Raw genomic sequence first — 72089 nt, forward strand, 5'->3', positions numbered from 1 at the left:
TTTCCCCCTCCTGACTCATTTGAAACATACCATACAGTAGCATTAATGAAGCACTTTTTAGTCCCCCAGTGTTCTGTCTGTAAGCTTGGAAGAGTCATTGCTAAGAGAGAGGCACTTGGGAAACTGTTTAAGGTCCCACTCACCCTTTCCTCCCTTCTGCTCCCTTCTCCTTATGTTGTTCAGGGCCTACCCCCCACTATTCCTGACAGGCACTTTCCTCTCATTATGAAGGATGAGTAGGTGTGAGTGTATGCAGCCTGGTTATTTTTTGAGTCCTCGTGACTACAGTGTTCTTATTCTGAGTAGCAGTACTATTTTTTGGAGTACTTAACTGAGTGACAAGAAGTGGCCTTGGATTTAAACAAGCTCTGAACGTCTGTGGGGCATTCACTCTTCAAATCAAGGTTACAATGTGCGAGAGTGGATGCCCCTGATGATGGCCTTGAGACATACAGTACTATGGACTGTTAAATATAGTATAATTTCAGTATAAGCCTATTCTAGAACAATATGTCTTGAATTAAGGTCACATCATGAGTGAGGATATAAATATGATGCTGACCTAGATGGTATAGACACACAGTTGTAGATAACCATACTATCAGAATAGGATTCGTCTAGATTAGTCTTTTCTGGTTTTGACATACAGTGAGCTGCAAAAGTATTGGCACAGTGACACATTTTTTGTTGTTTTGGCTCTGTACTTTTGGGACAAATTCACTAATAAGTATTAAAGCATAGCGTTAAAAGGGCAATTAAGCTAAAAATAGTCCCAGGGTGGTGTGGTGAGACCATGTCCTGGTATCCCTTGAGGAAGTGATACGGCCCTAGGTCAACCAGGCTCCTTCGTCTTTGCCAACTTCTGGGCTGCATCTCATATGGCACCATATTGCCACTACAGTGCACTACATTTGTTCCAAGCCCTCTAAAAGTAGTAGTACACAATATAGGGAAAAGGGGGCCATTTGAGACACAAACCAGGTTCATTAGGAGGACCAGAAGACATCCTATTCTATCCCTCCATCTTCCCACTGAACATTTTACAGGTGTCATAATGTAACTAAGGACTCCCCCAGTATCATTACTGTGACTAAACATCTCAATCAGAGGCATTGTCATGGTTTGGTCGAGCTGCCATGACAATGGTTGTGGTGGTGGTGGTTATGGTGACGTACAAGCTATACTTGTTATACTACATCAAAGTAGTCCTAGAAAACCTGCAGTGTGCCATAGGTACCTTTGCAGAGAGACAACAGACTTTAGTAATAGTGCTGTTTGCGTTGTTCAGCTCTCAACACATTCTGTGCGTGGTGAGTACACACATTGTAACAGACCCGTTGTAATAGGACCTGAGAACACACTGGCTTGATGGATTAATTGAATTCAGGTAAAGAGGCCAACTGGCATTAGGCATCTCTATTTCAAATGGAACCTTTGCCTCTCTCCTCCCAACCCCACCCCACCCCTTACCTTTTGAGCATAGTTCTTCCATCATACTCACTACCGAACAAGCATAGTGTCAACGTTTTAGACAACTGCCGCCGAGCTTCTGTTCAACACCATGCCACTCTCAATTTCTCTCCCTAAAAATATGTAAACCCTCTTTGAGCTCACTGCAATTATCTCAAATGGAATCATACATATCCTTTCATTTCTCTTGCCTAAGGAATAATACATAAAAAGAGTGAAGATAAAAACACAAAAGTACCCCCTTATCAGATGGCAAAGGGGTCAACAAGAATACCACCCCCTTCTCAATCCCTTCTCTTGACCTCTGAACCCAACACTATCAGAAATGCCAAAGTGCTATGTGATTGGCTGGTTCAGTGGCGGTGGTGATGAAGATTAAGCCATGATTGGTGGTTAGTGCTTACCTTCCATGTTTTCTGTGCTGGGGGTGAGGTGGGGGTTAACCTCGTCTGCTACTGTTAGAGGCATAAACAAGTTTGATTTGTTAGTTTGTGCTCACGTTTCACATTCTGCATTCCGCATTCCAAATCAGAACACCATGTCTAGTACCCCTTTCCACATTGTCGTGGCAACTCAAACCATACTGTACTGGCTCTGAAATGGTTTCAACAACTAGTTTGAAAAAGGGTTTAAATTAGTCTTTATGTTACTGTGGCCATTCTTAAAGGCTGGCCTAGTCAGCCAACATGTATTTTATCACTGTAAAGAGAAAGACAGCCAATTGAAGAGCTATTGGAATAACAATCAGACAGAGATTCAATCACCATGCGGTGTTGTCAATCATTGGGTTGAGTCACAGGCGGAGTGGGTATAAAGTATTAGCATATTACTCTCAGCCACAGATAAATTTGTTGTATAAACACCCTTCTTTTCTCCCCCTGTCATGTTTTGTCTTTGATCATCATGTCTTGTCCCTGTGCTTCCCTCTGCTGGTCTTATTAGGTTCTTTTCCTCTTTCTCTCTCTCTCTCTCCTCCCTCTCTCCCTCTCCCGCTCTCTCTCTCTTTCGTTCCGTTCCTGCTCCCAGCTGTTTCTCATTCTCCTAACGACCTCATTTACTCTTCCACACCTGTCCCCTATTTTGCCCTCTGATTAGAGTCCCTATTTCTCCCTCTGTTTTCCGCTTCTGTCCTTGTCGGATTCTTGTTTGATGTTTTCTGTTCCTGTGTCCTTGTTCCGCCCTGTCGTGTTTTTGCCTTCTTCAGATGCTGCGTGTGAGCAGGTGTCTATGTCAGCTACGGCCTGTGCCTTCCTGAAGCGACCTGCAGTCTGTGGTCGCGTCTCCTGTCGTTCCTCTCTACTGACGAGAGGATTTCAGTTTCCTGTTTTGGATTTACCTTTGATATATCCAGGAGAATCATTGTTTGTTTGATACTGGAATAAAGACTCTGTTTCTATTACGTCGCTTTTGGGTCCTCATTCACCTGCATAACAGAAGAATCCGACCAAGAATGGACCCAGCGACTACGGATTCTCGCAACACTGCCGTCGAGATCCAGGGAGCAATGCTCGGCAGACACGAGCAGGAATTGTCTGCTGCTCGTCATGCCGTTGAGACCCTGTCCGCTCAGGTCTCCGATCTCTCAGGACAGTTTCAGAGTCTTCGTCTCGTGCCACCAGCTACTTCCTGGTCTTCCGAGTCTCCGGAACCTAGGGTTAATAACCCACCATGTTACTCTGGGCAGCCCACTGAGTGTCGCTCCTTTCTCACCCAGTGTGATATTGTGTTCTCTCTCCAGCCCAACACATACTCAAGAGAGAGAGCTCGGATCGCTTACGTCATATCACTCCTTACTGGTCGGGCTCGGGAGTGGGGCACAGCTATCTGGGAGGCAAGGGCTGAGTGTTCTAACGTTTATCAGAACTTTAAAGAGGAGATGATACGGGTTTTTGATCGTTCAGTTTTTGGGAAGGAGGCTTCCAGGGCCCTGGCTTCCCTATGTCAAGGTGATCGATCCATAACGGATTACTCTATAGAGTTTCGCACTCTTGCTGCATCCAGTGACTGGAACGAGCCGGCGTTGCTCGCTCGTTTTCTGGAGGGACTCCACGCTGAGGTTAAGGATGAGATTCTCTCCCGGGAGGTTCCTTCCAGCGTGGACTCTTTGATTGCACTCGCCATCCGCATAGAACGACGGGTAGATCTTCGTCACCGAGCTCGTGGAAGAGAGCTCGCGTTTACGGTGTTTCCCCTCTCCGCATCTCAACCATCTCCTCTCACCGGCTCAGAGACTGAGCCCATGCAGCTGGGAGGTATTCGCATCTCGACTAAGGAGAGGGAACGGAGAATCACCAACCGCCTTTGCCTCTATTGCGGTTCTGCTGGACATTTTGTCATGTCATGTCCAGTAAAAGCCAGAGCTCATCAGTAAGCGGAGGGCTACTGGTGAGCGCTACTACTCAGGTCTCTCCATCAAGATCCTGTACTACCTTGTCGGTCCATCTACGCTGGACCGGTTCGGCTGCTTCCTGCAGTGCCTTGATAGACTCTGGGGCTGAGGGTTGTTTTATGGACGAAGCATGGGCTCGGAAACATGACATTCCTCTCAGACGGTTAGGGAAGCCCACGCCCATGTTCGCCTTAGATGGTAGTCTTCTCCCCAGTATCAGATGTGAGACACTACCTTTAACCCTCACAGTATCTGGTAACCACAGTGAGACTATTTCCTTTTTGATTTTTCGTTCACCTTTTACACCTGTTGTTTTGGGTCATCCCTGGCTAGTATGTCATAATCCTTCTATTAATTGGTCTAGTAATTCTATCCTATCCTGGAACGTTTCTTGTCATGTGAAGTGTTTAATGTCTGCTATCCCTCCTGTGTCTTCTGTCCCCTCTACTCAGGAGGAACCTGGTGATTTGACAGGAGTGCCGGAGGAATATCATGATCTGCGCACGGTCTTCAGTCGGTCCAGAGCCAGCTCCCTTCCTCCTCACCGGTCGTATGATTGTTGTATTGATCTCCTTCCGGGGACCACTCCCCCTCGGGGTAGACTATACTCTCTGTCGGCTCCCGAACGTAAGGCTCTCGAGGATTATCTGTCTGTTTCTCTCGACGCCGGTACCGTGGTGCCTTCTTCCTCTCCCGCCGGAGCGGGGTTTTTCTTTGTTAAGAAGAAGGACGGTACTCTACGCCCCTGCGTGGATTATCGAGGGCTGAATGACATAACGGTTAAGAATCGTTATCCGCTTCCCCTTATGTCGTCAGCCTTCGAGATTTTGCAGGGAGCCAGGTTCTTTACTAAGTTGGACCTTCGTAACGCTTACCATCTCGTACGCATCAGAGAGGGGGACGAGTGGAAAACGGCGTTTAACACTCCGTTAGGGCATTTTGAATACCGGGTTCTGCCGTTCGGTCTCGCTAATGCTCCAGCTGTCTTTCAGGCATTAGTTAATGATGTACTGAGAGACATGCTGAACATTTTTGTTTTCGTTTACCTTGACGATATCCTGATTTTTTCACCGTCACTCGAGATTCATGTTCAGCACGTTCGACGTGTACTCCAGCGCCTTTTAGAGAATTGTCTCTACGTGAAGGCTGAGAAGTGCGCCTTTCATGTCTCCTCTGTCACATTTCTCGGTTCTGTTATTTCCGCTGAAGGCATTCAGATGGATCCCGCTAAGGTCCAGGCTGTCAGCGATTGGCCCGTTCCTAAGTCACGTGTCGAGTTGCAGCGCTTTCTCGGTTTCGCTAATTTCTATCGGCGTTTCATTCGTAATTTCGGTCAAGTGGCTGCCCCTCTCACAGCTCTGACTTCTGTCAAGACTTGCTTTAAGTGGTCCGGTTCCGCCCAGGGAGCTTTTGATCTCCTCAAGAAGCGTTTTACATCCGCCCCTATCCTTGTTACTCCTGACGTCACTAAACAATTCATTGTCGAGGTTGACGCTTCAGAGGTGGGCGTGGGAGCCATTCTGTCTCAGCGCTTCCAGTCTGACGATAAGGTCCATCCTTGCGCTTACTTTTCTCATCGCCTGTCGCCATCGGAACGCAACTATGATGTGGGTAACCGCGAACTGCTCGCCATCCGCTTAGCCATAGGCGAATGGCGACAGTGGTTGGAGGGGGCGACCGTCCCTTTTGTCGTTTGGACTGACCATAAGAACCTTGAGTACATCCGTTCTGCCAAACGACTTAATGCACGTCAAGCTCGTTGGGCGTTGTTTTTCGCTCGTTTCGAGTTCGTGATTTCCTATCGTCCGGGAAATAAGAACACCAAGCCTGATGCCTTATCCCGTCTCTTTAGTTCTTCTGTGGCTTCTACCGACCCCGAGGGGATTCTCCCTGAAGGGCGTGTTGTCGGGTTGACTGTCTGGGGAATTGAGAGACAGGTAAAGCAAGCACTCACTCACACTGCGTCGCCGCGCGCTTGTCCTAGTAACCTTCTGTTCGTTCCTGTCTCTACTCGTCTGGCTGTTCTTCAGTGGGCTCACTCTGCCAAGTTAGCTGGCCACCCCGGCGTTCGGGGTACGCTTGCTTCTATTCGCCAGCGGTTTTGGTGGCCTACTCAGGAGCGGGACACGCGCCGTTTCGTGGCTGCTTGTTCGGACTGCGCGCAGACTAAGTCAGGTAACTCTCCTCCTGCCGGTCGTCTCAGACCGCTTCCCATTCCTTCTCGACCATGGTCTCACATCGCCTTAGACTTTATTACCGGTCTGCCTTCGTCTGCGGGGAAGACTGTGATTCTTACGGTTATCGATAGGTTCTCTAAGGCGGCACATTTCATTCCCCTCGCTAAGCTTCCTTCCGCTAAGGAGACGGCACAAATCATCATTGAGAATGTGTTCAGAATTCATGGCCTCCCGTTAGACGCCGTTTCAGACAGAGGTCCGCAATTCACGTCACAGTTTTGGAGGGAGTTCTGTCGTTTGATTGGTGCTTCCGTCAGTCTCTCTTCCGGGTTTCATCCCCAGTCTAACGGTCAAGCAGAAAGGGCCAATCAGTCGATTGGTCGCATATTACGCAGCCTTTCGTTTCGAAACCCTGCGTCTTGGGCAGAACAGCTCCCCTGGGCTGAGTACGCTCACAACTCGCTTCCTTCGTCTGCTACCGGGCTATCTCCGTTTCAGAGTAGTCTTGGGTACCAGCCTCCTCTGTTCTCGTCCCAGCTCGCCGAGTCCAGCGTTCCCTCCGCTCAGGCTTTTGTCCAACGTTGTGAGCGCACCTGGAGGAGGGTCAGGTCTGCACTTTGCCGTTACAGGGCGCAGACTGTGAGAGCCGCCAATAAACGTAGGATTAAGAGTCCTAGGTATTGTCGCGGTCAGAGAGTGTGGCTTTCCACTCGTAACCTTCCCCTTACGACAGCTTCTCGCAAGTTGACTCCGCGGTTCATTGGTCCGTTCCGTGTCTCTCAGGTCGTCAATCCTGTCGCTGTGCGACTGCTTCTTCCGCGACATCTTCGTCGCGTCCACCCTGTCTTCCATGTCTCTTGTGTCAAGCCTTTTCTTCGCGCCCCCGTTCGTCTTCCCTCCCCCCCCCCCGTCCTTGTCGAGGGCGCTCCTATTTACAAGGTACGGAAGATCATGGACATGCGTTCTCGGGGACGTGGTCACCAGTACTTAGTGGATTGGGAGGGTTACGGTCCTGAGGAGAGGAGTTGGGTTCCATCTCGGGACGTGCTGGACCGTTCGTTGATTGATGATTTCCTTCGTTGCCGCCAGGGTTCCTCCTCGAGTGCGCCAGGAGGCGCTCGGTGAGTGGGGGGGTACTGTCATGTTTTGTCTTTGATCATCATGTCTTGTCCCTGTGCTTCCCTCTGCTGGTCTTATTAGGTTCTTTTCCTCTTTCTCTCTCTCTCTCTCCTCCTCCCTCTCTCCCTCTCCCGCTCTCTCTCTCTTTCGTTCCGTTCCTGCTCCCAGCTGTTTCTCATTCTCCTAACGACCTCATTTACTCTTCCACACCTGTCCCCTATTTTGCCCTCTGATTAGAGTCCCTATTTCTCCCTCTGTTTTCCGCTTCTGTCCTTGTCGGATTCTTGTTTGATGTTTTCTGTTCCTGTGTCCTTGTTCCGCCCTGTCGTGTTTTTGCCTTCTTCAGATGCTGCGTGTGAGCAGGTGTCTATGTCAGCTACGGCCTGTGCCTTCCTGAAGCGACCTGCAGTCTGTGGTCGCGTCTCCTGTCGTTCCTCTCTACTGACGAGAGGATTTCAGTTTCCTGTTTTGGATTTACCTTTGATATATCCAGGAGAATCATTGTTTGTTTGATACTGGAATAAAGACTCTGTTTCTATTACGTCGCTTTTGGGTCCTCATTCACCTGCATAACACCCCCTCTCAGTCTGGTTCTACATCTAAATGGAATCAAACCTTATTAATGTGTCTAGGCAGTTCAGAGTTTAGCATATTTTTATGGAGGTGGGATTCAAATTCATGAAACGTTAGCGGTTAACGCCAATCTGATTCAGAACGGAGTGCCTGAAACAACATTAAAGGGGGGAGAAAAACACCCTATTTAGAAATACTGTATGTAAAAAGAAAAATAGTTTCAGTGGAGAAATAGCTTTGTTCAGAGCTACGTGAGGGTGATTTGTCGGTTTTGAGATGTGCTTGAGATCGCAACGGCGAGGGAATATTCTGCTAATTTCTGACACGCGGTAACGACTCGTTGATGTGCCTAATTGTCACACCCTGATCTGTTTCACCTGTCCTTGTGCTTGTCTCCACCCCCTCCAGGTGTCACCCATCTTCCCCATTATCCCCTGGGTATTCATACCTGTGTTTTATGTCTGTCTGTGCCAGTTCGTCTTGTTTTGTCAAGTCAACCAGCGTGTTACTCTGTGCTCCTGCTTTTTCCTTTTCTCTGTTTTTGCTATTCCTCACGGTTTTGACCCTTGCCTGCCTTGACTCTGAACCCGCCTGCCTGACCATACTGCCTGCCCTGACCTCGAGCCTGCCTGCCACTCTGTATCTCCTAGACTCTGACCATGTTATGATCTTTTGCCTGTCCACGACCATTCTCTTGCCTGCCCCTTGGATACTAATAAATATCAGAGACTCGAACCATCTGCCTCCCGTGTCTGCATCTGGGTCTCGCCCTGTGCCCTTATACTAATGGGTTCCTGAGTTCTGAATAACTGACAAGTCCTTAATAATACTCCTAGTGATGCTTTGAGGCACTTGCATCTTTCGGTTCATCTTTCGCTCACAGAATAATACTGGGACATCTTAGTGGGATTCTGTCTGAGTTTGCAGTGAACTTTGAACCTTTCAGAGTTTGAGGGCGTTAGGTCGAGGCTCTAGATACCCAAATACATAAACATATCTGTCATGATTACTCAGTGATGCGAGGTACAGAGCTTGGTGGTCATTTGGGAGTGTCTCTTAGTGTTCTCTTCTCCATGTTCCTCGTCAAATGAACACCCTAAAACTGCACTTTGCCACTACTGGTCATGTTCCAGGACAAGTTGTTTATTTTTATTTATCTTTTATTTCACCTTCAAGCATAGCAGTGTGACAAAAACAACAACACAGAGTTACACAAACAAACGTACAAACGTCAATAACACAAAAGAAAAGAAAAATAGAAAGATCTATGTACAGTGTGTGCAAATGTAGAAGAGTAGGGAGGTAGGCAAGAAATAGGCCATAGAGGCCTGTGATAGACTACATCCAGTTTGTTGAGTAGAGTGTTGGGGGCAATTTTGTAAATGACATCGCCAAAGTCAATGATCGGTAGGATAGTCAGTTTTACGGGGGTTTGTTTGGCGGCATGAGTGAAGGAGGCTTGAGAAATAGGAAGCCGATTCTAGATTTAATTTTGGATTGGAGATGCTTAATGTGAGTCTGGAAGGAGAGTTTACAGTCTAACCAGACACCTAGGTATTTGTAGTTGTCAATATATTCTAGGTCAGAACTATCCAGAGTAGTGATGCTAGTGTGGCGGGAGGGTGCGGGCAGCAATTGATTGAAGAGCATGCACTTAGTTTTACTAGCATTTAAAAGCAGTTGGAGGCCACGGAAGGAGTGTTGTATGGCTTTGAAGCTAATTTGTAGGTCTGTTAGCACAGTGTCCAATGAAGGGCCATATGTATACAGAATGGTGTCGTCTGCGTAGAGTTGGATCAGAGAATCACCAGCAGCAAGAGCGACATCATTGATATATACAGAGTAAAGAGTCGGCCCAAGAATTGAACCCTGTGGCACCCCCATAGAGACTGCCAGAGGTCCGGACAACAGGCCCTCCGATTTGACACACTGAACTCTATCAGAGAAGTAGTTGGTGAACCAGGCGAGGCTGTCATTTGAGAAGTCAAGGCTATTGAGTCTGCCGATAAGAATGCGTTGATTGACAGAGTCGAAAGCCTTGGCCAGGTCGATGAAGACGGCTGCACGGGACTGTCTTTTATCCATGGCGGTTATGATATTGTTTAGGACCCTGAGCGTGGCTAAGGTGCACCCATGACCAGCTCGGAAACCAGATTGCATAGTGGAGAAGGTATGGTGGGATTCGAAATGGTCTGTGATCTGTTAACTAACTTGGCTTTCGAAGATTTTAGAAATGCAGAGCAGGATGGATATAGGTCTATAACAGTTTGGGTCTAAGGTGTCTCCCCCTTTGAAGAGGGGGATGACCGCGGCAGCTTTCCAATCTTTGGGGATCTCAGACGATACTAAAGAGAGATTGAATAGGCTAGTAATAGGGGTTGCAACAATTTCAGTGGATAATTTTAGAAAGAGAGGGTCCAAATTGTCTAGCACAGCTGATTTATAGGGATCCAGATTTTGCAGCTCTTTCAGAACATCCGCTGTTTGGTTTTGGGTGAACGAGAAGCGAAGGGGGGGTTGGGCAAGTTGCTGCAGGGGGTGCTGAGGTGTTGCCGGGGTAGGGGTAGCCAGGTGGAAAGCATGGATAGCCGTGGATAAATGCTTATTGAAATTATTAATTATCGTGGATTTATCGGTGGTGACAGTGTTTCCTATCCTCTGTGCAGTGGGCAGCTGGGAGGAGGTGCTCTTATTCTCCATGGACTTTACAGTGTCCCAAAACTTTTTGGAATTAGTGCTACAGGAAGCAAATTTCTGTTTGAAAAAGCTAGCCTTAGCTTTCCTAACTGACTGTGTAACGGGTGTCGTCTTCCTCTTCCTCGGACGAGGAGAGGAGAGAAGGATCGGTAGACCAATGCGCAGCGAGGTGTGATGACATAATGATTTATTGAAAAAAGACAGACGAACACTGACACGAACTATACTTTAGAAATACAAAATAACAAACGGACAACGTAGACGAAACCTGAACATGGAACTTACATAAAAGACACGAAGAACTCACGAGCAGGAAACAGACTACAGAAACGAAATAACACGCCGAAACAATCCCGTGTGGTGCGCAGACACAAACACAGGAGACAATCACCCACAAACAAACAGTGTGAAACAGCCAACCTATATATGGTTCTCAATCAGAGGAAAAAGTCAAACACCTGTCTCTGATTGAGAACCATATAAGGCTAATTACAAGTGACCTAAACATAGAAACACAAAACATAGAATGCCCACCCCAACTCACGCCCTGACCAACTAAACACATACAAAAATAACATAAAACAGGTCAGGAACGTGACAGAACCCCCCCCCTCAAGGTGCGAACTCCGGACGCACCACCAAAAGTCTAGGGGAGGGTCTGGGTGGGCATCTGTCCACGGTGGTGGCTCAGGCTCTGGGCGTGGTTCCCATCCCACCATAATACATCCCCACTTTTTTATCCCCCTCACAATGCCCACCCTCCAAATAACCCCACCTAAATTAAGGGGCATCATCAGGATAAGGAGCAGCACCGGAATAAGGGGCAACACCGGAATGAGGGGCAACACCAGAATGAGGGGCAACACCAGAATGAGGGGCAACACCAGAATGAGGGGCAACACCAGAATGACTGGCGGATCCTGGCTGGCTGGCTCTGGACGCTCTTGGCTGACGGAAGGCTCTGGACGGTCATGGCTCGCTGACGGCTCTGGACGGTCATGGCTCGCTGACGGCTCTGGACGGTCATGGCTCGCTGACGGCTCTGGACGGTCATGGCTCGCTGACGGCTCTGGACGGTCATGGCTCGCTGACGGCTCTGGACGGTCATGGCTCGCTGACGGCTCTGGACGGTCATGGCTCGCTGACGGCTCTGGACGGTCATGGCTCGCTGACGGCTCTGGACGGTCATGGCTCGCTGACGGCTCTGGACGGTCATGGCTGGCTGAAGGCTCTGGCTGATCCGGTCTGGCGGAAGGCTCTGGCTGATCCGGTCTGGCGGAAGGCTCTGGCTGATCCGGTCTGGCGGAAGGCTCTGGCTGATCCGGTCTGGCGGAAGGCTCTGGCTGATCCGGTCTGGCGGAAGGCTCTGGCTGATCCGGTCTGGCGGAAGGCTCTGGCTGATCCGGTCTGGCGGAAGGCTCTAGCGGCTCCTGTCTGGCGGACGGCTCTAGCGGCTCCTGTCTGGCGGACGGCTCTGTAGGCTCATGGCAGACGGGCGGCTTTGCAGGCTCATGGCAGACGGGCGGCTTTGCAGGCTCATGGCAGACGGACAGTTCAGACGGCGTATGGCAGACGGGCAGTTCAGGCGCCGCTGGGCAGACGGGCAGTTCAGGCGCCGCTGGGCAGACGGGCAGTTCAGGCGCCGCTGGGCAGACGGGCAGTTCAGGCGCCGCTGGGCAGACGGGCAGTTCAGGCGCCGCTGGGCAGACGGCAGACTCTGGCCGGCTGAGACGCACTATAGGCCTGGTGCGTGGTACCGGGACTGGAGGTACCGGGCTAAGGACACGCACCTTCAGGCTAGTACGGGGAACAACAACAGGGCACACTGGACTCTCGTGGCGCACTCTAGGCCTGGTGCGTGGTACCGGCACTGGTGGCACCGGGCTGAGGGCATGCACATCAGGGTTAGTACGGGGAGAAGAAACAGTGTGTACAGGGCTCTGGAGACGCACAGGTGGCTTAGTGCGTGGTGCCGGAACTGGAGGCACTGGGCTGGAGACACGCACCATAGGCAGAGTGCGTGGAGGAGGAACAGGGCTCTGAAAACGCACTGGAAGCCTGGTGCGTGGTGTAGGCACTGTTGGTACTAGGCTGGGGCGGGGAGGTGGCACCGGAAATACCGGACCGTGCAGGCGTACTGGCTCTCTTGAGCATTGAGCCTGCCCAACCTTACCTGGTTGAATGCTCCCGGTCGCCCGACCAGTGCGGGGAGGTGGAATAACCCGCACCGGGCTATGTAGGCGAACCGGGGAAACCATGCGTAAGGCAGGTGCCATGTATGCCGGCCCGAGGAGACGCACTGGAGACCAGACGCGTTGAGCCGGCCTCATGACACCTGGCTCAATGCCCAATCTAGCCCTACCAGTGCGGGGAGGTGGAATAACCCGCACCGGGCTATGCACACGTACAGGAGACACCGTGCGCTCTACTGCGTAACACGGTGTCTGCCCGTACTTCCGCTCTCCACGGTTAGCCTGGGAAGTGGGCGCAGGTCTCCTACCTGCCCTTGGCCCACTACCTCTTAGCCCCCCCCCAATAAATTTTTGGGTAGTACTCACGGGCTTTTCAGGCTTCCAGCCACGTCTCCTTGCTGCCTCCTCATACCACCGCTGTTGGGCTCTCGCTGCCTCCATCTCCTCACGAGCGCGGCGATATTCCCCAATGTGCGCCCAGTGTCCTTTTCCCTCCAATACTTCGTCCCAAGTCCACGAGTCCTGGTTGCTCTGTTGAGCTCTCCCCCGCCGCTTGGTCCTAGGTTGGTGGGTGATTCTGTAACGGGTGTCGTCTTCCTCTTCCTCGGACGAGGAGAGGAGAGAAGGATCGGTAGACCAATGCGCAGCGAGGTGTGATGACATAATGATTTATTGAAAAAAGACAGACGAACACTGACACGAACTATACTTTAGAAATACAAAATAACAAACGGACAACGTAGACGAAACCTGAACATGGAACTTACATAAAAGACACGAAGAACTCACGAGCAGGAAACAGACTACAGAAACGAAATAACACGCCGAAACAATCCCGTGTGGTGCGCAGACACAAACACAGGAGACAATCACCCACAAACAAACAGTGTGAAACAGCCAACCTATATATGGTTCTCAATCAGAGGAAAAAGTCAAACACCTGTCTCTGATTGAGAACCATATAAGGCTAATTACAAGTGACCTAAACATAGAAACACAAAACATAGAATGCCCACCCCAACTCACGCCCTGACCAACTAAACACATACAAAAATAACATAAAACAGGTCAGGAACGTGACAGACTGAGTATATTGGTTCCTGACATCCCTGAAGAGTTGCATATCATGGGCGCTATTCGATGCTAATGCAGAACGCCACAGGTAGTTTTTGTGCTTTGTTACTATCCGGCTCGGGAAGAATGAAAAAAGGGTTGCTTAAAGTCACTGTAGAGGAGGATGTAACCGTGTTTCTCTCTGGGCCACTGGGCACAGGGTTACAGGGTATATATTTATTTTGGCAGGTAAGTTGACTGAGAACACATTCTCATTTACAGCAATGACCCGGGGAATAGTTAGAGGGATGAATTAGCCAATTGGAAGTTGGTTGTATGATTGTACGAATGGGAATTTAGCCAGGACACAAGGGTTAACAGTCCTACTCTTGCGATAAGTGCCACGGAATCTTTAGTGAACATAGAGAGTCAGGACACCCGTTTAACGTCCCAATCAAAAGACTACGCCGTACACAGAAAAATGTCCACAATCACTGCCCCTGAGATATTTATTTTAGAACAGGAAAAAGCACCTGCTACTGGCCCACCAACACCACTTCCAGCAGCATCTAGTCTTCCATCCAGGACCAATTCTGCTTAGCTTCAGGCGCAAGCCAGCAGTGGGATGCAAGGTGGTATGCTGCTGGACGAGGGACATGTGGGGGAGGAATAGATGACATGGCAGGGGGTTGGAGTGTTGACCATAAAGACACATTATATTCCTAGATTGGCCAATGTCATAAACCTTCATAACTCAGTTTTAAAACGTGTTGACCAAGTGCATAGCCTACATTAGTTATTACCTAGGTCCATGCTCTTGGACTTCCGGGTCTTGATGATCTCCAGCTGATTGGCATTGTCACAACTGTTTGGTACATTTCTCCGACATGCTCTGGTGTCCGAACCCCTCCCTCTGAAAGGAGTCTTCTGGGTCTTCTGTGTGAGGACTGAGGGAACTGGGGGAGAGATGGAGGAAGAGAGGAGAGGACAGGAGTGAGAGACTGAAGATGGAGTGTGTGTTTGGTAGGCACAGCAACAAAATAAGCACCATTCAAAAACACATTCAGTACATCAATGACAATCCATATCTCTGCTCTAAAAAAGTTTACAAATAATATATGTTTTTAAATGATGCTGTTAAGCTTGCTTATCAACATTTTATAATGGATACATATTACACCGATATAAACCTATTTGGTTTAACTGCTATATAAAAGAGACTTGGATCTAGAACAATGTGGAGGGAGATATGATCTGAACAGCAGATAAAGAGTTTTAATGGTGCTAGTGTCCACCATCCAACACACACACACACACACACACACACACACACACACACACACACACACACACACACACAGAGAGAGCTGCCTGCTCTGCTCTGTAGTAACTACTCCCATCAAGGGCACTTTCACCTCTACAGAGTTCACAGGGGGGAGATATGTGGGTGTGATGACCAGCGAGGTGGTGCTCTGCTGGGGTCACAACCACTCAATATCCCCCTGTCTGGGGCAGTGGTGGGCCCAGCCCTCTATGACGTACTCCCTTTGAGAGGCCATATATCTCTGTCTGGATCTTAATTGGAAAGAGGAGAAGAGCAGGAGAGGGCAGCAGGCTATATGCGAATGAGAGACCGGTATTTGCATGCCAAGGAGAAAGCCGCAATTATGTAGAGAAAAATGACTAATTTTAGCAGAGATAGAAAGGACACTGATAATTGTACCTTTATTTAACTAGACAAGTTAGTTAGGAACAAATTCTTATTTTCATTGACAGCCTAGGAACAGTGCCTTGTTCAGGGGCAGAACCACAGATTTAACATTTAACATTAACGTTTAAGTCATTTAGCAGACGCTCTTATCCAGAGCGACTTACAAATTGGTGCATTCACCTTATGATATCCAGTGGAACAACCACTTTACAATAGTGCATCTAACTCTTTTAAGGGGGGGGGGGGGTTAGAAGGATTACTTTATCCTATCCTAGGTATTCCTTAAAGAGGTGGGGTTTCAGGTGTCTCCGGAAGGTGGTGATTGACTCCGCTGACCTGGCGTCGTGAGGGAGTTTGTTCCACCATTGGGGTGCCAGAGCAGTGAACAGTTTTGACTGGGCTGAGCGGGAACTGTACTTCCTCAGAGGTAGGGAGGCGAGCAGGCCAGAGGTGGATGAACGCAGTGCCCTTGTTTGGGTGTAGGGCCTGATGAGGAGCCTGAAGGTACGGAGGTGCCGTTCCCCTCACAGCTCCGTAGGCAAGCACCATGGTCTTGTAGCGGATGCGAGCTTCAACTGGAAGCCAGTGGAGAGAGCGGAGGAGCGGGGTGACGTGAGAGAACTTGGGAAAGTTGAACACCAGACGGGCTGCGGCGTTCTGGATGAGTTGTAGGGGTTTAATGGCACAGGCAGGGAGCCCAGCCAACAGCGAGTTGCAGTAATCCAGACGGGAGATGACAAGTGCCTGGATTAGGACCTGCGCCGCTTCCTGCGTGAGGCAGGGTCGTACTCTGCGAATGTTGTAGAGCATGAACCTACAGGAACGGGTCACCGCCTTGATGTTAGTTGAGAACGACAGGGTGTTGTCCAGGATCACGCCAAGGTTCTTAGCACTCTGGGAGGAGGACACAATGGAGTTGTCAACCGTGATGGCGAGATCATGGAACGGGCAGTCCTTCCCCGGGAGGAAGAGCAGCTCCGTCTTGCCGAGGTTCAGCTTGAGGTGGTGATCCGTCATCCACACTGATATGTCTGCCAGACATGCAGAGATGCGATTCACCACCTGGTTATCAGAGGGGGGAAAGGAGAAGATTAATTGTGTGTCGTCTGCATAGCAATGATAGGAGAGACCATGTGAGGATATGACAGAGCCAAGTGACTTGGTGTATAGCGAGAATAGGAGAGGGCCTAGAACAGAGCCCTGGGGGACACCAGTGGTGAGAGCACGTGGTGCGGAGACAGATTCTCGCCACGCCACCTGGTAGGAGCGACCTGTCAGGTAGGACGCAATCCAAGCGTGGGCCGCGCCGGAGATGCCCAGCTCGGAGAGGGTGGAGAGATTCTTACCTTGTCAGCTCAGGGATTCAATCTTGCAACCTTTCGGTTACTAGTCCTACACTCTAACCACTAGGCTACCTGCCGCCCCATATTAAATCACAGAGATTTGCAGTGACCAAGTCAGTTGACCTTTGACCCTATGACCCCAGCCTTGAACCCTGTCTAAAGGTGGAGAGACAAAGGAAGTCCTAAACTTAACACATCAGAGGACGAGATAAAGGGACAGAGACCGAGAGACATAGAGCAGGTTCACAATACAGTCTGAAAAGAGAAAGACATGTAGAGAAGTGAGAGGACAATACCCAGGAGATAGTATTACAATGGTCCACTTTACTTTCTCAGGGAAAACAGAGTGAAGTACAGTACATGATGCTGAGGACACCATCACCATTATCACAGCAACACACTACAGTAACTTCTCTGCCTTGTCAACTCTGGAGTGGAAGAGACCTCTCTCTCTCTCCTACTTTCTCTCTCTCACGCTCTCAGAGAGCACTCTACAGAAATAAGCCCTCCCTCTGGCTTTATGAAGTTACTTTCACTGTGCACTAGGGCAGTCGATCCCATTGGCAGTGGCATTTCTTATTTGGGTTGGGGGTAAACAACAGGGCTGTGTATTTGTGAGCTTAGCGACCGACCAAACCCACTTAAAAACCACAGGCTCTGTGTGTCACCGCCCGACCGACACACTGCCATCAAAGGCTCCTTGACAGACCACCTCACAGAGCCTCACGGGACCACCTCCAACCAAGGAAGAGGTGGAGGAGAGGGGGACATTTTATTATTAATTTATCACTGTTAACCTTTTCTCCCCTCCTCTCTACATCAAGGAGCAGGACAAATGTCAACTGTTCCAAGGGATGCCAAGGGAGAGGGAAGGACGGGTGTTCATAATGGATTTACATTTCATTCACTCCAGCACAGCCAGCTCTGTCTATTGTCTGGGACAATTTAACACAGCCAGAGAGAAAGCCTGCCATATACAACGCCACCAGAAGACAGTTGGGAAGGTACAGTCACACAAGACTGTCAGATGGTAAAATACCCACTGTGAACCAATTACAGTGACACACAGCTAGACTGAACCGGCAACACTACTGCACTCTGGGAGGACAAACCCAACAATATGGGCCATGACGAGCGAGGGAAGGAGACAGCACAGCAGCAACATCACCTCCTGTGTGTGTGTGCGCAATGTGTGTGTTGACGTATGTGCGTGCATGCGTGTTTCAAATCAAATCACATGTATTTGTCACATACACATGGTTAGCAGATGTTAATGCAAGTGTAGCGAAATGCTTGTGCTTCTAGTTCCGACCATGCAGTAATATCTAACAAGTAATATAACCTAACAATTTCACAACAACTACCTTATACACACAAGTGTAAAGGAATGAATACGAATATGTACATAAAAATATATAAATAAGTGATGGCCGAACGGCATAGGCAAGATGCAGTAGATGGTAGAGTACAGTACTGTATATACATATGAGATGAGTAATGTAGGGTATGTAAACATCATATAAAGTGGCTAGTAATAAATTGATTACATCAATCTTTCCATTATTAAAGTGGCTGGAGTTGAGTCAGTATGTTGGCAGCAGCCACTCAATGTTAGTGATGGCTGTTTAACAGTCTGATGGCCTTGAGATAGAAGCTGTTTTTCAGTCTCTCGGTCCCCGCTTTGATGCACCTGTACTGACCTCGCCTTCTGGATGATAGCGGGGTGAACAGGCAGTGGCTCGGGTGGTTGTTGTCCTTGATGATCTTTTTGGCCTTCCTGTGACATCGGGTGGTGTAGGTGTCCTGGAGGTCAGGTAGTTTGCACCGGTGATGCGTTGTGCAGTCCTCACTATCCTCTGGAGAGCCTTCCGGTTATGGGTGGAGCAGCTGCCGTACCAGGCGGTGATATAGCCCGACAGGATGCTCTTGATTGTGCATCTGTAAAGGTTTGTGAGTGTTTTTGGTGACAAGCCGAATTTCTTCAGCCTCCTGAGGTTGAAGAGGCGCTGCTGCGCCTTCTTCACCACGCTGTCTGTGTGGGTGGACCATTTCAGTTTGTCCGTGATGTGTACGCCGAGGAACTTAAAACTCTCCACCCTCTAGTCACGTTCCTGACCTGTTTTCTCTTGTTTTTGTATGTGTTTAGTTGGTCAGGGCGTGAGTTGGGGTGGGCATTCTATGTTTTGTGTTTCTATGTTGGGTGTAATGTGTTGCCTGATATGGTTCTCAATTAGGGGGCAGGTGTTTTACGTTTCCTCTGATTGAGAACCATATTAAGGTAGGCTGTTCACACTGTTTGTTTGTGGGTGGTTGTCTCTCGTGTCTGTATGTCTACCACACGGGTCTGTTTCGTTTGTCGTTCGTGTATGTAGTCTGTTCCTGTTCGTACGTTCTTCGTTTTTTGTAAATTCTCAAGTCCAGGTCTGTCTACATCGTTTATTTGTGTTGGTAGTTTGTTAAAGTGTTTTCGTGTTTCATCTTTACTTTAATAAATATCATTATGTCCACATTTACCGCTGCATTTTGGTCCGACCCTTACTCCTCCTCCTCGGATTAGACGATCGTTACACCTCTCCACTACTATCCCGTCAATGTAGATAGGGGGCTGCTCCCTCTGCTGTTTCCTGAAGTCCACGATCATCTCCTTTGTTTTGTTGACATTGAGTGTGAGGTTATTTTCCTGACACCACACTCCGAGGGCCCTCACCTCCTCCCTGTAGGCCGCCTCGTCGTTGTTGGTAATCAAGCCTACCACTGTAGTGCATGTGTGCATGCATGCTTGTGTTGTGTGTGTGCATGCGTGTACGCGTGTGTTGTGTGTGCATGAGTGCGTGCATGTGTGTGTACAGCCATATCAGCAATATCAACTGATTAAGCAGGAGGTCCAGTCCCTGAGCTCTGTTGGTTTACCCAGCTCCCAGAGAGCTGTGACTAAACATTGGGGTGTTGTGGGGATGTAGCAGGCCATAGGAGGCAGAATCCTGACCAGGAGAAGGCAAGAGGGAGACAGCAGGAGCGGTAGAGATACTCTTAATGATCGGCTATGAAAGGCCAACTGACATTTACTCCTGAGGTGCTGACTACTGTGATTATTATTATTTGACCATGCTGGTCATTTATGAACATTTGAACATCTTGGCCATGTTCTGTTATAATCTCCACCTGACACAGCCAGAAGAGGACTGGCCACCCCTCATAGTCTGGTTCCTCTCTAGGTTTCTTGCTAGGTTTTGGCCTTTCTAGCGAGTTTTTCCTAGCCACCGTGCTTCTACACCTGCATTGCTTGCTGTTTGGGGTTTTAGGCTGGGTTTCTGTACAGCACTTTGAGATATCACCTGATGTAAGAAGGGCTATATAAATACATTTGAATGATTTGGATGCAGACTGGGAGGCTGACCAACTACAGTGTGTGACTTTCAGCTTACATGGCCCCCGAGCTCTGGCCAAGCTTGCCCTCCACACTGCACAGCAACTGCTGTAGCCACCATTAAATCAGCCAATGTAAAGACATAGCATGGGCCTCAAACTATGCACATAGCAGACATACACTATAAATACATGTGACGGCCATGTGTGGTAGAAGCGGGTATAGGGATGTTGTGTACGTGTATTTGTGTGTTTGTGTGCATATACACTGAATGTACAAACATAAGGAACACATTTACATTTAAGTCATTTAGCAGACGCTCTTATCCAGAGCGACTTACAAATTGGTGCATTCACCTTATGATATCCAGTGGAACAACCACTTTACAATAGTGCATCTAACTCTTTTAAGGGGGGGGGGGGGGTTAGAAGGATTACTTTATCCTATCCTAGGTATTCCTTAAAGAGGTGGGGTTTCAGGTGTCTCCGGAAGGTGGTGATTGACTCCGCTGACCTGGCGTCGTGAGGGAGTTTGTTCCACCATTGGGGTGCCAGAGCAGCGAACAGTTTTGACTGGGCTGAGCGGGAACTGTACTTCCTCAGAGGTAGGGAGGCGAGCAGGCCAGAGGTGGATGAACGCAGTGCCCTTGTTTGGGTGTAGGGCCTGATCAGAGCCTGAAGGTACGGAGGTGCCGTTCCCCTCACAGCTCCGTAGGCAAGCACCATGGTCTTGTAGCGGATGCGAGCTTCAACTGGAAGCCAGTGGAGAGAGCGGAGGAGCGGGGTGACGTGAGAGAACTTGGGAAAGTTGAACACCAGACGGGCTGCGGCGTTCTGGATGAGTTGTAGGGGTTTAATGGCACAGGCAGGGAGCCCAGCCAACAGCGAGTTGCAGTAATCCAGACGGGAGATGACAAGTGCCTGGATTAGGACCTGCGCCGCTTCCTGCGTGAGGCAGGGTCGTACTCTGCGAATGTTGTAGAGCATGAACCTACAGGAACGGGTCACCGCCTTGATGTTAGTTGAGAACGACAGGGTGTTGTCCAGGATCACGCCAAGGTTCTTAGCACTCTGGGAGGAGGACACAATGGAGTTGTCAACCGTGATGGCGAGATCATGGAACGGGCAGTCCTTCCCCGGGAGGAAGAGCAGCTCCGTCTTGCCGAGGTTCAGCTTGAGGTGGTGATCCGTCATCCACACTGATATGTCTGCCAGACATGCAGAGATGCGATTCACCACCTGGTTATCAGAGGGGGGAAAGGAGAAGATTAATTGTGTGTCGTCTGCATAGCAATGATAGGAGAGACCATGTGAGGATATGACAGAGCCAAGTGACTTGGTGTATAGCGAGAATAGGAGAGGGCCTAGAACAGAGCCCTGGGGGACACCAGTGGTGAGAGCACGTGGTGCGGAGACAGATTCTCGCCACGCCACCTGGTAGGAGCGACCTGTCATGTAGGACGCAATCCAAGCGTGGGCCGCGCCGGAGATGCCCAGCTCGGAGAGGGCTATAGAACACCTTCCTAATATTGAGTTGCACCCACTTCTGCTCTCAGAACAGCCTCAATTAGTCGACACTGAAAGGTATGGACACTAAAAGGTGTCGAAAGCGTTCCACTGGGATTCTGGCCCATGTTGACTCCAATGCTTCCCACATTTGTGTCAAGTTGGCATGATGTCCTTTGGGTGGTGGACATTCTTGATCCACACGGGAAACTATTGTGTGAAAAACCCAGCTGCATTGTAGTTCTTGACACACTCCAACCTTGTGCCTGGCACCTACTACCATACCCCATTCAAAGGCACTTAAATATTTTGTCAGAAGTAACACCCTGATCTCTTGTATATAGCACTCTGAAAGGTGCTATACAGACTCTAACGGAGACAAGGGGGGATTCTTATATTATGGCTACATTGTCTGGGGAAAACATAAAAGCTTCTCATTCATTTCGACCCATATTTTATCTCTGACAAACACGTTAGATTACCATGATGAACCCACTGCAGATTTATTTAAAGTGTGTGTGAATTAAGTTGCTCTTGGCTCTTGGCAACATGGCATTATAATTTTCTTGAACACGGGTGAATGTGTTAATATATTGTCGTGCGTGCGTGCGCGTGCGTGTCAACCTTGTTTTATGTTCCTGAGAGGATGTAAAGTACCTCTACAGTTCAGATTTAGCTTGTACTGGAGCTGACTAATAGATAAACGGTTATGCATTCACATATCTTACTCTGGTGGTGCTCGCTCAAGTTCGAGGAATGTTCCTAGGGCATGTTGATGGCAGTGTGAAGTGATAGCACTTCTCCGGAAAGTGTATTGGCAGACTCAATGCATGAATTTAGAGATCCTATAATCCAATTATATATGTCATTCTGTGATGTGACCATGGAGGTTTGGGCCATGTACGATTTAGCAACTTCTGTTGAGAAATGGGAAGCCATATGTGTCACTACCCAGGGGCATGAAATGAAGAACAAAGTAGGAGGAACGAAATGTGTTCATACACCCTTGGAGTAAAATGTATTTTTTGTATTAAATGCATCTCTTCATCATTATCTGACCAAAATAGGATAGAAAGATAATCTTGGAGGGAGGAACTCTGTAACTAGATAGAGATTTTACTAGGTATGTTAACGGTGATACAAAAGCTCTATTAGTGCTATTTCCCCTGAAGAAGTCTATGTGTGCGTTCCAAATGGCACCCATGGTCAAAAAGTGCACTATTCTTGGTCGAAAGTACAGCACTGTATAGGGCGGTGATGTGTGACAGAAAAATTACACATTTACCTGATCTGTTTGATATTAATAGTTAGCAATTAATACTTAACAAATAAGAGGATATTTCTGTCTTGTTAGTGTCTGTGTTTTTAAAGTTCCCTGCTGCTAATCTGGGCGTATGGTCACTAGAGATGGCTTGAGCTGACAAATGAGTTAGACTGCATTACATAGACAAGATGTGGTGGTTGTAACCGAGATAGAGATAGCCAGGAGGAGTTTAGAACAATTCCTCATTGTCTCTAAATCATCCTTGCATCTGGGAAACTAAGCCAGGGTGGGGTTAAGACGACAACCTACGTGCAGATAACGACACGATGAACCCAGAGTGGCTTATGATGCTCCTTGGTCTGCATGAAAGGGGTTGAACCAACTATGACTGAGCATTGTTAGTGTCAGCTATAAATAGTACTCTACATTTGTGTAAAGGTTAGGTTACTCGGTCCAACACTCAAGGGTGACGGGTCGACCAGCCTTATTATTGCAATAATTAATCGATTTTAAATAAAGATGATTGTTTGAAGAAATTACCAAATCTCTCTCAGTACTGAATTTCCACGACAGGTGTCAAACTGGAGGGCCTAGTGTCTGCTGGTTTTTGGTTTCTCCTTTAAATTAAGACCTAGACAACCAGATGAGGGGAGTTCCTTACTAATCAGTGACCTTAATTCCTCAATCAAGTTCAAAGGAGGAGCGAAAAGCCTCAGACACTCGGCCCTCCGTGGAATGAGTTTGACACATGTGGTATAGGAAATAGGGTGCCATTTGGGACACACATTATGTCGGTGTCCTAAATCTGGTATTCTGCCCTTTTCCATTTGGATAATAGAGTACCTTCAGTCCTTTTCACATTCTAAAGTAGTAACTCCCATTCTGAGCAGCTTGCTCGCCTCGCCATTCAAAACTTCCTCATCCAAAATGAACTAGAGCAGAGGATTGCTCAGAAGCAAACCCAAGTCCTTAACTTGCATTTTATATTCTCGTCCTCTTCCCTTTCACATTAAGTTAAATGTGTCAAACTACACGTTGTTCGCTTGTTAAAAGCATCTCCATGCTCACGATTTAACGCTGTGGCTACAGTTCTATTCTTTAGTTTCTTTCCCTTCTCTCGCTCCCTCTCTCCCTCTCTCTCTCTGCTCGTTCTCTCGGCCTCTGTCTGTCAGTGGGTCCCTCCCTCCCTCCCTCCCTCCCTCCCTCCCTCCCTCCCTCCCTCCCTCCCACTCTCTCACTCTCTCACTCTCTCACTCTGTCTCTTTTCCTCATCTCAAATCTGTCCATTCCTCTGAAGAACCGTGTGGTCGTGTCGCTCCTGTGCTAGATGATGCAGAGCCCAAGTTTGGACATCTGGATTCTGTGTATGTCAAACGTGGGGAGAGGTGACGAGTGATACCCAGTGTGACGTGTGGTGTTGAGAGGGGCTTCCTGGATCGTAGTGGGCCCTCACCATCTCAGGGGCCCAAAGCCGCAGTTCACTGCATGAGTGCTCATGTCAGACGGCACCAAGTTGCTTTCAAACACATCACACACACAAACGCGTGCACGTGAACATGCACCCAAGTACACTGACACACAGACGTTGTGTAGATCTGGCCAATACCTCTGTCTACACTGCACGCCACTGGCCCTCTAGGGCCGACCTGTTAGCCACTGGACTCCACCTATTAATTAACTGGAGTGTTTCTGCAGTGTTTGCTTCAAGGAAATAAGAGTCAGAACAAGAAACTCTGTCAAGTTTGATTTGAAACTAATTTGTATGTTTGCTGACTTTAGATTGTTCAATAAAGTTTTATTTTCCTCAACAAATTGTTATTGCTGAAACATTGCTTGGATTTCTTTTTTATTCAATTCATATTGCCTGGCTCGGAGTCATGTAATGATGCTCACCATAGACCAGATAAGACAAGGCTCTATGGGAGCTGACACACACATGATTTATGTTGACGTATTGGCGAGGGGAAGTGTCCTTAAAGCTCTAATTTGACTTTCTTCTCCACTACGCTCCACACTTATTTCTCTCTCCGTCTTTGTCTTCTCTCTTTAGCTTTCTCCATGTATCTTTGTCTCTCTTTTTAGCTCCCCTCCCTCTCTTTCTCTCCATGTGTGATCATTCTCTTTAGTGGCACACATCATTTTTCAGGAACAACAATCACAGAGGAGCCGGTAGCTGGAGCACCTGTGATTTGCAGCAATCTCTTCTGCCCATAATGAATCCAGGGAGGAGCAGAGTGGGAGCAATTAAGACGCCTTTGTCTGATGACTCTAGTGTTAATCTCGCTCTCTCTTTCTCTCCGTTTTGTGTTTGTGTGCTTTAATTGAGTTTGGGTGGAGTGACTTTGGGTGAACAGTGGGGGTGAGATAGGAGAGGGTTGATGTGTGTGAGGTGTGTGTGTGCATGCGTGAGGAGAAAAGGGGGTGTTGGCATAGTGCCTGCAGAGATTTACAGTGGCTTGCGAAAGTACTCACCCCCCTTGGCATTTTTCACATTTTGTTGCCTTACAACCTGGAATTATAATTGGTTTTCAGGGGGTTTGTATCATTTGATTTACACAACATGCCTACCACTTTGAAGATGCAAAATATTTGTAATTGTGAAACGAAAAAGAAATTAGACAAAAAAAACTTTAGCATGCATAACTATTCACCCCCCCAAAGTCAATACTTTGTAGAGCCACCTTTTGCAGCAATTACAGCTGCAAGTCCCTGGGGTATGTCTCTATAAGCTTGGCACATCTAGCCACTGGTATTTTTGCCCATTTTTCAAGGCAAAACTGCTCCAGCTCCTTCAAGTTGGATGAGTTCCGCTGGTGTACAGCAATCTTTAAAACAACCTGAGGATTGATTATAAAAAAACGTTTGACATGTTTCTACGAACTTTACGGATACTATTTGGAATTTGTCTGCCCGTCATTACCTGCACGAGCCTGTGGATTAGTCAACAAAACGCTCCAACCAAATGGAGGTTTGGATATAAAAATAATCTTTATCGAACAAAACAAACATTTATTGTGTAACTGTGAGTCTCGTGAGTGCAAACATCCGAAGATCATCAAAGATAAGCGATTAATTTTTATTGCTTTTCTAACTTTCGTGACCAAGCTACTTTGCTGCTAGCTGTTTGTAATGTTTTGTCTACAGATCGATGTCCTCACACAAACGCTTGGATTGCTTTCGCTGTAAAGCATATGTTCAAAATCTGACACGACAGGTGGATTAACAACAAGCTAAACTGTGTTTTGGTATATTGCACTTGTGATTTCATGAAATTAAATATTTTTAGTAATTTAATTTGAATTTGGCGCTCTGCAATTCAGCAGATGTTGACGAAAATGATACCGCTAAAGATTCTCAATTGGGTTGAGGTCTGGGCTTCGACTAAGCCATTCAAATGTTTCCCTTAACCTCTCTTGGGTAGGGGGCAGTATTTTGACGTCCGGATGAAAAGTGTGCCTAAAGTAAACTGCCTGTTACTCAGGCCCAGAAGCTAGGATATGCATATAATTGGTGGGTTTGGATAGAAAACACTAACGTTTCTAAAACTGTTAAAATTATGTTTGTGAGTTTAACAGAACTGATATGGCAGGCGAAACCCCGAGGACAAACCATCCCCTCCAAATAAAATTCTGCCTACCACTATTTTCAATGGCTATCATTTTTATTATAAGGCCAAGTCCCCCCCGACTGCAGTTCCTAGGGATTCCACTAGATGTCAACAGTCTTTAGAAAGAGTTTCAGGCTGGTTTTTGGAAAAATGTGCCAGAAATGGTAGTTTTTCTAGGTGGCTCCCATTTTGGCTGTAGTGTTTCCATGCGCGTGGATAAGAGCGCGTTCTTTGGTATTTATCTCCGGTAAAGACAATAACGATTCTCCGTCTTAAATAATACTTTTTTTTTAACGTAATAGGGTACGTTGTTAAACGTTGTTTGACTTGTTTGGAAAAGTTTATTAGTAACGTTTGGGATTCATTTTGTATGCATTTTGATGGAGGGAAACTGAGTGGATTATTGACTGAAGCGCACCAGCTAAACAGAGTTGTTATGGATATAAAGGACATTATCGAACAAAAGGATCATTTTTGATGTTACTGGGACATTTTGGAGTGCCAACAGAAGAAGATCATCAAAGGTATTTTTTATATAGCTATTTCTGACTTTCGTGTCGCACCTGCCTGGTTGAAATATGTTTTTTGTGTGTTTGTATGCAGGGCACTGTCCTCAGATAATCGCATGGTGTGCTTTCGCCGTAAAGCCTTTTTTGGTAATCTGACACAGCGGCTGTATTAACAAGAGGTTAAGCTTTATTTTGATGTATTACACTTGTGATTTTATGAAAGTTAAATATTTATAATACTGTTTGAATTTTGCGCTCTGCAATTTCACCTGATGTTGGCCAGGATTGCTACCGGCCCACCTGCCCATAAGATGTTAAACTACTCGAGAATTGCTATAGCAGTATGCTTAGGGTCATTGTCCTGCTGGAAGGTGAACCTCCGTATCAGTCTCAAATCTCTGGAAGACTGAAACCGGTTTCCCTCAAGAATTTCCCTGTATTTAGTGCCATCCATCATTCCTTCAAATCTGACCCGCTTTCGATGAAAAACATCCCGACAGCATGATGCTGCCTCCACCATGCTTCACTGTGGGGATGTTGTTCTCGGGGTGATGAGAGGTGTTGGGTTTGCGCCACACATAGCATTTTCCGTGATGGCCAAAAAGCAAATGTTTTAACTCATCAGGGTTATCTTTGGTGTCTTTGTTGCCTCTCTGATTAATGCCCTCCTTGCTTGGTCTGTGAACTTTGGTTGGCGGCCCTCTCTTGGCAGGTTTGTTGTGGTGCCATATTCTTTCCATTTTTAATAATGGATTTAATGGTGCAAAGTTTCGGATATTTTTATATATCCCAACCCTGATCTGTACTTCTCCACAACTTTGTCCCTGACCTGTTTGGAAAGCTCCTTGGTGTTCATGGTGCCGCTTGCTTGGTGGTGTTGCAGACTCTGGGGCCTTTCAGAACAGGTGTATATATACTGAGATCATGTGACACTCAGATTGCACACAGGTGGACTTTATTTAACTAATTATGTGACTTCTGAAGGTAATTGGTTGCACCAGATCTTATTTAGGGACTAATAGCAAAGGGGGTGAATACAGATGCACACACCACTTTTCCATTTTGTAGAATTTTTGTGAAACATGTAATTTTTTTATTTCACTTCACCAATTTGGACTATTTTGTGTATGTCCATTACATGAAATCCAAAATAAAAATCCATTTAAATTACAGGTTGTAATGCAACAAAATAGGAAAAACGCCAAGGGGAATGAATACTTTTGCAAGGCACTGTACCACACACACACAGCGGGGGAAACAGCAGCATGTACGACACAATGTATTCATTAATATTCATAAATCAAGGGGGGACTATTAAAATTTAAGGAAGAGAGACTGTAATTAAGACAGTCAGTCACACAACACACACACACAGAAGGGAAGCAAGGAAGGATGTTTACACTGATGTAGCATCTACTTATGCTAATAGTAGCCGTATGGTCAATAATGCTGCATACTTAGAGAGCACTTAAGATACTTAGGCTACATCACTGGTACTGGTATAAAATCCCCCTCAACAAATGGAAAGATTTTGGGTTAGTTTATTGTATTATGTATTCTGTGGTTCTGATTTCTTTCCAACCATGAATTTCCACTTTGTATGTTAATATGTGGTATGTGTACCTACCAATACACGTGGGTAGATTTGTGTGTGTGTGTCTTTGTTATTAAACTTATCCTAGTCCGTCCCCTGCTCCGCCACTTGACAGACTGTCAGAGATGTCCCAGGAATTATGTCTACCTATGCCATCTCACAGAGGCAGGCAGGGAACAATCTACTGCGCTCTCTCTTTCTTCCTCTCTCTATATCAATCTTACTCTCTTTCTTTCTCTCAATCTTGTTCCCTCCTACTCTCCCTCCCCCTTCTCTTTCTCTCTCTCGCTCTCTCTCTCTAGCTTCCTATCACTTTCTTTCTCTCAATCTCTTCATTTTACCTGAGGACACACCAAAGAGTTAATCAGAGCTGACTATTCTTCTGCACCCAGTCAATTAAATCCAAAACTGCATCCATACCATGAAAACAACCTCACACCGCTGCTCAGCTCAGATTACTATAGTGGTGAGCAGAGCAACTGACTCTAACTCTACCCATCTCTGAGAACACTCACTCTACTTCTCTCTCTCTCCTTGGTTGAACCCTCTGTCTCGATCTGTCCCACACACCCTTCTATTCTCTACTCTCATGACACTGTTTCTCAAACACAGACACAAAGCCTTCTAAAGGCGTCCACATACTTCCCATCAGAAATAGTTCGGAACAGTTTGTGTATATATTTTGACAAAAATGTTGTTCGTTTTGGTCTTCAGAAAGAGTTTTTTTTGGCTGTTCGTGCACACACCAAAAAATTCTAGAGGCAAGCCGAAGTTTGGTAGCCGAAGTCTACAGCCATTTGTCTGTGACTGGTCAACTGTAGTGGTGACGCAAGTTTCTTCTTCTTCAGCCCAAAACTGAGTGTGAAATAAACGTGGCGAACGACAACAACAACATTCGACCATCACTTGGTCGAAGTGCATTATGCCATGCATTATATAAAGACCAGCATGTAAAGCCCAACTCATGGAGGGAGATTGAGGAGACGCTGTGTTCCGACCCAATCACTTGTTCGAAAAAGTGGGATAGTGTACTTGCCAAGTTCGTCAAGCCAAAGAAAAGAAGCAAGGGCTGCAGTGGAGATGCCGGTGGAAAGGCTCCTCAATACATTTTGCCGCAGCTTCGCTGGCTTGTTTGGCACATGAAGCATGGAGAAACGGAAAGCAACATATCGTCTTCACCAGAGGATGAGGTATGTTGTTGTATTTTCTATTGTAGTTGAGGAAAAGAGTAGCCATGTTCGCTAACAATAGCTAGCGCAAGCTACTTGGCTGGCTAGTAGTGCTGAGCTAATAGTGCTTTTTGAGGTCGGTTCGGTTTCAGTTCGACCCCGGCCAGGCTGCTACCTCTGTCCTGTGTATAGGCCTAGAACTTCTATCACCAAGAAACATCTTTATATCTGGAACACCAGTGCAATAACTACAAAGTGGGAAAACTGAAGAAGTGTAATATTCTAAACTTGTATATTATTATTTCTAAAATATTGTAGACTGAATATTCACAGTTAAAATGAAGACTTGTTCCCTTTTAAAAATGTGTTTTCAATTTCGGTTTCGATTATATTTTCTGACATTAAATTAAATATTTGTATCTACACACTGACACCTTATTTATATTTCATTGACACGTGTTGTTTACGTCTGTTCTTAGCAGACAGTTTTCTATTGAATTGTGGTTTACTTTCAGAGCCAAGATGCGAGAATAAAGTTTTTTTTTCTGCTGAAAAACAAAGTGTTTCAATGCATACTATTTGAACATCAAGTTCTGACAACATTGAGAATAGCTGTGGGCCACAGACTTTACAGTCATCATAGAATGAAGTTTCAATTTATTACCAAGATTAAAACTCTACATTTTAGTACAAAGTAGTTTGGTCCACAGTGCACACAACAAAGAACTATATGAGTCTGTGTGCATACATCAAGGGGTGGGTGGGTGTGTGTGTGTGTGTGTGTGTGTGTGTGTGTGTGTGTGTGTGTGTGTGTGTGTGTGTGTGTGTGTGTGCGTGCGTGCGTGCGTGTGTCCAAACAAAGACCTGTTCTGCATGATTGGCTGGCCTTGGATTGAGTTGTCCTCTCCTAACCATGTCTTCCTGCCATGGCACACTGACATGAGCCTCCCTGGCTCTTGGAGATTGTTGCCCCCAGGTTGGTAGTTGCTAGAAGGGAGGGGCGTGTCAGCAAAAGCGTGAGACATCTGGCTCATGAGCCTCATCCATGGAGGACAGATAGTTGTGGAGGGCCACACATGTCCTTAGCCTTTTCAGTGGTAAACTCGATTGGCTGACCAAGAATCCTCATCCTTGCAGCCATGATGCCGAAAGCATTCTCTATGACTCCCCGACAACGAGAGTGGCGGTAGTTGTAGGTATGCCCAGGTTCATTGAGATGGACACCTGTGAATGAGAGCAGTGGAAACATGTAACATGGAATGATAAATAGCGCTTCACCATCTGGCAATCCAACATATGAATCTGGATTTGGCTCCCTGCCCGAATGCATAGTGACAACTGTAAAGTTTGGTGGAGGAGGAATAATGGTCTCGTGCTATTTTCATGGTTCGGGCTTGGCCCCTTAGTTCCAGTGAAGGGAAATCATACCGCTGCAGCATTCAATGACATTCTAAACGATTCTGTGCTTCCAACATTGTGGCAACAGTTTGGGGAAGGCCCTTTCCTGTTTCAGCATGACAATGCCCCTGTGCACAAAGCGAGGTCCATACAGAAATGCTTTGTCAAGATCAGTGTGGAAAAACATGACTGGCCTGCACAGAGCCCTGGTTTCAACCCCATCGAACACCTTTGGGATGAATTGGAACGCCGACTGCGAGCCAGGCCTAATCACCCAACATCAGTTCCCAACCTCACTAATGCTCTTGTGGCTGAATGGAAGCAAGTCCCAAACAGAAGAGCGGAGGCTGTTATAGCAGCAAAGGGCGGGGATCAACACCATATTAACCCAGATGAATGGGATGTCTGATGAGCAGGTGTCCACATCCTTTTGGTAATGTATGTCAGATATAAAATATAGCCTATTTGGTCAACAACTAAAAAAATACATTTCCCATTAACAATATTCCAAAAGCCTTGATAAAATGGCATTTCTCATATGGAGGAAAATACATGTATGCAGTAACAAGGGAAATTGATTGCAACATTGCAACATATTATAAGCATAGCTTATAAAGCTGCATCTCCCAGGAAAACATTTGACTTGGCGATATGGTACCTGGCAGGACAGCTGGCGGTGGTAAATCAAGGGTTTTCCGCAGCAGTTTGGACAGGAAAGAACTCTATTGAAAGAACTCCATCTCTCTCTCGGCCGTATGCCCCTACATCCCATCTCCGTATTTCACTATTATATGTATTGCTAGGTAAAGCAAATCCCATTTTCTCGCCAGTCTAACCAAAGTATGCTGACGCCTTAAGGGGAGATGGCTTTGTGAACATGGAAGATAAATGATACAGAAAATGTGGATATTCAAATGAATGCTAGCGAGGTGAGGGAGGGTAAGAAAACTTGTCGGGATTAATGCTTGTACTATTTTAATAGTGTACGGCAGGTGTGTCAAATTCAAACCACCAAGTGTCATTTTTAATTTTTTCCCCCTTTCAATTAAGACAGACAACCAGGTGAGGGGAGTTTATTACTAATTAGTGACCTTAATTGATCCATCAAGTACAAGGATGGAGTGAAAACCCATTGTGGAATATGGTCCGTGGAATATGGTCCGTGGCAGTGGTTCCCAAACTTTTTATAGTCCTGTACCACTTCAAACATTCAACCTCCAGCTGCCGACCCCCTCTAGCACCAGAATCAGCGCACTCTCAAATGTTGTTTTTTGCCATAATTGTAAACCTGCCACACACACACACACACACACACACACTATACAAAACATTTATTAACTTCTCTAGGGTAGGGGGCAGCATTTTCACTTTTGGATGAAAAGCATACCCAAATTCAACTGCCAGCTACTCATCCCCAGAAGATAAGATATGGATATTATTAGTAGATTTAGATAGAAAACACTCTGACGTTTCTAAAACTGTTTGAATCATGTCTGTGCGTATAACAGAACTTATTTAGCAGGTGAAACCCCGAGGACAAACCATTCAGATTTTTTTGTTGTTGAGGTCACTCTCTTTTCAATGAAATTTCATTGGGAAACCAAATTTCTAAGCGACTTGTTTGCAGTTCCTACGGCTTCCACTGGATGTGAACAGTCCTGAGAAATTGGTTGAGGTTATTCTTTTGTGTAATGAAGAAATACGGCCATCTTGAAGTCGAGTCACTCTAGGTGTCCTGTTAGATTGAAGCTCATGACCAGAAGGCATGCTACATTTGGTTTTAATCCTGTATTGAACACAGATCATCCCGTCTTCAGTTTTATCGATTATTAACGTTATAAAATACCTAAAGTTGTATTACAAAAGTAGTTTGAAATTTTTTGGCAAAGTTTACAGGTAACCTTTGAGATATTTTGTCGTCACGTTTGAGCAAGTTGGAACCTGTGTTTTTCTGGATCAAACGCGCCAAATAAATGGACATTTTGGATATATATCGACGGAATTAATCGAACAAAAGGACAATTTGTGATGTTTATGGGACATATTGGAGTGCCAACAACAGAAGCTCGTCAAAGGTAAGGCATGAATTATATTTTTATTTCTGCGTTTTGTGTCGCGCCTGCAGGGTTGAAATATGCTACACTCTCTTTGTTTACAATCTTGCTATACTCAGATAATAGCATCGTATGCTTTTGCCGAAAAGCCTATTTGAATTCTGACATGTTGGCTGGATTCACAACCAGTGTAGCTTTAATTTGGTATCTTTCATGTGTGTTTTAATGAAAGTTTGATTTTATATCATTTTTTTGAATTTGGCGCTCTACATTTCCCCTGGCTATTGGCCAAGTGGCAAGCGTCCCACATATCCCAGAGAGGTTAACAGCACAATTTGCCAAGGCAGGATACTCCAATCCAGAAATCTGGCAGTGGCTCCAGATTAAATTACATTTTCACAAAACCGCTTATGCAATTTCGATGAGGCTCTCTTGTTCAGATGTCTTAAGTAGAATGGAGGCAGAGCATGAAAGGGATAACGAATCCAGTTGTTTGTGTTATCCGTTTCGGGAAAGTACCTGCGTAATTGCGCAGCCAACTCACTCAGGTGCTTCGCTATATTACATTTGACATTGTCCGTATGCTTGAGTTCATTTGCACACAAAAAACATACAATGATGGAAAGACCTTTGTGTTGTCCTTGTTAATGCAGACAGATGAGCTCCAACTTCTTAATTATCGCCTCAATTTTGTCCCACACATTGAATATAGTTGTGGAGAGTCCCTGTAATCATAGACTCAGATCATTCAGGCGAGAAAAAAACATCACACAGTAGGCCAGTTGTGTGAGAAACTCGTCATCATGCAAGCGGTCAGACAAGTGAAAATTATGGTCAATAAAGAAAACTTAAGCTCGTCTCAATTCAGAACAATGTGTACATTTTTTGCCCCTTGATAACCAGCACACGTTGTAAAAGCGTTACATGGTCGCTGCTCATATCATTGCATAGTGCAGAAAATACATCAGAGTTCAGGGGCCTTGCTTTAACAAAGTTTAACACATTCGAAACTGTCCGTTCTAAATAAGCATTCTAATCTGGCTGTGATCGTACGCTTCAGGGACCACTGCAGAACGATCACACTCGTGTGATGGTACGTGTGAAAGGGTTAAAAATATCCTCTGCTGTTGTCCTGGTTTCCAGTGGTTTGCAGAAGAGGATGTCTTCCTTAATTGACCCTCTATAAACGTAACGGACATATGCCAGGAGCTGTGCCAGGCCCACCACATCTGTTGACTCATCCAGCTGTAATGCATAGAATTCACTGACTTGTATGCGAAGCAGTAATTGTTTCAAGACATCTTCTGCCATGTCACTGATGCGTCGTGAAACAGTGTTGTTTGATGAACGCATTGTCTGTATAGTTTTTTTGGCCTTTTCGCCCATCATCGTCTCAGCCAGATCCGCGGCAGCAGGAATAATTAAGTCCTCCACAATAGTATGGGGCTTCCTGTCCAAGCCACTCGGTATCTCACCATATAAGACTCTTCTATCCAAATCAAATCAAATCAAGTTTATTTTATATAGCCCTTCGTACATCAGCTAATATCTCGAAGTGCTGTACAGAAACCCAGCCTAAAACCCCAAACAGCAAGCAATGCAGGTGTAGAAGCTTCTTATTAATGGTATTTGTTGCTTTTAAACATGTCCTACAACTCGAAAGTCGTCATAATTCTCGCTCAAAAAACTCCAGTGGCTTATTTTTCAAATTGGCATGTTTTGTTTCTAAATGTCTGCGCAAGACTGAAGGTTTCATCGAGTTGTGAGATAGTACTTTTGCACATATAACACACTGTGACTGAGGAAAGGCACTACTCCCAATATAAGTGAACCTCAAATCAATGTAGTTCTCATCGTATTTGCGTCTTTTCGAAGGTCCAAAGTCCCTGTCTGTTGTTCGGTGCTTTCCCAGGTAAGGGGGCAGTAGCTCTTCGGCTGCATCAGATTCACAACTCTGTGTCAATGCTAGCTGGGCTAACAACAAATGTAGAATTACTGATGCTTGCGTTAGATGTGCTCGTGGAAGCAGAACAACTTGTGTCGTCGATAGGTGCAGGTGTTGTACTGCTAGTAGTAGCAGTTGTCGTAGCAGTACTACCAGTAGAGCTGGTATGTGTCTCTACGGACGCGGGCCTTACTTTTTTCCATACGGAATGAGCAGCAGCTACGTTTGGCTACATACAGGCCGTTAGTGGAATTCCCGCGAGAGAGTAACGGTTAATGTGATTGAATGTTAATTATTTGACTAGGCTACCTGTATTTGACATTGTGTTGTTATTATAGAAGGTTTCATTTTATTTTTGTTAGTGAAACGAGGCTACTCAAATGTATAGCCCCGTTGGAAAATATAAATATAAATGGACTGAAAATGTGACTTGATTATTTAAAAAATATATATATATGTGAAATGAAATTTTTATTTGGCGTACCTCAGTTTGGGAATACCTAGTGTAAGGGATATCAAACCAGGTGATGCATTTTGGGAATACTACTACTACTACTAATAATAATAATAATAATACTAACACTACTCACACAAACAGAATGTGTCTCGCTACAGTCCAGCCATGTGAATGATATTGTAGTCAGGTGGTCTCTGCAATACTGTAGTGATATCTAGCAGGGAGCTGCCTTGGCTGTGTAGGCTAAGTAGTCATTGATAGTTTACTGTTGTAACAAAGGCCAAACCACAACATGATCAGTGTTTTGCTGCCTGCGGCCCCTGGCCCATACTGCTACTGAATCTCAGTGCCCACTAAACACACAGGCATGCACACAAACCCGCCCATACAGTAGTTACTGGACCTCAGTGCCAACTTAGAGTAGACTTGGACTCTCCATCCTCAGAGCTCTGCTCTACTACTCCACCTCAGAGAGAGAAATTATCACTTACTGTATTGCAGATGCTGCGACAAACTTTGTTCCCTCACACAAAAGCGGAGGTTTGTGACTCATGGTAAGATTTGGTGCGACAGAGAGAGAACTTTTTTAATAGAGCTTTCTGTTTTGAAAGTAAAACTGAATGCCAGCACAATGAAGCATAAATATTGATGTTGTTTGGAGGATGGAAAGTGCTGACAAAAAAAGGAGAGATATTACTTTTTATAATGGACGTTACAGGTATTGGGTGTTGTTAGGACCAAAAGGTAGAATAAGGGCAACTCTTGTAATGTGCAGTGTCTCCCTATTTGGAATGAAATGACCATGCTAATTCATATTTCTAATGGTTCTCTGGCCATAGAGGTTTCCCTTCAGTCGTGGCATAATGGCTAGCCATTATTGCAACAGCAAAAGCACACATCTCTGAGTCAGAGTAGAGTGGCCATTTATCAATCAATATTTTCAATGGAAATGCACAATCATTCTATGAATCAGTGCGTCATGAAAGGAGACATCCATAAATGTGACAGCACACAGGATCGGGAGCTTTTAACACTAGTTCCTAATTCACAGCAGGGCCCTAATAATTGTTCTGTTTGCTTTTCTTTTTTGTTGTTGCAGAAATACCTTCTTGAACATGTGAACTTTCATGTGCCTTAATTACAAACTTGTATGTGATCTGTAAATATGAATAAAAGTGTTTAATTATCAGCCTAGTTTAGCCAAGGCGAAAACACTGAGCTATATAGGGAGAAATTCAGGATGCTTCCTCTGCATTGGCTGAGATAATGCAGAGTTGGATATGCTGAGAGATGAGTTCTGAGTGGCTGCATCTAAAAGGCTACACATGAACTAAAAATGTCAAGATGCTCAAAGTACTGTAAGTTAAATGTTTTAACTAGCCTTCTCATTACAAACTCTGTGAGCATTTCAGTTGTTCTTTTCATGGTGTTTGGCCAAGTGGGTAACAAGGTCCCTGGCCCCAGTCGATCCAGAGGGCCATGGTTGTAAATGACTAAAATGGCAGTATGGGTCCACCCCAACATGCACCCTTACACTCTCGTTACATTGTGTCTGCACTCTACATCCAAAATGGCATCCTATTCTCTTTATAGTGCACTACTAAGTAGTGCACTATATAGGACATAGTGTGCCATTTGGGAGGCAAGCTAACCCTCTGGGGCGGCAGGTAGCCTAGAGGTTAAAAGCGTTGGGCCAGTAACCGAAAGGTAGCTGGATCAAATCCCAGAGCCAACTAGGTAAAAAATTCTGTCTGTGTGCTCTTGAGCAAGGCACTTAATCATAACTGCTCCTATAAAGCAATCTGGATAACAGAGTCTGCTAAATGACAAAAATGTAAAATGTAGGTCACCTAAAACAATTCATTATGCTTCTAGGGACAGAGTGGCTAATCTGGAAGGCAAATGGCAAGCATCCACCTGCTTTGACATCTGTTTACTGAGTGGAATGTAAAGAAGGTGGGTATATACGTAAGCATGTAGTTCATTTGAAGAGGTATTACCACAAGAGGAATTGCAGGTCCCTCTGTTACTGCTATCCTATACAGTTTATCATAGTTTATGTGTAGGAGATCACAACGGTTACCAAATGTATGTATCATGTTGAACTCACATCAGCTAAAACATGTTCCTATAATTTATATAGTTTGTTCAGGCTTACATTCCTGTACCTTTGTGTGCTCACTACCACCACATTCCAGTCCTCTTAGCAAAGTTATATTAGAGTATTATAACAGATTTATTTGAATAATCATTTGGAGAGACTCAGGAAGTATTATATAGGCTAATATTGTAAATATTTTACCAGATGGTACCCTGTCTGGCTTTTGATTTGATATTGTGATTGAGGAGAGAGGAGATGGGTAAGGGACGGAGGTTATGGGTTATGACTGTGTTGGTCCTGTATCGTCTTGTGTAGTATTTTCAATTAATGTTTTCTGTGAGTCTTTTGGGTGGTACAATTTATATTCCTTCTTTTGAGTGGAAAATTATGAAGCCGTAATAATGGAGAAGGCTCAATCCACCCAGATTTTTTACATTTACATTTTAATGATTTAGCAGACACTCTTATCTAGAGCTATTTACAGTTAGTGGACTTATCTTAAAATAGCTAGTTGGGACAACTAATACAGAAACATCTAATACAGGCGGAGAGTAAGACTTTCACAGCTCAACACAATGCATATTCAATGATTACAGGGCCTAGCTGGTTGTGGCGTGTAGCTTAATTAAAAAGTAACAATTCCAGTACACTGGAGTCCTGGCTGACCCAGATCCTACAGTCTCAGCACGGCTATTACCATGTTATAGTGTGTGTGCGTGTCTGTGTCAGAGAGTCTTCAGTCAGTCTGAGGGTGTGTGTGTGTATTTGAGTAGAGAGTGTTTGGTGTGCATACTGGGCTTCTGAGATATAAATAATTTAGAATACCCGTGTGTGTGTGTTTTGAGAGAGATAGAGAGAGAGAGAGAGAGAGATAAAGTGTGAGAAAGCTGAATAATTCAGAATAGCAGTATGTGTGTGTTTGTTTGCGTGAAAGTGGGAGAGTGGCGCCATCACTGCAAGATGGAGCCGACAGAGATGGTCGCCTCTCTTTGAGTCCTTAGGAAACTATGCAGTATTTTGTTTTTTATGTTTTATTCCTTACATTGTTACCGCAATAAATGTTAAGTCTCATTACATACAGCCGGGAAGAACTATTGGATATAAGAGCGACGTCAACTTACCAACATTACGACAAGGAATACCACTTTCCTGAAGCGGATCCTCTGTTTGGACCACCACTCAGGACAATGGCCCTAATCCCGGAAGGCCCCAATCCCAGAAGCCAACCCAAAACAACGGCGCAGCAGAACGGGCAGACGGAGCGGCCTCCTGGTCAGGCTCCGTAGACGTGCACATCGCCCACCGCTCCCGATTATATTAGTCGCCAATGTCCAGTCTCTTGACAACAAGATAGATGAAATTCGAGCAAGGGTTGCCTTCCAGAGAGACATCCTAGATTGGAACATTCTCTGTTTCACGGAAACATGGCTTTCTAGGGACATGTTGTCGGAATCGGTTCAGGCACCAGGCTACTCCATGTATCGTGCCGACAGAGATAAACTCCTCTCTGGGAAGAAGAAGAGCGGGGGTGTATGCTTCATGATTAATGACTCATGGTGTAATCATAACAACATACAGGAACTCAAGTCCTTCTGCTCAACTGACCTAGAATTCCTTACAATCAAATGCCGGCCATATTATCTCCTAAGAGAATTCTCCTCAGTTATTGCCACAGCGGTGTACATTCCCCCTCAAGCAGACACCAAGACGGCCCTCAAGGAACTTCACCGAACTCTGTGTAAACTGGAAACCATATATCCTGAGGCTGCATTTAATGTAGCTTGGGATTTTAACAAAGCAAATTTGATTACAAGGCTACCTAAATTCTATCAGCATATTGATTGCACTACACACGGGTGTAATACACTCGATCACTGCTACTCTAACTTCTGCGATGCATTCAAAGCCCTCCCCCGCCCTTCCTTTGGCAAATTCGACCACGACGTCATCTTGCTCCTACTGTCTTATAGGCAGAAACTCAAACAGGATGTATCAGTGATTAGAACCATTCAATGCTGGTCTGACCAATTGGAATCCATGCTTCAAGATTGTTTTGATCAAGCGGACTGGGATATGTCCCGGTGAGCCTCAGAAAATAACATCGATCTATACGCTGACTCAGTGAGTGAGTTTATAAAGAAGTGCATTGGAGATGTTTTACCCACTGTGACTATTAAAACCTACCCTAACCAGAAACAGTGGATGGATGGCGGCATTCGCACAAAACTGAAAGCGTGATCCACCGCATTTATTCCATGGAAAAGGGTCTGGGAATATGGCTGAATATTCATTGTAGATTTTCCCTCTGCAAGGCAATCAAACAAGTGAAATACCGGTACAGGGACAAGATGGAGTTGCAATTCAACATCTCAGACAGGAGACGTATGTAGCAGGGTCTACAATGAATCACGGACTACAAAAAGAAAACCAGCCACGTCATGGACACCGACGTCACACTTCCAGACAAACTAAACACCTTCTTTGCCCGCTTTGAGGATAATACAGTGCCACCGTCGCGGCCCACTAACTAGGACTGCGTCCCCCCCTCCTTCTCCATGGCCAACGTGAGTAAAACATTTAAACGTGTTAACCCTCGCAAGGCTGCTGGCCCAGACGGCATCCCTAGCCGTGTCCTCAGAGCATGTGCAGACCAGCTGGCTGGTGTGTTTACGGACATATTCAATCGCTCCCTATCCCAGGCTGCTGTCCTCACATGCTTCAAGATGGTCACCATTGTTCCTGTGCCGAAGAAGGCAAAGATACCTGAACCAAATGACTACCGCCCCGTAGCCCTTACTTCTGTCATCATGAAGTGCTTTGAGAGACTATTCAAGGATCATATCACCTCCACCTTACCGGCCACCCTAGACCCACTTCAGTTTGCATACCGCCCCAACAGGTTCACAGACGATGCAATTGCCATCACACTGCCCTATCCCATCTGGACAAGAGGAATACCTATTTAAGAATAAAGTTCATTGACTACAGCTCAGCATTCATCACTGTAGTACCCTCCAAGCTCATCATCAAGCTGGAGCCCTGGGTCTCAACCCCGCCCTGTGCATTTGGGTCCTGGACCTTCTAACGGGCCGCCCCCAGGTGGTGAAGGTGGGAAACAACATCTCCACTTCGCTGATCCTCAACACTGGGTCCTCACAAGGGTGCATGTTCAGCCCCCTCCTGTACTCCCTGTTCACCCATGATTGCGCGGCCATGCACGTCTCCAACTCAATCATCAAGTTTGCAGACGACACAACAGTAGTGGGCTTGATTACCAACAATGACGAGACAGCCTACAGAGAGGAGGTGAGGGCACTCAGAATGTGCGGGCACTCAAGGTGAGGTGAGGGCACTCAAAACCCACTATACACATCGAAGGGTCAGCAGTGGAGACGGTGGAAAGTTTTAAGTTCCTGGGCGTACACATCACAGACAAACTGAAATGGTCCACCCACACAGACAGTGTGGTGAAGAAGGTGCAACAGCGCCATTTCAACCCCAGGAGGCTGAAGAAATTTGGCTTGTCACCCAAAACGCTGACAAACTTTTCCAGAGAGCATCCTGTCGGGCTGTATCACAGCCTGGTACGGCAACTGCACCGCCCTCAACCGCAAGGCTCTCCCGAGAGTGGTGCAGTCTGCACAACTCATCACAGGGGGCAAACTACCTGCCCTCCATGACACCTATAATACCCAATGCCAGAGGAAGGCCAAAAATATCATTAAGGACAACAACCACCCTGCCTGTTTACACCGCTACCATCCAAAAGACGAAGTCAGTACAGGTGCATCAAAGCTGGGACCGAGAGACTGAAAAACAGCTTCCATCTCAAGGCCTTCAGACTGCTAAACAGCAATCACTAACTCAGAGAGGCTGCTGCCTACATTGAGACCCAATCACTGGCCACTTTAATAAATGGATCACTAGTCACTTTAAACAATGCCACTTTAATAATGTTTACATATGTATTTAGTGTATTTTATACCATCTATTGCACCTTGCCTATGCCGCTCGGCCATCGCTCATCCGTATACTTACATGTACATATTCTCATTCACCACTTTAGATTTGTGTGTATTAGGTAGTTGTTGGGAAATTGTTAGATTACTTGTTAGATATTACTGCACTGTCAGAACTAGAAGCTCAAGCGTTTCGCTACACTTGCATTAACATCTGCTAACCATGTGTATGTGACGAATAAAATTTGATTTGAAAGAGAGAGAAAGTGTGAGAGAAAGTGTCAGAAAGCTTGAGTGTGGCCCTAATCCACAATGACAAACCTCTTACATCACATGAATAACGGGTATGCAAACTAAAGATACTCATTCAGTCATATGTGAGTCAGTGTATGTTGCTGGTGAGCCCCTGGTTCCATATTTAACACTAGCTGCTCCAGCTCTACTAGAAGGCCAAACGAGGAAGAAGTGTGAAACACCCTAGGGAAGGAAGAGGACTGACAGGGACCGCAGAGAGCTTTTTAACTCAACCATCTTCCATATCCTTTCTAGGTCACATCCCTTATCAAACACACAGGCATGTACTGTACACACACAGAGTCATGTGCACACACATGAATGCACACACTCAACACGCACACATACTACTCTAAAATAATATTGTCAGATATAATTTTCTCATGCCCTGACTCTCCACATATTAAATGTTCCATAAGACATGGAATCTAGTCACAAAGGGCATATTTAAAGTATATCATAGTATCAATAATTAAACCAGTCAGTGGGTGCTACCAACACAAAGAAAAGAAAGCCTTGCAGTGGTGTAAAATCTCTCTCTCTTACCACTCGTTTTGGTTTTGCATGTCCTGGGCCAAAATCACTGGGTTCTCTGCCATGAATCCCATGTCATCGTGGGAGCTGGAGGATGATTGGTCAGACAGGTGGGCAGGGAGCACAGGTGTCCTATCATCTTCGATCATGACAGTGTCATCCTGGGGCATGTTCACTGTCGGAGACAGCTGGTAGTTACCTGTGTGTGACCAGAGTGAAGAAAAGAGTAGGGAAAACATTAGTCATGCACTGTTTCAGTTCAGAGAAAGGAACTCATTTTGCACCAACATTGATCAAGGGATTTAGTTCACATCAGGAAATATTATAGGAAGATGCCATGTAACCAGACATTTTGCACATCCGTGAGACCCTCTCCCTTTTCAGTATTCCAGCTCATGTGAGGAAAGCCATTGTTCTAGACAAAAAACAACATTCCTCTAGGGTGTTATTATCATCCAGTCCCCTTCTTTAGTCCAAGGACAGAGAGAGTCAAGGGACGACACACACACAGAGGGAACGATAGACAGACGAAAAGAGCCACACTGATCTGCCAGGCCAAGCTGAGGCTCTCTGTGCTGCAGGAGGTGAGGCAAGGGGCCATTTATCAGTTAAATCTCAGAGTTGGGGGCAGCTGTGCAGTCTGCAGCCTAGCTAACACTCACAGAACAGGAGGTTATCCATTCACTAGAGAAGAGCCATCACAATTCACCTATTTCGTACTGTGTTACTTTTTACTTTATGAGACTATTACCCAAAGTAATTCACTATGACTAGGGAATAGGAAGTAATTTCATTCAGACTCAAACCTACTGTATATAGAGAAACATATATAAAGAAGTGAACAAACCGAGAACTACACAAATGCTTACCATTATAATAAAGCATTTAAAAGGGGAAAACAAATTCCTAATGACGATGCTGAGAATACATTTGTTTCCATTATCACAGAGTCATTTTGCAAATGTTGCAGGTTAAGAGCAATTGCAGGTAATTACGGGCAGAGGAAAAAATATTTACCCTGCCCAACTCTCAACAACAATCTGAAATATATTTTATCGTACCTCAACAAATGACAAATGGATTTCATGAAAATGAATTACAACTCCCAATGATGGTTTACATTTTTTTGACTGATTCTCATTTGGCTAAAAGTGAGTTCTGAAGAATTTGACAGAATAGTGATTTATAATACCTGCCTCGCTGATGTGTACATTGGAAATGTCAGTTGCCTCTTTTTTCAAGCCTCTTTTAATCATATAATTCATACTACACTGAAAAGTCAAAGTAGTTTTAACATGTTTAGCTGTTTTGAACAAAACTCATGTGTTTAGCCTTGTCTGATGGTTAGGAGGGGCCGCCACCCGCCACAGGAAAGGGATGAGTGTAACGGAATTCCTCTTCCTCTTCATCCGAAGAGGAGGAGCAGGGATTGAACCAAAACGCAGCGTTGTAACGTGACATATTTATTAAACAAAACTGAAAACACGACGAACACTTGAATAATTACAAAACAACAAACGACGTAGACAGACCTGAACGTAAGAACTTACATGTAACACGAAGAACGCACGAACAGGAAAAACAGACTACACAAAAACCGAACAAACAAACAAACCGAAACAGTCCCGTGTGGCGCAACATACACAGACACAGGAGACAACCACCCACAAACAAACAATGTGACACCACCTACCTTAATATGATTCTCAATCAGAGGAGATGAAAACCACCTGCCTCTAATTGAGAACCATATCAGGCACCCATTAAACCAACATAGAAACACAAAACATAGACTGCCCACCCAAACTCACGTCCTGACCAACTAACACATACAAAACTAACAGAAAACAGGTCAGGAACGTGACATAACCCCCCCCTCAAGGTGCGAACTCCGGGCGCACCAGCACAAAGTCTAGGGGAGGTTCTAGGTGGGCATCTGACCACGGTGGTGGCTCAGGCTCTGGGCGAGGTCCCCACCCCACCATAGTCAATCCCAGCTTACGTCTCCCCCTCAGAATGACCACCCTCTTACTCCACCCACCTAATTTAAGGGGCAACACCAAGATAAAGGACAGCTCCGGGACAAGGTAGCTCAGGACAGAGAGGTAGCTCAGGACAGAGGGATAGCTCAGGACAGAGGGATAGCTCAGGATAGAGAGGTAGCTCAGGATAGAGAGGTAGCTCAGGATAGAGAGGTAGCTCAGGATAGAGGGGCAACTCCGGACTGAAGGGCAGCTCCGGACAGAGAGACAGCTCTGGACTGAGGGGCAGTTCTGGATAAATGGCAGCTCTAAGCTAAGGGGCAGCTCATGGCTGGCTGACGGCTCTGGACGCTCATGGCTGGCTGACGGCTCTGGACGCTCATGGCTGGCTGACGGCTCTGGACGCTCATGGCTGGCTGACGGCTCTGGACGCTCATGGCTGGCTGACGGCTCTGGACGCTCATGGCTGGCTGACGGCTCTAGACGCTCATGTCTCGCTGACGGCTCTGGCTGCTCATGGCTCGCTGACGGCTCTGGCTGCTCATGGCTCGCTGACGGCTCTGGCGGATCCTGGCTCACTGGCGGCTCTGGCAGATCCTGTCTGGTTGGCGGATCTGGCAGATCCTGTCTGGTTGGCGGCTCTGGCAGATCCTGTCTGGTTGGCGGCTCTGGCAGATCCTGTCTGGTTGGCGGCTCTGGCAGATCCTGTCTGGTTGGCGGCTCTGGCAGATCCTGTCTGGTTGGCGGCTCTGGCAGATCCTGACTGACGAATGGCTCTAGCGGCTCCTGACTGACGAACGGCTCTGACGGCTCGGGACAGACGGGCGGCTCTAATGGCTCGGGACAGACGGATGGCTCAGACGGCACTGGGCAGATGGATGGCTCAGACGGCACTGGGGAGACGGATGGCTCAGATGGCGCTGGGGAGACGGATGGCTCAGACGGTGTTGGGCAGACTACAGACTCTAGCCGACTGAGGCGCACTGTAGGCCTGGTGCGTGGTGCCGGAACTGGAGGCACCGGACTGGAGACACGCACTTCAAGGCTAGTGCGGGGAGCAGGGACAGGGCACACTGACCTCTCGAAGCGCACTATAGGCCTGGTGCGTGGTACCGGCACTGGTGGCACCGGGCTGAGGGCACGCACATCAGGACGAGTACGGGGAGAAGGAACAGTGCGTACAGGGCTCTGGAGACGCACAGGAGGCTTAGTGCGTGGTGCCGGAACTGGAGGCACTGAGCTGGAGACACGCACCATAGGAAGAGTGCGTGGAGGAGGAACAGGGCTCTGGAAAGGCACTGGAAGCCTGGTGCGTGGTGTAGGCACTGGTGGTACTGGGCTGGGGCGGGAAGGTGGCGCCGGAAATACCGGACCGTGCAGGCGTACTGGCTCCCTTGAGCATTGAGCCTGCCCAACCTTACCTGGTTGAATGCTCCCCGTCGCCCGACCAGTGCGGGGAGGTGGAATAACCCGCACCGGGCTATGTAGGCGAACCGGGGATACCATGCGTAAGGCTGGTGCCATGTAAGCCGGCCCAAGGAGACGTACTGGTGGCCAGATACAGTGGGGAGAACAAGTATTTGATACACTGCCGATTTTGCAGGTTTTCCAACTTACAAAGCATGTAGAGGTCTGTAATTTTTATCATAGGTACACTTCAACTGTGAGAGACGGAATCTAAAACAAAAATCCAGAAAATCACATTGTATGATTTTTAAGTAATTAATTTGCATTTTATTGCATGACATAAGTATTTGATACATCAGAAAAGCAGAACTTAATATTTGGTACAGAAACCTTTGTTTGCAATTACAAAGATCATACGTTTCCTGTAGTTATTGACCAGGTTTGCACACACTGCAGCAGGGATTTTGGCCCACTCCTCCATACAGACCTTCTCCAGATCCTTCAGGTTTCGGGGCTGTCGCTGGGCAATACGGACTTTCAGCTCCCTCCAAAGATTTTCTATTGGGTTCAGGTCTGGAGACTGGCTAGGCCACTCCAGGACCTTGAGATGCTTCTTACGGAGCCACTCCTTAGTTGCCCTGGCTGTGTGTTTCGGGTCGTTGTCATGCTGGAAGATCCAGCCACGACCCATCTTCAATGCTCTTACTGGGGGAAGGAGGTTTTTGGCCAAGATCTCGCGATACATGGCCCCATCCATCCTCCCCTCAATATGGTGCAGTCGTCCTATCCCCTTTGCAGAAAAGCATCCCCAAAGAATGATGTTTCCACCTCCATGCTTCACGGTTGGGAGGGTGTTCTTGGGGTTGTACTCAACCTTCTTCTTCCTCCAAACACGGCGAGTGGAGTTTAGACCAAAAAGCTCTATTTTTGTCTCATCAGACCACATGACCTTCTCCCATTCCTCCTCTGGATCATCCAGATGGTCATTGGCAAACTTCAGACGGGCCTGGAAATGCGCTGGCTTGAGCAGGGGGACCTTGCATGCGCTGCAGGATTTCAATCCATGACGGTGTAGTGTGTTACTAATGGTTTTCTTTGAGACTGTGGTCCCAGCTCTCTTCAGGTCATTGACCAGGTCCTGCCGTGTAGTTATGGGCTGATCCCTCACCTTTCTCATGATCATTGATGCCCCACGAGGTGAGATCTTGCATGGAGCCCCAGACCGAGGGTGGTTGACCGTCATCTTCAACTTCTTCCATTTTCTAATAATTGCGCCAACAGTTGTTGCCTTCTCACCAAGCTGCTTGCCTATTGTCCTGTAGCCCATCCCAGCCTTGTGCAGGTCTACAATGTTATCCCTGATGTCCTTACACAGCTCTCTGGTCTTGGCCATTGTGGAGAGATTGGAGTCTGTTTGATTGAGTGTGTGTACAGGTGTCTTTTATACAGGTAACAAGTTCAAACAGGTGCAGTTAATACAGGTAATGAGTGGAGAACAGGAGGGCTTCTTAAAGAAAAACTAACAGGTCTGTGAGAGCCGGAATTCTTACTGGTTGGTAGGTGATCAAATACTTATGTCATGCAATAAAATGCAAATTAATTACTTAAAAATCATACAATGTGATTTTTTGGATTTTTGTTTTAGATTCCGTCTCTCACAGTTGAAATGTACCTATGATAAAAATTACAGACCTCTACATGCTTTGTAAGTAAGAAAACCTTCAAAATCGGCAGTGTATCAAATACTTGTTCTCCCCACTGTATGTAGAGCCGGCTTCATGGCACTTGGCTCAATGCTCAATCTAGCCCTACCAGTGCGGGGAGGTGGAATAACCCGCACCGGGCTATGCACACGTACAGGAGACACCGTGCGCTCTACTGCGTAACACGGTGTCTGCCCGTACTCCCGCTCTCCACGGTTAGCCTGGGAAGTGGGCGCAGGTCTCCTACCTGCCCTTGGCCCATTACCTCTTAGCCACCCCCCAAGAAATGTTTGGGGTTTCTTCTCGGGCTTCCTTGCTAGCCGCGTACCTTCATATCTGCGGTTTTGGGCTTGATTCTCCGGCTTCCAGCCTTGCTTCCTTGCTGCCTCCTCATATCGCCGTCTCTCTGCTTTCGCTGCCTCCAGCTCAGCTTTGGGGCGGCGATATTCTCCTGGTTGAGCCCAAGGTCCTTTTCCATCCAGCTCGTCCTCCCAAGTCCAGTAGTCCTGTGTATTCCACTGCTCGAACATACGCTGCTTGGTTCTGATTTGGTGGGTGGTTCTGTAACGGAATTCCGCTTCCACTTCATCAGAAGAGGAGGAGCAGGGATTGAACCAAAACGCAGCGTTGTAACGTGACATATTTATTAAACAAAACTGAAAACACGACGAACACTTGAATAATTACAAAACAACAAACGACGTAGACAGACCTGAACGTAAGAACTTACATGTAACACGAAGAACGCACGAACAGGAAAAACAGACTACACAAAAACCGAACAAACAAACAAACCGAAACAGTCCCGTGTGGCGCAACATACACAGACACAGGAGACAACCACCCACAAACAAACAATGTGACACCACCTACCTTAATATGATTCTCAATCAGAGGAGATGAAAACCACCTGCCTCTAATTGAGAACCATATCAGGTACCCATTAAACCAACATAGAAACACAAAACATAGACTGCCCACCCAAACTCACGTCCTGACCAACTAACACATACAAAACCAACAGAAAACAGGTCAGGAACGTGACAATGAGTGTGTGTCGGGGTAGGTGTGTGTGTGTCTTTTCTCAGGGCCTAGGGAAGGTAGGGTGCCCCACCCAGGCTTTGACAACCACTGCAAGATGCCAGCCTTCCAGTTTCTGTACACTACTCTATCAGAATATACACTGTAAACCCCATGCCACTCCTTACTTCTCTCAAATAAAATTGTATTTATAAAGTTTAACGTCTCAAGTTTTAATGTCATGTGCACAAGTACAGTGAAGTGCCTTTCTTGCAAGCTCTAAACCCAACAATGCAGTAATCAATATCAATGTAGTACTAAGTAAATAAAAAATAAGAAGAACCCGAGAAGTAATTAAGTTATATACAGGTTCTGTTCCAATACCCTATTTACAATGTGCAGGGATACTGGAGTGATAGAGGTAGATATGTATAGGGGTAAGGTGACTATGCATCAGGATATAATAAACAGAGTAGAGGCAGCATTTATGTTGATTGTTTGTGAGTGTGTGTGTGTGTGTAGAGTAGGTATAAATGTGTGTGCATGTTATGTGTATGTGAGCAAATTAAATGAGTTTTTGTGCGTGTGTGTGTTGGAGTGTCAGTGTGTGTGGGTTTGTGGAGTCCTGTGAGTGTCCCATTTTTATTTTTTATTTTTTAAATACAAGGGTCAACTCAGATAGACCGTGCAGCCATTTTGTTAGCTATTTAGCAGTCTTGTGGCTTGGGAATAGAAGCTGTTCAGGAGCCTGTTGGTGTTAGACTTGATGCACCGGTACCGCTTGCCATGCGGAAGCAAAGTGAACAGTCTATGGCTTGGGTGGCTGGAGTCTAACAATTTTCCAGGCCTTCTTTTCACACTGCCTGATATAGAGGTCCTAGATGACAGGGAGCTTGGCTCTAGTGATGTACTGGGCTGTCTGCACCACCCTCTGTAGCGCTTTGCGATCGAGGGCAGTGTTGTTAACATATCAAGCAGTGATGCAGCCAGTCAAGATGCTCTCAATGGTGCAGCTGTAGAACTTTTTGAGGATTTGAGGGTCGGAGGTACCTGCGCCTTCAGCCTTTGTTCTGTCTCCGTCTCTGGTGGCTTCTACCTCGGGTTCAGATCCTCAGAGCTCCCACCCTCATCAGACAGGGAGGCTGCCTGAGTGACCAGCTCATTCATCATCCACAATGAATACTACAGCCGGCTCGGGTCCATCGGGCCAAACCGCCCTTCGGTTCTCGATGGGTCTTCTAAACCACTCGAGGCAAAAGAACATCCGTTGGACCAACCAGGATATGTCACTCGCCGTGGAAGTTGAATAAAGCATCCTCTGGCAATGGGAGCCTCCTTGGAGATGTTAAGCCCGGACCAGACACAGACCAGAAACGTCTTTGCCGCCCTGGATCCAGAGGTTCCGGCGCCTTCTTCCTTATGGGCTTCCAATTCGAGATCATATCCTGAGGTACCTGCGCCTTAGTCCTCTGTTCTGTCTACCTCGGGTTCACCCTCGTCAGACCAGTGAGGCTGCCTGAGAGACCAGCCCATTCATCATCCATGATGAATACTACTGGCAGCTCGGGTCCATCGGGCCACACCACCCTTCGGTTCTCAATGGGTCTTCTAAACCACTTGAGGCAAAAGAACATCCGGACTTCCTCGGCTGTTTCACCAGCTGTCATCATCGGCAGCTCGATGGTGAGAAACATATTGGTTCCCAGTGCAAAAACTCTGCGCTACCCAGGAGCACAAGTACAGGACATTACAAGGCTGCTTCCGACAATTCTACGACGCTGTCGTTGTCCATGTGGGGTCAAACGACATCAGGAGGGCTAGCTCGTAACTTCTGAAAATGGATTTTAAAGAACTGATTCTAGCACTGAAAGATTCCAAAAAACGGCCAATAATTTCAGGTTCTGTACCATCGTTGGGGTGTGAAATATTTAGCAGGATACTGGCATAACACACCTGGCTAAAATATTACTGTAGCTCTGTTGGAATCACTTTTATAGATAACTTTGACACTATTTGGAAACAGAAGATACTCTGCAGGAATGACGTCCATCCTAATCATCTTGACACCTGGACTCTGTCCACGCATTTCAAGGCTGCGTTGAGACAATGACTTATCAATGACCCAAGACCAGCTCAGTTAATCCCTATCATTGTGATGTTGAGTTGTCATAATGATGCCTCAAATGTACATTATCCCATGGGGATTGGCAGACACAATGAAAGTAACTTAATTTATGTCCCCCAAACTGCCCTGAATACCTCTGTTGGTCCTACAGCTATTGTATGCAGTAATCATGTGCCTATGAACAGAATTACACTGTTAGCACTGAGGCACTGTGCCCTAGTAGGAAGTCCACCGCACTATCAGCTCTAATATAAATAACATAAGCAAGTCTACTTCTGATAAGCTTCCCAGTAAAGCATTAAAACAATCAAGCAACCCAGAAAAGAACAAAAAATAGTCCATATTAACATATGTAGCTAAAGAAACAAGGTTCATGAAGAAAATAGCTTGTAATAGATGATATTCATATCTCTGAAACTCACTTAGACAATACCTTTGATGATACAGTGATAGCAATACATGGCTATAACATCTACCGAAAAAACAGACATTTCAATGGGGGCGGTGTTACGATCTACAGTTGAAGTCGGAAGTTTACATACACTTAGGTTGGAGTCATTAAAACTCGTTTTTCAATCACTACACAAATTTCTTGTTAACAAACTATAGTTTTGGCAAGTCGGTTAGGAAATCTACTTTGTGCATGACACAAGTCATTTTTCCAACAATTGTTTACAGACAGATTATTTCACTTGTAATTCACTGTATCACAATTCCAGTGGGTCAGAAGTTTACATACACTAAGTTGACTCTGCCTTTAAACAGCTTGGAAAATTCCCAAAAATTATTTCATGGCTTTAGAAGCTTCTGATAGGCTAATTTACATCATTTGTACATGTGTACATGTGGATGTATTTCAAGGCCTACCTTCAAACTCAGTGCCTCCTTGGGAAAATCTAAAGAAATCAGCCAAGACCTCAGAAAAAGATTGTAGACCTCCAGAAGTATGGCTCATCCTTGGGAGCAATTTCCAAATGCCTGAATGTACCACGTTCATCTGTACAAACAATAGTACGCAAGTATAAACACCATGGGACCACGCAGCCATCATACCGCTCAGAAAGGAGACGCATTTTGTCTCCTAGAGATGAACGTACTTTGGTGTGAAAAGTGCAAATCAACCCCAGAACAACAGCAAGGGATGTTGTGAAGATGCTGGAGGAAACAGGTAAAAATAATCTATATCCACAATAAAACGAGTCCTATATCAAAATAACCAGAAAGGCCGCTCAACAAGGAAGAAGTCACTGCTCCAAAATCACCATTAAAAAGCCAGACTACGGTTTGCAACTGCACATGGGGACAAAGATCGTAATTCTGGGAGAATTGTCCTCTGGTCTGATGAAACAAAAATAGAACTGTTTGGCCATAATGACCATCATTATGTTTGGAGGAAAAAGGGGAGGCTTGCAAGCCAAAGAACAACATCCCAACCGTGAAGCACGGGGGTGGCAGCATCATGTTGTGAGGGTGCTTTGTTGCAGGAGGGACTGGTGTACTTCACAAAATAGATGGCATAATGAGGCAGGAAAATTATGTGGATATCAGTCAGGAAGTTAAAGCTTGGTCGCATATGGGTCTTCCAAATGGACAATGACCCCAAGCATACTTCCAAAGTTGTTGTTGCAAAATGGCTTAAGGACAACAAAGTTAAGGTATTGGAGTGGCCATCACAAAGCCCTGACCTCAAACCTATAGAAAATGTGTGGGCAGAACTGAGAAAGCTTGTGCGAGCAAGGAGGTCTACAAACCTGACTCAGTTATGTCAGGAGGAATGGGCCAAATTTCACCCAACTTATTGTGGGAAGCTTGTGGAAGGCTACCTGAAATGTTTTACCCAAGTTAAACAATTTAAAGGCAATGCTACCAAATACTAATGGAGTGTATGTAAAGTTCTGACGCACTGGGAATGTGATTAAATAAATAAAAGCTGAAAAAAATAATTATCTCTGCTATTATTCTGACATTTCACATTCTTAAAATAAAGTGGTGATCCTAACTGACTAGGCTTTTTACTAGGATTAAATGTCATGAATTGTGAACAACTGACTTTAAATGTATTTGGCTAAGATGTTTGTAAACTTCCAACTTCAACTGTATATTCAGAACCAAATTCCTGTAAAGCTTAGAGAGGATCTCATGTTAAATACTGTTGAAGTAATATGGTTATAGGTTCATCTGCCTCACCTAAAGCCCATTCTTGTGGGAAGCAGCTATAGACCACCAAGTGCTAACAGTCAGTATCTGGATAATATGTGTGAAATGCTTAATAATGTATGTGATATCAACAGATAAGTATATTTTCTGGGTGATTTAAATATTGACTGGCTTTCATCAAGCTGCCCACTCAAGATAAATTTCAAACTGTAACCAGTGCCTGCAACCTGCTTCAGGTTGTCAGTCAACATACCAGGGTAGTTACAAATGGCACAGGAATGAAACCATCAACATGTGTGGATCACATCTTTACCAATGCTGCAGAAATTTGCTTTAAAGCAGCATCAAAATCCATAGGATGTATTTATCACAATATAGTAGCCATATCTAGGAAAACCAAAGTTCCAAAGGCTTTGTGGATAAGAGGTAATACAATACGTTTTGTACTGATTCTTATGTTGTCACGGATCGTCAGGCTCCCACACCTCAACCGGCTAGTCCAGCGCCATGCCTCGGCCGGCCCGTCAGATTTGCCCAGGTAGGATGCCGGGTGGCGCCCGCTAGAGGAGGGGGTACTGTAACACCTGTTCCCGCTTCCCGTCTCTGGCCCTCGCGGGCGCCAGGCTGCCCTTCATTACGCACACCTGTCACCATCATTATATGCATCAGTGCTCATTGGACTCACCTGGAATCTTTTACTTTTTTGATTACCCTTCTATATCTGTCTGCTCCTCAGTTTGTTCCCCGTGTCAGCATTATTGTGTTTTTCCCTGTCCAGACGCTGTCCGTATTCTGTTCCTGTCCATGTTTCAGTAAATGTTCCCTCCCTGTACATGCTTCTCGTCTACATACATATGTTGATAATGTAAAGAATATTTGCTGGTCTGTAGTGTGTAATGAGGAGCAACCAGACACTGTACTTGACACATTTATAAAATGTTACTAATAAGCATGCACCCATTAAGAAAACTTAAGTATATATATATATTTTTTTTTAAATAACGTGCCCAACGTAAACGGACATTTTCTCTGGCCCAGTTCGTAGAATATGCATATAATTTACAGATTAGGATAGAAAACACTCCAAAGTTTGAGTATAACAATAGTTATTCTGTAAACAAAAACCTGAGAAAATGTAACCCGGAAGTGATATTTTTTTATTTAAAAACTGTGTTTCTTGCCCCGTTTACCTCCATTTAAAGGGGTATCAACCAGATTCCTTTTCCAATGGCTTCCTCAGGCTGTGACCAGGCTTTAGACAGTTTCAGGCTTTTATTTTGAAAAATGAACGAGTTTTTTCAAAACTAGTCAAGTGTCCTCCAAATATTTCCTGCGCACGCGGGAGGAGCTCACCATTTTCCGTTTGTCTCTTATTGAATAGGTTATGCTCCGGGTGAAATATTATCGATTATGTTTGTTAAAGACAACCTGAGGATTGATTATAAAAAACATTTGACATGTTTCTACAACCATTACGGATACTTTTTGGAATTTGTCGAACGGAACACGGCTTTGATTTTCTGAGCATAATGCACAACCCAAATGGCGTTTTTTTTGTGATAAAAGTAATATTTATCGAACAAAAAGAAGATGTGTTGTGTAACTGGGAGTCTCGTGAGTGGAAACATCCGAAGATTATCAAAGGTAAGCGATTAATTGTATTGCTTTTCTTACTTTCGTGACCAAGCTAACCAAGCTAATATAAGGCTAATTGTTGTAGCATTGAAAGCTACACTCACAAAAGCTTGGATTTCTTTCGCTGTAAAATATATTTTCAAAATCTGACACGATAGGTGAATTAAGAACAAGCTAAGATGTGTTTTGGTATATTTCACTTGTGATTGCATGATTATAAATATTTTTTGTAATTTTCTTCTTCCTTTCAGGACCGGAACGAGGCTGTAGTTTTCTGAACATAACGCACAACCCAAATGGCGTTTTTTGTGTGTGATAAAAGTAATATTTATCGAACAAAAATAAGATTTGTTGTGTAACTGGGAGTCTCGTGAGTGGAAACATCCGAAGATTATCTAAGGTAAGCGATTAATTTTATTGCTTTTATGACTTTCGTGACCATGCTAATTTGGGGCTAGTTGTTGTAGCATTGAAAGCTACACTCACAAAAGCTTGGATTTCTTTCGCTGTAAAATATATTTTCAAAATCTGACACGATAGGTGGATTAACAACAAGCTAAACTGTGTTTTGGTATATTTCACTTGTGATTGCATGATTATAAATATTTGTAGTAATATTTATGCATTTGGCGCGCTGCAATTCTAGCGGTTGTTTAGGAAAGTGATCCCGTAAAAGGGATGCGTAGCGCAGAGAAGTTAAATGTCATTTTGCGAAAAATGAAAAACTTGGCTCCATCATTCATTGAATCAGAGGCTCATTCATTCCAAAACCCACTGATATTGCCAACCAATTTTTTCATTGGCAAGATGATCAAATTTAGGCATGACATGCCAGAAAGAAAAGCTGACTACACATTTTGGTAGACTTCAGTGCGGCTTTTGACATCATCGATCATAGTTTGCTGCTGGAAAAACGTATGCGTTATGCTTTTACACCCCTTGCTATATTGTGGATAAAGAGTTACTTGTCTAACAGAACACAGAGGGTGTACTTTAACTTCTTTGATATAGGGGGCAGCATTTCCACTTTTGGATTAATTGCGTGCCCATAGTGAACTGCCTCCTACTCTGTCCCAGATGCTAATATATGCATATTATTATTACTATTGGATAGAAGAAACTCTGAAGTTTCTAAAACTGTTTGAATGATGTCTGTGAGTATAACATAACTCATATGGCAGGCAAAAACCTGAGAAAAGATCCAAACAGGAAGTGAAAATACTGAGAGTGGTCGTTGTTAAAGTCATCGCCTATTCAATTCCCTGTAATATATGGATCTGTTTGCACTTCATACTTCTTCCACTAGATGTCAACAGTCAGTAGAACGTGGAATGAAGCTTATGCTTTGTTGTGGGACCGAATGGGAAGGGAATGAGTCAGTGGTCTGGCAGATTGCCAGTTCTTGGTCACGCGCTTTCCTCATTATATCGCCATGCGTTCCATTACTTATAGAGACTGAAAATAATTATCTGTTTGGAACCTTATTGGATATAAATGATAACAACATCCTGAAGATTGATTCTCTACTAAGTTTGACCAATTTATTTGACTAAGTTTTCGTCCGACGTTTGCCTGCATCTGCGCGAGTGTTTGGACACGTACACTACACATGCTAGCAAAATTAGCTAATTGGACATAAGTAATGGACATTATCGAACAAAACAACGATTTATTGTGGAACTAGGATTCCTGGCATTGCATTCTGATGAAGATAATCAAAGGTAAGGGCATATTTATGATGTAATTTCGTATTTCTGTTGACTCCAACATGGCGGAGAAATGTTGTTAAATCTGAGCGCCGTCTCAGATTATTGCATGGTGTGCTTTTTACGTAATTTATTTTTTAGATCTGACACAGCGGTTGCATTAAGAACAAGTGTATATTTAATTATATGTAAAACATGTATCTTTCATCAAAGTTTATGATGAGTATTTCTGTTATTTGACGTGGCTCTCTGTAATTACTCCGGATATTTTGGAGGCATTTCTGAACATGGCGCCAATGTAAACCGAGATTTGTGGATATAAATATGCACATTATCGAACAAAACATAAATGTATTGTGTAACATGATGTCATATGAGTGTCATCTGATGAAGATGTTCAAAGGTTAGTGATTAATTTAATTGTATTACTCTATTTCTGTTTGTTGTTACTACTATCTTTTGCTGGGAAAATGGCTATGTTTTTCTGTGGCTATGTACTGAGCTAACATAATTGTTTGGTGTGCTTTCCCAGTAAATAATTTTTGAAATCAGACATGTTGGCTGGATTCACAACGTGTGTAGCTTTAATTTAGTGTCTTTCATGTGTGATTTCATGAAAGATAGATTTTTATAGCAATATATTTGAATTTGGCGCACCACATTTTTTCTGGATTTTGGCATATCCTAGAGAAGTTAATGGAACGCTCCGTCTGCCTCTCCAACAACGTTGCAGCAGAAGAGGCAGACCGAGCGGCCTCCTGGTCAGGCTCCGCAGGCGTGCACACCGCCCACCGCTTCAAAGTATACTACTCGCCAATGTCCAGTCTCTTGACAACAAGGTAGACGAAGTTAAAGCAAGGGTTGCCTTCCAGAGAGACATACGAGATTGTAACATTCTCTGTTTCACGGAAACATGGCTCTCTCGAAACGTTGTTGCAGTTGGTTCAGCCATCGGGCTTATTCATGCGTCACGCCGACAGAGATAAATACCTATCTGGGAAGAAGAAGGGCAGGGGTGTATGCTTCATGATTAACAACTCATTGTGTAATCATAACAACATACAGGAACTCAAGTACTTCTTACCCGACCTAGAATTCCTTAGAATCAAATGCCCGCCATATTATCTCCCAAGATAATTCTTGCCAGTTATCATCACAGCTGTGTATATACACCCTCAAGCAGACACCACGACAGCCCTCAAGGAACTTCACTGGACTCTATGTAAACTGGAAACCATATATACTGAGGCTGCATTTATTGTAGATGGGGATTTTAACAAAGCAAATTTGAGAACAAGTCTACCAACGTAAATTCTATCAGCATATTGATTACAGCACTCGCGGGAGCAATACACTCGATCACTGCAACTATAACTTCCGCGATGCATACAAGGCCCTCCCTCGCCCTCCCTTCAGGATAATCTGACCATGACTCCATCTTGCTCCTAACGTCTTATAAACTAAAACAAGATGTACCCGTGACTGGGAAATGATCAGGGCAGGACCAGAGAATAACATCAATCTATATGCCGACTCGATGAGTGAGTTCATAAGGAAGTGCACTGGAGATGTTGCACCCACTGCGACTACTAAAACCGACTACTAAAGCGACTACTATGGCTTTAGGAACAGCAGTAACATCAGGCAGGATTTAGACTCCCAACTGCCTAGCCAGTTGTAGCTCATTCTTGGGTGTAATGATCACGTTCCTGCACTGACTGACTGTGTGGAGGCTCATTGATTTAACGTTACGTTAGCCAACATGTTACAATAGCAAAGTTATGAATGATATAGCTGTCGGCTATATTAGCCACGACTTACCGTTCTTTGTGCAGCTTCAAATGTCGAACAAAGTTGGAAGTTGTTGCGCCTCCGTCTGTCATTTTCTTCCAACATGTTTTGCAAGTTGCAATCCGTTTTTTGTTGATACAGTGTAGTCTTCATATCTGAAAATAATAATTTTGGGTATCATCTTTCCAAGCGCTGAATTCACCCTCCGACATTCCTCTGCAGTGCCACGCGCAACTTTTTCTCAGCTGGCACAATTTGATTGGCTGCTGTCCAATTCAAAATGTAATCCGTTAAATGAAGAGTTGATGCGCTGTACACATTTTTTAATAGCATCATTGTTCATATTTGGGCTTTGGAAGGGTATCAAGTCAGTTCGAGTCAAAAGGCTCAAGTACAAGTTAAGTCACGAGTCATTAGTGTTAAAGTAAAAGTTGAGTTGCAAGTCATCATGTTTGTGACTCCAGTCTGACTTGAGTCCAAGTCATGTGACTGGAGCCCACACCTCTGCCACTCACACAGACAGTGTGGTGAAGAAGGTGCAACCTCAGGAGTCTGAAGAAATGTGGCTTGTCACCTAAAACTCTGACAAACTTTTACAGATGCACAACCGAGATCATCCAGTCGGGCTGTATCACCGCCTGGTGGCAACTTCACCGCCCTCAACCGCAAGGCTCTCCTCCAGAGGGTGGTGCGGGTTGCACAACGCATCACCGGGGGCAAACTACCTGCCCTCCATGACACCAACAGCACCCGCTGTCACAAGTAATCAAGGACAACAACCACCCGAGCCACTGCCTGTTCATCCCAATACCATCCAGAAGGCGCGGTCAGTACAGGTGCATGAAAGCTGGGACCGAGAGACTGAAAAACAGCTTCTATCTCAGGGCCATCAGACTACTAAACAGCAATCACCAACTCTATGTAGGCTGCTGCCTACATAGAGACTCAATCACTGGCCACTTTCATAAATGGATCACTAGTCACTTTAAACAATGCCACTTTAATAATGTTAACTTCTTTGGGCTGCAGGGGCAGTATTGAGTAGCTTGGATGAAAGGTGCCCATTTCAAACGGCCTCGTACTCAATTCTTGCTCGTACAATATGCATATTATTATTACTATTGGATAGAAAACACTCTCTAGTTTCTAAAACCGTTTGAATTATATCTGTGAGTAAAACAGAACTCATTTTGCAGCAAACTTCCTGACAGGAAGTGGAAAATCTGAAATCGATGCTCTGTTCCAGGGCATCCCTATTCATTTGCTTGATATGTATTAGTATACATGCACTTCATACGCCTTCCACTAGATGTCAATAGGCAGTGAGATAAGAAATGGAGTGTATAGCTTGATCTGAGGTCGAATAAGAGCTCTTGGCATGACGTGACACCAATTTCCTGTTTTCTGGAAGGCGCGAGAAGGAACCTGGGATTGCCTTCTGAAAAGCTGTCGTTATAGACGGCTACTATCTCCGGCTTTGATTTTATTTGATAAATGTGACAATATCATCGTAAAGTATGTTTTTTCAATATAGTTTTATCATATTATTGAAATTTTTTCGGGAGGTTAGGCGTGTTGCGTTCTCTACGTTTGTTCAGGAAGGAGAGCTTCGCGCCACTTGGCTAGTGTGCTTGCTAATTCAAGAGGGAAAAATGCAATTCTAAAACCAAACAACGATTGTTCCCGACAAAGGACCCCTTGTACAACATTCTGATGGAAGATCATCAAAAGTAGGACCCATTTATGATGTTATTTCATATATCTGTCGAACATGTGTACTATTAGTTTGCGCCCAGATTTTGGGCGCTCTCTCGCCATAACGTAAGCTGCATGTCGTAATGAAGTTATTTTTAGAATTCTAACACGGCGATTGCATTAAGAACTAAGCTATCTTTAATTTGCTGTCCAACATGTATTTTTTAGTAACGTTTATGAATAGTTATTTGATTAGATTAGGTGCCTCTCCTAGATTTCTCCGGACATTGTTATTGCATTTTGCCTAGTATTCACATTGTATAACCACGATTTGTGCCGCTAAATATGCACATTTTCGAACAAACAATATATGTATTGTGTAATATGATGTTATAGGACTGTCATCTGATGAATTTTGAGAAGGTTAGTGAAGAAATTAATATCTTTTGCTGGTTTATTCGTTATCGCTACTGTTGGCTTGAATCAATGCTGTTGTGTTTTTGGCTATTGTGGTAAGCTAATATAATGCTATATTGTGTTTTCGCTGTAAAACACTTAAAGAATCGGAAATATTGGCTGGATTCACAAGATGTTTGTCTTTAATTTGCTGTACACCATGTATTTTTCATAAATGTTTTATGATGAGTATTTAGGTATTTCAATTTGGTCTCTGTAATTGTTCTAGCTGCTTCGGTGCTATTTCCGATTGTAGCTGCAATGTAAAACTATGATTTATACCTCAAATATGCACATTTTTCGAACAAAACATAGATTTATTGTATAACTTGTTATAAGACTGTCATCTGATGAAGTTGTTTCTTGGTTAGTTTGGTTGGTTCTTGGTTAGTTAGGTTGGTTTTGTGAAGGCTACCTGTGCTGTGAAAAATGTCTGTGCTTTTTTGTATTTGGTGGTGAGCTAACATAAATATACGTGGTGTTTTCGCTGTAAAACATTTTAAAATCGGACATGTTGGCTGGATTCACAAGATGTGTATCTTTCATTTGCTGTATTGGACTTGTTAATGTGTGAAAGTTAAATATTTCTAAAAAATATATTTTGAATTTCGCGCCCTGCACTTGGACGGGCTGTTGTCATAAGTGTACCGGCACCGCCCTGCAGCCATAATTAACATATCTTACATTATTCATCTCAAATGTAAATACTGTACCTTATTCCATCTATTGCACCTTGCCAATGCCGCTCAGCCATCGTTCATCCATATATTTACATGTACATTTTCTAATTCCATCCCTTTCGATTTGTGTGTATTAGGTAGTTGTTGGGGAATTGTTAGATTACTTGTAAGATATTACTGCACTGTCGGAACTAGAAGCACAAGCATTTCGCTACACTCGCATTAACATCTGCTAACCATGTGTATGTGATAAATAAGATTTGATTTGATCCTAATCCGGGTAGAATCAGGAATTCCCCAGTGTAGCTGTTTAGGCTAATTCATCTTTTCAATCTTTAATAACGACATGCCACTGGCTTTGAGTAAAGCCATTGTTTCTACAGTGCTTTTCGGGAAGTATCCAGACCACTTGACTTTTTCCTCATTCATACATTACGGCCTTATTCTAAAATATATGAAATTGTTTTTTCCCTCATCAATCTACACACAATACCCCATAAAGACAAAGCAAAAAAACATGTTTTTAGAAATGTTTGCAAATTTACAACAAAAAAACTAAGAACAGAAATATTACATTTACATACAGTACCAGTCAAAAGATTGAACACACCTACCCATTCAAGGGTTTTTCTTTATTTTTGCTATTTTATACATTGTATAATAATAGTGAAGACATCAAAACTATAAAATAACGCACATGGAATCATGTAGTAACCAAAAAAGTGTTAAACAAATCAAAATATTTTTTTATATCAGATTCATCAAAGTAGCCTTGATGACAGCTTTGCACACTTTTGTCATTCTCTCGGCAAGCACTGTCACACACTATCACACCTCCTCTTCCATGCTTCACGGTGGGAACCACACATGCAGAGATTATCCGTTCACCTACTCTGCATCTCACAAAGACACAGCAGTTGGAATGAAAAATCTCAAAATTGGACTCATCAGACCAAAGGGCAGATTTCCACCGGTCTAATGTCCATTGCTCATGTTTTTTGACACAAACAAATCTCTTCTTCTTAATGGTGTCCTTTAGTAGTGGTTTCTTTGCAGCATTTCAACCATGAAGGCCTGATTCAAACAGTCTACTCTGAACAGTTGATGTTGAGATGTGTCTGTTACTTGAACTCTGTGAAGCATTTATATTGCTGCAATCTCAGGTGCAGTTAACTCTAATGAACTCATCCTCTGCAGCAGAGGTAACTCTGGGTTTTCCTTTCCTATGGCGGTCCTCATGAGAGCTAGATTTATCATAGGACTTGGTGGTTTTTGTTACTGAACTTGAAGAAACTTTCAAAGTTCTTGAAATGTTTCGTATTGACTGACCGTCGTGCCTTAAAGTAATAATGGACTATCCAATCTCTTTGCTTATTTGAGCTCTTCTTGCCATAATATGGACTTGATCTTTTACCAAATAGTGCTATCTTCTGTATGCCACCCCTACCTTGTCACACCACAACTGATTGGCACATTAACCTTTCATGAGCCTCTACCCCGGGTCCGGGATCACCCCCCACCCCCCCACACACTGATTAGCATAGCTAGCATAGATTCACAAGTAGATAGTAGCATCTAAATATCATTAAATCACAAGTCCAAGACACCAGATGAAAGATACAGATCTTGTGAATAAAGCCACCATTTCAGATCTTTAAAATGTTTTACAGGGAAGACAAAATATGTAAATCTATTAGCTAAACACGTTAGCAAAATACACAATTTCTTTGTCCACCATTTTTTCTCTCCACCAGTAGCTATCACCAATTCGGCTAAACTAAGATATTGATAGCCAATAACCAATAAAAAACCTCATCAGATTACAGTCTGATAACATATTTATGGTATAGGATAGGTTTTGTTAGAAAAAAGTGCATATTTCAGGTAGAAATCACAGTTTACAATTGCACCGACCATCACAACACGACTAGAATTACTATAGAGAGCAACGTGTATGACGAATTTACTCATCATAAAACATTTCATAAGAATAGACAAAGCATAGCAATGGAAAGACCCAGATCTTGTGATTCCAGACAATATTTCAGATTTTCTAAGCGTTTTACAGCGAAAACACAATAAATCGATAAGTTAGCATACCACATGTGCAAACGTTACCAGAGCATCGATTCAGGCCAAAGAGAGCTATAACGTAATCATCGGCAAAATATATAAATTTTTTCACTAACCTTCTCAGAATTCTTCCGATGACACTCCTGTAACATCATTTTACAACATACATATACAGTTTGTTCGAAAATGTGCATATTTAGCCATACAAAACCGTGGTTACACAATGAAAATAGTATGAAATCAAGCCTCAAAATGTCGGACGTCATCTTTCAGAGTGATCTAGTTTAATCGAAAGCTAATCATATACTTGACTAAAAAATACAGGGTTGACAGGAATCGAAAGACAAATTAGTTCTTAATGCAACCGCTGATTTACATTTCTATAATTATCCTTACTGTGCAATACAGGGTTCGCCAAGTGAAGCGATAACAAACAAAATGGCGGATTATGCGTTTAAAATATTTCGACAGAACAACGATTTATCATATTAAATATTTCTTACTATGAGGTGATTTTCCATCAGATTCTTGGGCAATGTATCCTTTCTTGGGTCTAATCTTCTTTTGGTCGATAGATGTTCTCTGTCCTTCGAAATGTCCACTAACATCGACCGAGACCCCGAAACGTGACCAAAGCTTCAAAGTGCACGACAAAGAAATTCCTCAAAATCGCACTAAACGGATATAAATTGCTATAAAACGGTTCAAATTAACTACATTATGATGTTTTTAACAACTATAACGACTAAAAACATGACCGGAGAAATATCACTGTCTAAACAACCATTTGGAAAGAGGCAAGTCCGATGTTCATCTTGCGTAAAACGCGCGAAGGGAAAAGACTGTACTTCCACGTCTTCTTGTTTTATAGTGGCTCTGATTGTGCAATCGACTCCATTCAAAGCGTGATGACGTACTGACACCCAGAGGAAGACGTAGGCAGTGTCGGTTTCTCCATAGCATCTACTGGCACCTTAAAACCGACTCCAGATCAGGGGTAAAAATTTCACTTTTTTGGTTATTACATGATTCCATATGTGTTATTTCATAGTTTGTCTTCACTATTATTCTACAATGTAGAAAATTAAAAAAATATAGAAAAACTCTTGAATGAGTAGGTGTGTCCAAACTTTGACTTGTACTGTAAGAATTCAGACCCTTCACTCAGTACTTTGTGAAGCAACTTTGGCAGCGATTACAGCCTTGAGTCTTCTTGGTGATGATGCTACAAGCTTGGCACACCTGTATTTGGGGAGTTTCCCCCATTCTTCTCTGCAGATCGTCACAAGCTCTGTCAGTTTGGATGGGGAGGGTTGCTGCACATCTGTTTTCATGTCTGTCCAGAGAGTTCAGGCTTTGGCTGGGCCACTCAAGGACATTCAGAGACTTTTCCCGAAGCCACTCCTGCGTTGTTTTGGCTGTTTTCTAGGGTCTTGTCCTGTTGGAAGGAGAACCTTCAATCCTGAGTGCTCTGGAGCATGTTTTCATCAAGGATCTCTATGTACTTTGCTCCATTCTTTTTTCTGTGTATCCTGACAAGTCTCCCATTCCTGCCTCTAAAAATCAAATCAAAGATTGTCACGTTTGTCACGTGCGCCGAATACAACAGGTGTAGGTAGACCTTACAGTGAAATGCTTACTTACAGGCTCTAACCAATAGTGCAAAAAAGGTATTATGTGAACAATGGGTAAGTAAAGAAATAAAAACAACAGTAAAAAGACAGTGAAAAACAGTAGCGAGGCTATAAAAGTAGCGAGGGTACATACAGACACCGGTTAGTCAGGCTGATTGAGGTATTATGTACATGTAGATATGGTTAAAGTGACTGCATATATGATGAACAGAGAGCAGCAGTAGTGAAAAAGAGGTGTTGGGGGGGCACACAATGCAAATAGTCGGGATAGCCATTTGATTAGCAGTTCAGGAGTCTTATGGCTTGGTGGTAAAAACTGTTGAGAAGCCTTCTTGTCCAAGACTTGGCACGCCAGTACCGCTTGCCATGCGGTAGTAGAGAGAACAGTCTATGACTGGGGTGGCTGGGGACTTTGACAATTTTTAGGGCCTTCTTCTGACACCGCCTGGTGTAGAGGTCCTGGATGGCAGGCAGTTTAGCCCCAGTGATGTACTGGGCCGTACTCTGTAGTGCCTTGAGGCCGGAGGCCGAGCAATTGCCGTACCAGGCAGTGATGCAACCAGTCAGCATGCTCTCGATGTTGCAGCTGTAGAACCTTTTGAGGATCTCAGGACACATTCCAAATCTTTTTAGTTTCCTGAGGGGGAATAGGCTTTGTCGTGCCCTCTTCTCGACTGTCTTGGTGTGTTTGGACCATTCTAGTTTGTTGGTGATGTGGACACCAAGGAACTTGAGGCTCTCAACCTGCTCCACTACAGCTCTGTCGATGAGAATGGGGGTGTGCTCGGTCCTCCTTTTCCTGTGGTCCACAATCATCTCCTTAGTCTTGGTTACATTAAGGGACCACCCGGCCAGGTCTCTGACCTCCTCCCTATAGGCTGTCTTGTCGTTGTCGGTGATCAGGCCTACCACTGTTGTGTTGTCTGCAAACTTAATGATGGTGTTGGAGTCGTGCCTGGCCATGCAGTCGTGGGTGAACAGGGAGTACAGGAGGTGACTGAGCACGCACCCCTGGGGGGCTCCAGTCTTGAGAATCAGTGTGGCAGATGTGTTGCTACCTACCTTCACCACCTGGGGGCAGCCCGTCAGGAAGTCTAGGATCCAGTTGCAGAGGGAGGGAGGGAAAAACATCCCAACAGCATGATGCTGCCACCAACACACTTCACCGTAGGTATGGTGCCAGGTTTCTTCCAGACGTGACGCTTGGCATTCAGACCCTAGAGTTCAATCTTTGTTTCATCAGACCAGAGAATCTTGTTTCTCATGGTCTGAGAGTCATTTAAGGTGCATTTTGGCAAACTCCAAGAGGGCTGTTATGTGCCTTTTACTGAGGAGTGGCTTCTGTCTAACCCCTCTCCCATAAAGGCCTGATTGGTGGAGTGCTGCAGAGATGGATGGCCTTCTGGAAGGTTCTCCCATCTCCACAGAGGAACTCTGAAGCTATGTCAGAAAGACCATCGGGTTCTTGGTCACCTCCCTGACCAAGACCCTTCTCCCCCGATTGCTCTGTTTGGCTGGGCGGCCAGCTCTAGGAAGAGTTTTGGTGGTTCCAATCTTCTTCCACTTTGTTCTTGGGGACCTTCAATGTTTTGGTACCCTTCCTCAGATCTGTGCCTCAACACAATCCTGTCTTGGAGCTCTACAGACAATTCCTTCAAACTCATGGCTTGGTTTTTGCTCTGATATTCACTGTCAACTGTGGGACCTTATATAGACTATATAGACAGGTGTGTGCCTTTCCAATTCATGTCCAATCAATTGAATGTACCACAGGTGGACTCCAATCAAGTCGTAGAAACATCTCAAGGATGATCAATGGAAACATGATGCAGCTGAGCTCAATTTCGAGTATCATAGCAAAGGGCCTGAATACTTACTTATGTAAATAAGGTAGTTCAGTTTTTTATATTTTATAAATTTGCTAACATTTCTAAAAACCTGTTTTCAATTTGTTGTTTTGCATATTGTGTGCAGATTGAATGTATACATTTTAGTATAAGGCTGTAAAGTAACAAAATGTGGAAAAAGTCAAGGCGTCTGGATACTTTCCCGAATGCAGTGTATGTATGCGGATGACTCAACATTATACACATCAGCTAATACAGCGAGTGAAATGACTGCAACACTTAAAACACTTTAAAAAACTGCAGTTTGCTTCAGCATGGTTGGCAAGTAATAAGTTAGTCCTAAACATTTCTAAAACTAAAAGCATTGTATTTGTAACAAATCATGCACTAAACCCTAAACCTGAACTTAATCTCAGTAGTGTGGTCAGGTGCCACAAAGAGGGACTTAGGGAAATTACAGTTGCCTCAGAACAAGGCAGCACGGCTGGCCATTAAATGTACACAGGGAGCTAACATTAATGATATGCATGTCAATCTCTCATGGCTGAAAGTGGAAGAGAGAATTACTTCATCACTACTTGTTTTTATAAGAAGTCTTAACAAGCTGAATGTTCCAAGCTGCCTGTTTAAACTACTATCACACAGCCCTGACACCCAAGCATACCACACAAAACATGGCACCAGATGTTTCTTCACAATCCCCAAGTGCAGAACAGACTATGGGAGGCTCACAGTACTACATAGAGCCATGACTATTCCACATCAGGTATCTGATGCAAGCAGTATAAAAAAAAAGGTAAGAATACACCTTATGGAACAACGGGGGCTGTGAAAAGACACACACAAAGGTACAGACAGGCATACGCACACAAGCGCTAGCATGCGCACTCTACACACATGTATATTTTAATATTGTTGTATGGTGGTATTATACATTTTGTATTGTAGATATATAGTGGTATAATAATGTTATATGATGTACTGTTTCATATTTTGTTTTATATGTGATGTAAGTGCCTTAATGTGTTTGGACCCCAAGAATAGTAGCTGCTGCCTTGGCAAAATAACCAGCCTTTCAAAGCACTTCGTCTTTGCAGATGTGAGTGCAATATGTAGGTAGTCATTGTGGCATGAAGTCTTAAGAGTTATTGGGAACAGGAATGATGGTGGTCAATTTAAAACATGTGGGGATTACAGACTGGGACAAGGAGAGGTTGAAAATGACAGTGAATATGCCTACCAGCTGTTCTGTGCATGCTCTGAGAACGCGCTATGGAATACCGGCGGCCCTGCAAGTGTTGACCTAATTAAAGAACTTACTCAGGTCCACTCGGAGAGCGAGATCACCCAGTCCTCTGAGTCGGTGGGGGCCCTCACGCATGGCACGGTGTTGTTATTGTCAAAGCGTGCATAAAATGTATTGAGTTCATCTGGTATAGAGGCATCATTGGGCAGATCACGGCTGGCTCTTCCTTTGTAATTCGTAATGGACTCAAAGCCGGAGCTTGTCTAATAGGATCCCACCTTATTCCTATACTGTCCTTTTGGTTGTTTGATGATTCTGCGGTTCGCAGCTTGACTTCTTGTACTTGTTCCTGTCCTCAGCCGTAGCCTCAGGGCTGTCTGCAATAGCCCTGTCCTTTAGTTTAGCGTCAACCTCAGTGTTAACCTTTCACGAGTATCAACCCCGGATCCGGGAGCACCCCCCACCCCCCACACACTGATTAGCATAGCTAGCATAGCTTCAGAAGTAGATAGTAGCATCTAAATATCATTAAATCACAAGTCCAAGACACCAGATGAAAGATACAGATCTTGTGAATAAAGCCACCATTTCAGATTTTTAAAATGTTTTACAGGGAAGACAAAATATGTAAATCTATTAGCTAAACACGTTAGCAAAATACACCACTATTCTAACTCCATCAGTTTCTTACTCCTTCAGGTGCTATCACCAATTCGGCTCAACTAAGATATTGATATCCACTAACCAAGAAAAAACCTCTTCAGATGACAGTCTGATAACATATTCATGGTATAGGATAGTTTTTGTTAGAAAAAAGTGCATATTTCAGGTAGAAATCACAGTTTACAATTGCACCGACCATCACAAATTGACCAGAATTACTAGATAGAGCAACGTGGTGTATGACCAATTTACTCATCATAAAACATTTCATAAGAATAGACAAAGCATAGCAATGGAAAGACCCAGTTCTTGTGATTTCAGACCATATTTCAGATTTTCTAAGCGTTTTACAGCGAAAACACAATAAATCGATAAGTTAGCATACCACATGTGAAAACGTTACAAGAGCATCGATTCCAGCCAAAGAGCGCTATAACGTAATCACCGCCAAAATATATTAATTTTTTCACTAACCTTCTCAGAATTCTTCCGATGACACTCCTGTAACATCATTTTACAATATACATATACAGTTTGTTCGAAAAGGTGCATATTTAGCCATACAAAACCGTGGTTACACAATAAAAATACTAGGAAATCAAGCCTCAATATGTCTGACGTCATCTATCAGAGTGATCTAGTTTAATTGAAAGCTAATCATATACTTGACTAAAAAATACAGGGTTGACAGCAATCGAAAGACAAATTAGTTCTTAATGCAACCGCTGATTTACATTTTTAAAATTATCCTTACTTTTCAATACAGGGTTGGCCAAGTGAAGCTATACCAAACAAAATGGCGAAATATGCGTTTAAAATATTTCGACAGAAACACGATTTATCATATTAAATATTGCTTACTTTGAGCTGTTCTTTCATCAGATTCTTGGGCAATGTATCCTTTCTATGTTATAAACGTCTTTTGGTCGATAGATGTCCTCTGTCCTTCGAAATGTCCACCACCAACGACCGACACCCTAAAACGTGTCCAAACTTTCAGAGTGCACGACAAATAAATTCCTCAGAATCGCACTAAACGGATATAAATTGCTATAAAACGTTTCAAATTCACTACATTATGATGTTTTTAACAACTATAACGACTGAAAACATGACCGGAGAAATATTGCTGGTTAGAAAACGATTTGGAACGAGGCAGGTCCGATGGCCTTCACGCTTGAGGCGCACGTTGAGAAAGGGGGGTCTCTGTACATTTTTGTCATTTATAATGGCTGTGAACGTCCCATCGATTTCATTGAAAACGTGATGACGTACAGACACCCAGAGGAAGACGTAGGCAGTGTCGGTTTCTTCATAGCATTCACTGTGGCCTTATAAACAGACCCCAGATCAGAGGTAAAAATTTCTGAAATCTGAACCCTGTCATGAAAAGTGCTGTAGAAATTGTTCTGTACCACTCAGAGACAAAATTCCAACTTCTATAGAAACTAGAAGGTGTTTTCTATCCAATAATAACAATAATATGCATATTGTACGATCAAGAATTTAGCACGAGGCAGTTTAATTTGGAGACACAAATATGCTAATGCGGAACAGCACCCCCTATAGTTGCAAGAAGTTAATCCAGGGCTTTTGTTATGGGAAGCAGCGAACAGTCACTGTGGGGACAAAGTCGCTGATGCATTTCCTAATGAAGCCGGTGACGGGGTGGGTTAGCGCGTCGATGTTATCAGCGGAGTCTCAGAACATATTCCAATCATTACTGGCGAAGCAGTCCTGTAGTATAATCTCAGATTCTGAAGACCATTTCTCAACGGAGTGAGTCACAGGTACATCCTGTTTGAGCTTCTGCTTGTAAACAGGAAGCAGGAGTACGATCGGATTTGCCAAATGGGGGATGAGGGAGGGACAAGTATACTTGCTTTTGAGTAGAGCAACAGTGGTTTAGGACTTTATCGCCCCTAGTGGCGATGGAGACGTGTTGATGGAAGTTAGGCATCGCATGTCTTAATGACGCAGAATTAAAATTGCCGGCAACAGAAAAAGCAGCCTCCGAGTGCAGGTTTTCCTGATTGTTTATAGCCTCGTACAGTTCGTTAAGTGCCAGGTTGTTATTTTTCTAGCTCTGAGGTGGAATGTATACAAAATCAGCAATCGGAGGGCATCCATCGTAGTATCGAGTGACTGTATATTGGCCAATAGAATAGAAGAAAGAGGTGGCCGGTTTTCCCTTCGCCTTTATCTCGCCAGGACTCCCCCGCTCTTGCCAAGAATTGGGTCAGAATTACAGAAAGAGCCCAGGGCTGATGAGTTGAAGTCGAATTGTAAGCCAGAATTGAGTTAAGTAACTGCCGATCTGACTTTCAAAAGTTTTTGTCGGTTCTAAGAAGTTATAGCAGATTCATTTTGTGAAAATAAAGTAAAATTATATGCCAAAATAATAAAACATTTGCAATGTTGGATCGGAGCTCGCAAAATGGTTGCCATACAGTACGGCGTCATCTTTACATGCGCCAAAATGCTTTCTTACGAGTCCTTACCAAAGATGCAGAGTAAAAAAATATTATAAAAGAAAAATAGTAACACAAGAAAAATAAAATATATAAGAATGTAGCTAAACTCGTCCCTTTTTCAGGACCCTGTCTTTAAAAGATAGTTCGTAAAAATCCAAATAACTTCACAGATCTTCATTGTAAAGGGTTTAAATACTTGTTCCCATGCTTGTTCAATGAACCACGAACATGCAACTGTGGAACGGTCATTAAGACACTAACAGCTTACAGATGGTAGAAAATTAAGGTCATAGTTATGACAACTTAGGACACTAAAGAGGCCTTTCTACTGACTCTGAAAAACACCAAAAGAAAGATGCCCAGGGTCCCTGGTCATCTGCGTGAACGTGCCTTTGGCATGCTGCAAGGAGGCATGAGGACTGCAGATGTGGCCAGGGCAATACATTTCAAATGTCCGTACTGTGAGACGCCTAAGACTGCGCTACAGGGAGACAGGACGGACAGCTGATCGTCCTCGCAGTGGCAGACCACGTGTATCAACACCTGCACAGGATCGATACATCCGAACATCACACCTGTGGGACACGTACAGGATGGCAACAGCAAATGCCCGAGTTACACCAGGAACGCACAATCCCTCCATCAGTGCTCAGACTGTCCGCAATAGGCTGAGTGAGGCTGTACTGGGGGCTTCTAGGCCTGTTGTAAGACAGGTCCTCACCAGACATCACCGGCAACAACGTCGCCTATGGGCACAAACCCACCGTTGCTGGACCAGACAGGACTGGCAAAAACTGCTCTTCACTGACGAGTCACGGTTTTGTCCCACCATGGGTGTTGGTCGGATTCTCGTTTATCGTCGAAGGAATGAGTGTTACACCAAGGCCTGTACTCTGGAGCGGGATTGATTTGGAGGTGGAGGGTCCGTCATGGTCTGGGGTGGTGTGTCACAGCATCATTGTACTGAGCCTGTTGTCATTGCAGGCTATCTCAACAGTGTGCGTTATAGGGAAGACATCCTCTTCCCTTATGTGGTAGGTACCCATCCCGCATTCCCTTCCTGACATGACCCATTTTTTATTTATTTTTTATTTAACCTTTATTTAACCAGGTAGGGCTGTTGAGAACAAGTTCTCATTTACAACTGTGACCTGGCCAAGATAAAGCAAAGCAGTGCGACAAAAACAAAAACACAGAGTTACACATGGGATAAACAAACGTACAGTCAATAACACAATAGAGAAATCTGTATACAGTGTGCAAATGAGGTAAGGAGGTAAGGCAATAAATAGGCCATAGTGGCGAAGTAATAAA

The 72089-nt window shown here is 44.6% G+C and overlaps 1 protein-coding gene across 1 annotated transcript; it reads right to left on the reverse strand.

The window, feature by feature from the left end:
- Positions 1-14479: 14479 nt before the first annotated feature.
- Positions 14480-42659, reverse strand: LOC139532076 (partitioning defective 3 homolog). The gene is made up of 2 exons (XM_071329208.1): positions 42494-42659; positions 14480-14626 (listed from the first exon to the last, which is right to left on the reverse strand). Exons 1-2 carry the CDS (start codon positions 42649-42651, stop codon positions 14530-14532), a joined length of 255 nt encoding a protein of 84 aa, XP_071185309.1. The 5' UTR covers positions 42652-42659; the 3' UTR covers positions 14480-14529.
- Between the last annotated feature and the right edge of the window lie 29430 nt (positions 42660-72089).

The sequence above is a fragment of the Salvelinus alpinus genome, chromosome 10 (assembly GCF_045679555.1).
Source record: "Salvelinus alpinus chromosome 10, SLU_Salpinus.1, whole genome shotgun sequence".
Taxonomy (NCBI): Eukaryota; Metazoa; Chordata; class Actinopteri; order Salmoniformes; family Salmonidae; genus Salvelinus; species Salvelinus alpinus.

Coding starts and splice junctions, on each gene's coding strand:
- LOC139532076 (XM_071329208.1), bottom strand. CDS start 42,651: ATGCCCCAGGATGACACTGTCATGATCGAAGATGATAGGACACCTGTG. Junction 14,627..42,493: donor ATGCAAAACCAAAACGAGTG/GTAAGAGAGAGA, acceptor TCTCTCCCCCAG/TTCCCTCAGTCCTCACACAG.